The sequence below is a fragment of the Scleropages formosus genome, chromosome 8 (assembly GCF_900964775.1).
Source record: "Scleropages formosus chromosome 8, fSclFor1.1, whole genome shotgun sequence".
Lineage (NCBI taxonomy): Eukaryota > Metazoa > Chordata > Actinopteri > Osteoglossiformes > Osteoglossidae > Scleropages > Scleropages formosus.
Window position 1 is genome coordinate 32,714,761 of NC_041813.1, and position 65,860 is coordinate 32,780,620.

General features: G+C 49.9%; 8 protein-coding genes across 17 annotated transcripts in view; 6 read left to right on the top strand and 2 right to left on the bottom strand.

Moving 5' to 3' along the window:
* Positions 1–2,400: 2,400 nt before the first annotated feature.
* emc10 (ER membrane protein complex subunit 10) lies at positions 2,401–5,541 on the top strand. Of its 5 annotated transcripts, none has more exons than XM_018764486.2 (7): positions 2,401–2,544; positions 2,898–2,964; positions 3,062–3,171; positions 3,261–3,374; positions 3,473–3,657; positions 3,828–3,921; positions 5,233–5,541. In XM_018764486.2, exons 1-7 carry the CDS (start codon positions 2,446–2,448, stop codon positions 5,335–5,337), a joined length of 774 nt encoding a protein of 257 aa, XP_018620002.2. In that variant the 5' UTR covers positions 2,401–2,445; the 3' UTR covers positions 5,338–5,541. The 5 variants fall into 5 exon arrangements, with proteins under 5 accessions (XP_018620002.2, XP_029110096.1, XP_029110095.1 ...); XM_029254263.1 differs by lacking the exon at positions 5,233–5,541 and adding an exon at positions 4,193–5,226; XM_029254262.1 differs by adding an exon at positions 4,193–4,295 and having other exon boundaries at positions 2,444–2,544; positions 2,898–3,171; positions 5,233–5,282.
* Positions 5,542–9,088: 3,547 nt separating this feature from the next.
* LOC108941802 (tripartite motif-containing protein 16) lies at positions 9,089–15,158 on the top strand. Of its 3 annotated transcripts, none has more exons than XM_018764659.1 (6): positions 9,089–9,163; positions 10,836–12,748; positions 13,607–13,636; positions 13,737–13,799; positions 13,920–14,059; positions 14,144–14,769. In XM_018764659.1, the coding sequence occupies exons 2-6, from the start codon at positions 12,484–12,486 to the stop codon at positions 14,549–14,551; spliced, it is 906 nt and encodes a 301-aa protein (XP_018620175.1). In that variant the 5' UTR covers positions 9,089–9,163; positions 10,836–12,483; the 3' UTR covers positions 14,552–14,769. The 3 variants fall into 3 exon arrangements, with proteins under 3 accessions (XP_018620175.1, XP_018620176.1, XP_018620174.1); XM_018764660.1 differs by lacking the exon at positions 9,089–9,163 and having other exon boundaries at positions 9,174–12,748; positions 14,144–14,463; positions 14,699–15,158; XM_018764658.1 differs by lacking the exon at positions 9,089–9,163 and having other exon boundaries at positions 9,174–12,748.
* Positions 15,159–15,746: 588 nt separating this feature from the next.
* Positions 15,747–17,806, bottom strand: akt1s1 (AKT1 substrate 1 (proline-rich)). The gene is made up of 6 exons (XM_018764657.2): positions 17,678–17,806; positions 16,899–17,518; positions 16,523–16,763; positions 16,311–16,394; positions 16,060–16,232; positions 15,747–15,973 (listed from the first exon to the last, which is right to left on the bottom strand). The coding sequence occupies exons 2-6, from the start codon at positions 17,277–17,279 to the stop codon at positions 15,836–15,838; spliced, it is 1,017 nt and encodes a 338-aa protein (XP_018620173.1). The 5' UTR covers positions 17,280–17,518; positions 17,678–17,806; the 3' UTR covers positions 15,747–15,835.
* A 505-nt stretch (positions 17,807–18,311) lies between these two features.
* tbc1d17 (TBC1 domain family, member 17) lies at positions 18,312–23,203 on the top strand. Its single transcript, XM_018764656.1, has 17 exons — positions 18,312–18,453; positions 19,171–19,266; positions 19,353–19,430; positions 19,836–19,947; positions 20,044–20,230; positions 20,320–20,431; positions 20,564–20,734; positions 20,810–20,935; positions 21,026–21,129; positions 21,244–21,338; positions 21,442–21,558; positions 21,660–21,760; positions 21,859–21,958; positions 22,043–22,140; positions 22,220–22,336; positions 22,425–22,511; positions 22,591–23,203. The coding sequence occupies exons 1-17, from the start codon at positions 18,406–18,408 to the stop codon at positions 22,753–22,755; spliced, it is 1,914 nt and encodes a 637-aa protein (XP_018620172.1). The 5' UTR covers positions 18,312–18,405; the 3' UTR covers positions 22,756–23,203.
* Positions 23,204–36,492: 13,289 nt separating this feature from the next.
* Positions 36,493–42,692, top strand: amdhd2 (amidohydrolase domain containing 2). The gene is made up of 13 exons (XM_018764584.2): positions 36,493–36,555; positions 37,716–37,799; positions 38,191–38,277; positions 38,356–38,492; positions 38,583–38,722; positions 38,812–38,866; positions 41,318–41,530; positions 41,625–41,713; positions 41,803–41,947; positions 42,034–42,141; positions 42,245–42,313; positions 42,397–42,498; positions 42,599–42,692. The coding sequence occupies exons 3-13, from the start codon at positions 38,195–38,197 to the stop codon at positions 42,670–42,672; spliced, it is 1,215 nt and encodes a 404-aa protein (XP_018620100.1). The 5' UTR covers positions 36,493–36,555; positions 37,716–37,799; positions 38,191–38,194; the 3' UTR covers positions 42,673–42,692.
* A 1,052-nt stretch (positions 42,693–43,744) lies between these two features.
* On the top strand, positions 43,745–53,805 carry LOC108941761 (calpain-15-like). Of its 3 annotated transcripts, none has more exons than XM_018764582.2 (12): positions 43,745–43,820; positions 46,774–47,918; positions 48,048–48,256; positions 49,146–49,329; positions 49,517–49,740; positions 49,863–49,988; positions 50,073–50,225; positions 51,561–51,722; positions 51,803–52,032; positions 52,182–52,345; positions 52,430–52,608; positions 52,688–53,805. In XM_018764582.2, exons 2-12 carry the CDS (start codon positions 46,788–46,790, stop codon positions 52,863–52,865), a joined length of 2,940 nt encoding a protein of 979 aa, XP_018620098.1. In that variant the 5' UTR covers positions 43,745–43,820; positions 46,774–46,787; the 3' UTR covers positions 52,866–53,805. The 3 variants fall into 3 exon arrangements, with proteins under 3 accessions (XP_018620098.1, XP_029109797.1, XP_018620099.1); XM_029253964.1 differs by having other exon boundaries at positions 43,751–43,820; positions 46,392–47,918; XM_018764583.2 differs by lacking the exon at positions 43,745–43,820 and adding an exon at positions 45,026–46,596.
* Positions 53,806–53,900: 95 nt separating this feature from the next.
* On the bottom strand, positions 53,901–56,521 carry jmjd8 (jumonji domain containing 8). The gene is given in 9 exon segments (XM_018764587.1): positions 53,901–54,054; positions 54,138–54,272; positions 54,365–54,432; positions 54,540–54,659; positions 54,809–54,877; positions 55,378–55,474; positions 55,583–55,631; positions 55,719–55,811; positions 56,250–56,521. Coding segments are annotated over 9 exon segments (867 nt in total). The 5' UTR covers positions 56,405–56,521; the 3' UTR covers positions 53,901–53,973.
* Positions 56,522–62,669: 6,148 nt separating this feature from the next.
* The window catches only part of xpo6 (exportin 6), a 12,634-nt gene continuing 9,443 nt past the window's right edge, over positions 62,670–65,860 (top strand). For both annotated transcript variants that reach the window (XM_029254169.1, XM_029254170.1), the window contains exons 1-7: positions 62,670–63,276; positions 63,411–63,501; positions 63,631–63,743; positions 63,899–64,096; positions 64,599–64,758; positions 64,848–64,925; positions 65,035–65,560. In XM_029254169.1, coding sequence (XP_029110002.1) covers positions 63,274–63,276; positions 63,411–63,501; positions 63,631–63,743; positions 63,899–64,096; positions 64,599–64,758; positions 64,848–64,925; positions 65,035–65,560 — 1,169 coding nt within the window. In that variant the 5' untranslated portion in view covers positions 62,670–63,273. The remainder of the gene's footprint in view (positions 63,277–63,410; positions 63,502–63,630; positions 63,744–63,898; positions 64,097–64,598; positions 64,759–64,847; positions 64,926–65,034; positions 65,561–65,860) is intronic.

Sequence of the window (65,860 nt, forward strand, 5' to 3'; positions counted from 1 at the left end):
GGTGTGTGGGCTGATTACACTACCTAGAGTTTGTTGGCAGTGACTTTGAAGAAAAGTAGAAGTTTCTTTTTTCAAATATCTGGAACACCAAGGGATGGTTGCAGGGGTGGGGGGCAGCCACTGACACTTGGACCTCCAGGGGTTTTTCTTCTCCCTTCCCTTTCTATTGGAGGTTTTTACTTTTCCGTTCCTCCGTGGCCTTTTGGGTTACTTATAGCTTTAATACCTAATGCAATTATTGTAGTAATTCCGTATATCATCAACCTTTCATTTGTATTGTGTCCATGATCCTTTGTCCAGCGTTGTCCAGTGTGTCATTGTGTGAGAAGAGCGCATAAAAACCACTCCAGAGACACACCAGGGACACTCCAGAAACACACTAGAGACACACCAGGGACACACCAGAGCTCTGAAGAGCTCTGAAGGAGAGATCCTGTGGAGTGCCCCTACCATTGAGCACTGGTTGCAGGTACATGGTAGAAGTGTCCTTGTGTCCCTCTCTCAGCTGCTCATTGAAGAGTCGCACTGCAGGGCACTGTCCGTGTGCTCATGACCCCTGAACCCTGGCCCATGTGGCCCGAAGCTCTGTAGTAGAAGTGTAGTGTGTCTCTACTTTCCTCTCTTAGCCAGCTTGAGATCAAAGGAGCGGCACTAAGAAGGTTTGAGCCCTACCTATCTGACAGATCCTATCAAGTGGTCCAGTGGGACTCCGGTTCTTCTCCTCTGCCTTTCTCAACCGGTGTCCCGCAGGGCTCAGTACTGGGTCCTCTTCTCTTCTCGAGCTACACCTCCTCCCTCAGCCCGGTCATCACCTCCCATTGGTTCAAATACCACTGCTATGCTGATAATACCCAGCTCTTCCTCTCCTTTCCACCTGGAGCATCAGACATTTCCGCACGCATTGCTGCGTGCCTGTAGGACATTTCTGCATGGATGTTTGATCACCACCTCTAACTCAACCTCTCCAAAACAGAGATTCTTTACCTCCCAGCTGGCCCGTCCTCCTCTCACAATCTATCGATCAAACTGGACAACTCACTCACCTCGCCTACCTCCTCAGCCAAGAGTCTGGGAGTAACGATTGACACAAGTCTGTTTTTCTCTCAGCACATCGAACCCACAACCTGGTCCTGCAGAAACACCCTGCATTAACACCCGCAGGATCCATCCTCACCTCACAACGGACTCTGCCCAACTACTTGTCCAGGTCATGGTGACGTCCTGTTGGGATACTGCAACTCTCTCCTGTGTGGCCTTCCTGCTACTGCCATCAAACCTCTGCAGTTGATACAGAACGCTGCTGCTCCCCGAGTCGTGTTTGACTTGCTGAAGCGTTCTCATGTATCTCCTCTACTCGTTTCTCTGCACCGGCTTCCCATAGTCGCCCGGATGAAATTTAAGACCCTGGTTATGGCCTACAAAAGCATTGATAGAACTACTCCCAGTTACCTACAAGACTTGATCAACTGCTACACCCCAACCAAACCACTACGCTCTTCCACATCTGCCCGCTCGGTGGTTCTGCACACGAAAGGTAAAGCGCGGAGGTTCTTGGTTCTGGCTCCGTTGCGGTCGAACGACCTGCTCCTCTCACTTAGAACTGCTCTGTCCACATCGAAAACTCACCTCTTCCAGACTCACTCCTCCCATGATCTCTTAAGTTCATATAAGGTGTAAATGTTCATGCATCGTAACTTTAAGATCATCCGCAGGTAAACCTTCACGCAGCTACTCCTGTATATTGCATGTAAATGCTTATGCATCTCCAAAAAAAATTGCTAGGAAGGTGATCAGGAATCATGGATATTTGGATAAAGTTTTATGCAGCTACTAAGTTGTGTGATGAATATCGGTTCATATGACGGAGAGAAACAAAGTAACTGTACTTAATAACCACACGTCGGTATGCGTTTCTTTCTGCTACTGTAATGAACACATTGTATCTTCTATGGGAGGGGGCGCGGTAGCGCAGTGGGTTGGACTGGGTCCTTCTCTCTGGTGGGTCTGGGGTTCGAGTCCCGCTTGGGGTGCCTTGCGGCGGACTGGCGTCCCGTCCTGGGTGTGTCTCCTTGCGCCCTGTGTTGCCAGCTCCCCGCGACCCCCTATGGGACAAGCGGTTTAAAAATGTGTGTGTGTGTGTGTGTGTGTGTGTGTGTGTGTGTGTGTGTGTGTGTGTGTGTGTGTGTGTGTGTCTCTTCTATAGGATGTTCATCGCATCCTCCCACATTAGCGCCTCCTTCACAGACAAGGGAACACCGCTAAAGTGGGCGGATGGCGACACCTGCCGCTCACTTTCAGTGCTACTCGTCCGGCGCAAGGCACCTCGCGAACCCTTCGAAGCGATTACATCGCCCTTCTATTCGGTGCACTACGGTGAATTTGGCGCTGACGTCACCGCTCGTCTGCCCGTTTTTTCTTTTTTTCCGTTGCTTCCGGTTGTCGAAGATGGCGGTGGCTGTGTCTTCTGTGGCTGCTCTTTTTTTATTAACGGCAGCTGTTGTGATCTTAACGGCAGAGTTTGCTCATGGAAACACCCCTAAAAGGGTGAGTGTAAGGTGTACACCTGTTCACGGTCGAATGTCCGCGGTGAAATCGGTCCGTTTTAGACTACTGCAGAGTAGAGTAGTAGCATTTTTAGCCCCCTGCTGCCGCTGCCCTGCCTGCCTCAGTCAGTCAGTCAGTCAGTCAGACTGAGGGCCAAGTCGAGCGAGTCGCTCGTGGCGGTGGGTGACGTCACACTGAAACGGGGGGAGGTGACAGGATGGATGAGGGCAAGGTAAGGTTGCGAGGGGGTGACGACACAGTGAAATTGGTGTTGATCGTTGATGGGTAGGTTACTGACGCCGCTGTAATGAACCGCAAGTTGCGAGGACTGAGGTCCTCCTGTGTCTCCGCAGGCAGTCGACGGCCCCGACGCGGAGGTCACCGGGCTCTCGGTCCCCTTGGAGCACTCGTTCGAGCTGGGTGAGGACCTCTGACCGTAGCGACACACTCGTAGCTCTCCGTCTGTCTCGGTCCCTGTCCGCGATGCCCCCCCTCACGGCGCTGCCTCTTCCTCCAGACGACACGCCGCGCTTCCGCCTACGGGGCTCCGTGCAGCTGCGGGGGAGGGAGCCCGCCGCATCGCTGTGGCAGAACGCGCTGACGGAGGAGGAGCGGGCCGTGCTGAAGGTGAGAGAGGGCGTCGCGGTGAACTGCGCCCCGGGCGGGCCGGTCCCAGCCTTGACGCCCCCCTCTCCCTGTCCCCCGCTGTACATCAGGAGGTGGCTGCGGTGGACGGCCTGTACCGGGTGCGGGTGCCCCGGGTGTTTGTGCAGACGGAGAGGCCGTCGGAGCGGCAGGCGGAAGGCTACCTCACCGCGTTCGTCCGAGCGGTTCGTATGCGCGCGTCTCCCCGCTTATCGTCATGACGTGCAGCGGCACCCTTATTGGAGATGCTAATCCATATGTGTGGCGTGTGGTTCCTCCGCAGTGCTCGCTGGTGGAGTCCCACCTCAGCGATGTCATCACCCTACACACCGATGTTGCGGGCTACCTCATCGGTATCTCCATAGTGACGGTTCCGGGCACATGCCGAGGTGCTGAGGTCGAGGATGATGTGGACCTCGAGTCCTTCAACACCACACTGAGCATCATGGGACCTGTCAGCGCCCCTGCGTGAGTCTCTCCTGCAGGCCTACTCTTTGCGCCTCAAACTTGGACAAACGTACTGCTTGATTCTGGTGATGACTTGTCTGCTTCCCAGAATGCCAAGTGGCACATAGGTCAACGGAGCAACCCTAAGCCTAAGCGCTTGTCCTGTTATCTCGTGTCACCGTGCCTCGCAGGCCCGAGACCGCTCTCTTCATCGAGAGGATGGAGCAGGAAATGGAAAAGAAAGGCAAAAACCCTCAAGAGCAGAAATCATTCTTTGCAAAATATGTGAGTGTATATGTGGTGTGTCCTCCTGCTGTCTGTGACTCTGTCTCTGTGTCTGTCTGTTTCGCTTCTCTTTCTCTTTGACTGCTGTGCTGCTGCATGTAAGACTGTGTGCAGCCGTGCCGTGCCATGCTATGCCGTGCGGTGTTGAGCTCTCGTGTGTGCTGGACTTGCACGTTGCGCTGTGTTATTGATCCAGTTGCTGTGCTGTTGGACTGAGACTGTGCTGTTGAGTGACCCACATTGTGCTCTGCGGTGCTGTGCTGTGTTTCAGTGGTATTTGATTCTCGGAGGCGCGGTGTTCCTCATGGCCACGAGTTCCACACAACCCTCCCCAGGGGGCACCAGAGAACAGAGCTGATTCTCGTTTGTTCCAAGTACTGTACTGTCAGTCCCTGCGCTCATCCTCATCCTCTTCCTCACTAACTTTCACTTTGCGAGTGTCTTCACTGCATGCGTTCACTGCTCCCTCGTGTCCTGGGTCAAACCGAGGTGACGTGAGCTCTGATATTTGTGGGATTTACTGGCTTTACCGTGATCTTTGTTGTACAGCTCATCCGCTGTTCATCAGCCCTGTGGCATCAGCGTACTGTGTGGTAATGCAGCGGAAATACTGAGTCAGCATGTCATCTGGTTTGGACCCGGTGCTCAGCTTCCCCCTTGGGCTGCGAGCTCTGCTGTTTTCTGTTATGTTTTCCTTGGACGTCAAACACACGCTTATGTAATAGAGATACAGGTGTTACAACGCTGGGACTCAATTAAACTTTGAGAACAGTGTGTCCTCTCTGATGGCCCACAAAGCCGTAGCCTTGAGGCTCCAAGATGGAGATGGATGTGTGCAGCTGGGCTGAGCTACTGGTGTCCTGCTGTTAGCTCAAGGCTCTTTGAGCAGATTGACGCTGGTGAGATTCTTTCTGACGAAAGGCAAGCAGGGCTGGGCGAGGGTCGAGTTTCGGCGCTCATCTGCGAATCGGCCACCCCCCGTGATCCGCTTGATTTGGGGCAGTTGGCAGGCTCCCTAAGCCATGGCCTTGCTCCACCTTTGGCCTGCCTCTGCCTCGCCTCTCTCAATGCTTCTCTGCACCTCCTACTTGCAATGTGATCAATCCTGGCTCTCGGTGAGGATTCTGGACAAGTAACATTGGGCTTTGGAGTTGCTGAAGTCTTTGATTCACCCAGTGATTACAGAGCACTGATTCTAATCTGGATCACTGATTGGTTCATGCATTGTGGTGTGTTTCCTGTTGTCTCTGCTCTATTAATGCTTCTTTTTCCCTGTGCTGTTTTGCCTCTCCCTGTTTTTTCTGTCTGCAGTGGATGTACATTGTGCCTTTGGTCCTTTTCCTCATGATGTCAGGAGCACAAGATCAGACAGGAGGCGGGACCGCAGGTGGTGCAGCCAATGGTGGAGGACGTTGAGTGACGTGCTGCTGCGGTGCCAGCATCATCTAGTACATGTACATAATGATGTTTATAAATGCTGTGGAATTTATGAAGGAGCACACAGCCCAGAAATGCAACTGTACAAATAATCTGGAAAATACTGTTCCGTTATAAAAAAATATTGCTGTCACCTTTTTTATTTTTACAGTAGAGAGTAATTTATTAAAGTGTTGTGTGAAACGGAGTGTTGGTACCTTATTGCTGCATGTCTACAGAACGTGAGGTCCCAACGGTGGTCTTCATGTGGTGGTTTTGTGAAGGTGGTGAACTTCCTGTTGATCTCAGCTGCTTAGCTGTATAAATGCAGTGTAAGTCACCTTGGTGAAAAAGTTGTGTGAGCTGATAATACTACAAAGAGTTCTTTGGAAGTTGTTTTGGAGAAAAGAGTCTGCTAAGTAAATATGAATGGGTAAATCGGTGTATTTAGCGTAGAAGCCTGTCACTCTGGAGAAGCGTGACAGCTGCACAAATGTGAGTGGGAGAGGCTCTCCTTGTGCAGTGACTGCTGGGCGCTGAGGAGCTCAGGGCAGCCGTGCGCTGTAAAGACCTCTGGCCACTTGGGAAGGGTACGTTTGTGTGTAATAAAGCTGACAAAGGTGGTGCCAATGTATTGCATTGTCTCCTGAGAGCAGATGGAAGCAGGAGGAGATCGTTGGAAAATAGAGGCCTAGTAAATGGTGATTGCGCTTTGTTTTGCTCTGTTGTCTTGGGTCTCCCGCAGGACGTCATTGACACACTGCTTATCCTCTGAGAATCGGGTCCCTTTAACAAAATGGTCTCGGTGTCAAGCCTTGAAGTGGGCAGGGGACTCTAGAGCAGGGAGCTTAACTTTCTTTTGTGTGACTAATGTCACCTCTAGCACAAACAGCTCAAAAGGAGAAGAGAAGGTTCCTTACCGCTTCAGTTAAGTGGGATTTTTTTGATTACTTTTTATTTTGTTCTTATGGTATTGAATAACCTCCAGTATTCCACATCACAAACATAAAATAACATCCTCACATTTCATTATAACACCATCTCTTAACATAGAGATGATGGAGCTTATTATTTTCTCCATACATCTTGGATTACCAGTACAAGGAGTAATAAACATCAGAATTTAAAAGCAAATATAAATTTCCATTATGACAAAACGAACCTGGGACTTGAAAACCCTTCACCAAAAAGTGGTTTAAATACAAGGCTTAAAACACGTCTACCACACTCACAAGAAAAGTATCCAGGCACCTATGCCAGAACTGCCACATTCTGATTTAGCTCCGTCATTAAAAACCACAAACATCAAACATTCATACTAAACGCACAAAAACAAAACACCGTAAACACAATAAAATGTACAAATTAAAATAAATTATTCAAACAGTTTTTCTAAACAAAAATCTCCATCCTCCACAGCTGTCAGGTGGGACTCTTCCCCAGGCCCTGACGAAATGAACCTAGGGGGAGACCCCTCCCGAGACAAATAACTAATAAGCCCGAATGATCGGGTACCCCTATGGAGGAGGGAGCATCTTCTCCGCCCTTTTGAGGGGGCGCAGTCAAGACCAGCACCCCCAGTGTAGTACCGAAGATCAACCCAGCCTCCCTCCTGCGCCTTTTCTTTTTCCTGGTCACTCCCACAAAGTCCTGTAAAATACCCCAGTGACTAGGTGTGTCCCTCTCCTCCTTGGCCCGGGACCCCTCAGAAGTGCCCAGCGAAAAAGAAGACCATGCCACACTGGTCCCGGACAACCGCAGCGCTGCCAGACGAAGGCTGGGCTTCCACACTGTCCTGCTGTCGGCACCGCTCCTGCCCGTACCACCCCGGCATAGGTCGGCTTGTGCTGCGGGCAGCTGCGGGAGAGATGATTTTCCCCCCCGCATTGGGTACAGCGGTGGGGGCCTACGCAGTCCTTAGCCAGGTGGCCGATCTCCAAACATCACTGGCACTTCATTGTCTTGCAAGATTTCCTGGTGTGTCCCTCGCCAAGACACAGATGGCAAGAGGGAGGCTGACGAGAATAAAATAGGTAGCCTCTTGCTTTACCCAAGGTGAAATACGCAGGCAGGTGCCTATAACCGTCCATCCCTGCAGGGTGGGTACCCAGGCGAACTAAAAAGCATCTCCGTCCAATCCAGATACCCAGAAGGTCCCGGTCTTCCTCGTGTCCAGGGAAGACGTCAGCAAAATCCCCCAGGAAGGCTGCCACGACGTCTGCCGACACGAAGGGGTCGAAGACGTGGACAGTCACAACTCTTCTATCTGTCCTCCAGAGTGCCTTGATGGAGTAGGGGAGCAGCTTGGAATGCATTGCACTCACCCCACACGTCTCCAGCACCCTCCAATAACGTTCATCAGTTGCCAGTGTGACATCGAAGAAGGACAACTGCCCATTCCTTTGGATGCAGACAATGTCCTCCGCTGGAAGTCCCAGGAGTCCGAAGACGATCTCACGAATGAATGGAATGTGCTCGTGAAATCCGACGACATCGTCCCAGTTCCTCCAGCGGAAGCGGATGGTATTCTTCAATGCCTGCATCCTTCCAGCCATTGTCCTCGCCGCCAATGATGGTCTCTCGTTTTCTCCAGGGGCCGCCAACGTCTTCGAGGAAAACCCTACTCTGGACAATCTGGTGCAGAACGGCTAAAAACAAAATGTCTGTGTCACCCTACAGGGACGGCGGACAAGCCACTCGAAACCCTGCACCTTAGGCTTAGCAGGCTACCCCAAAAAAAATAGAACTCCTACAAAGGAGCAGAGCTTCGCCTCAGGAAAGCTGCGGACATGCCACACACAGTCCTGAATACGATTCCACTCTGCCCCCGCTAAAATCTCCGGAACTACACTTTGATCTTAGCCAAAAGGCCGAGAAGCGAAGTGGGATGACTGACAGTCAGTGGACAGGTTGTGCCATAAACGCCCTTCTTAGCATGATGTCGGGAGGAGCAGTTTGTGTTACTCTACCGGTCCCTCGCGGTGTGTGGTGCCCACAAATGGAGTGTGGTTCCCGCTGCCCTCAGAGCGACCGACACAAAGAATGGCCATGTGAGGCATCAGCTGGGGATTGCTGGAACAGCAAGGAGAACTGGCCTGATCCACAGCGGTGTTGGCACTCTCCAACGTCACGGCGTGTGAACCTACTTGGATTCCTGCATCGCGTCAGAGGCCTGCCATGAGACCGCGCCTGTATCTCGCTCTCTTTCCACGGAGACGACTGAATCGGGGCCCTGTGTTGGAATGGTGACAAGCTCAGGTGTTCTTCACCACAATTCTCTTTTCTGAGGGCTTGTCCAAACATGCACTCTGGATGAAGTTAGTCAAACCAGCTACTGAATGTCACCATGGCAACTGAGTTGAGCCGTTCCCACGGAGACAACAGCCAGAGACTATGTTGATGTGCAGATCAGCAGGTGTCCTTGTTTTTCTTTAAGTAGTGGTGCACTCAGTGCAAGTGGGTTACTGTTTGGGGCGTGGCCCTCGCACCCTGGTGGTCTCTTGGGCAATTTGACTCCCCCCAAGCAACCATGTCTACCTCTCCATTCTGCTACAAGAGTGGGGGTGGGGGATGGACACTTGGGTTTCACCAGTTTCAGATGACAGTCACCAGCATCCCCACTGGGTGTCTCATGCAGAGTGCGCATGTCCCCAGCCCTGTCCTCCCACTTGCCTCGTTCTCATTCACTACAACACCCCCCCACCCCACCCGCTCGTAGGGAATAAGAGTTGGCCTGGGGCGGCTGACAAGCATTCGTCCCAAAGGGAAGCAAGAGTCAGAACCTCTGCCTGTGCTGCCAGAATCATGCCTGAGTCCAAAAAGTCCGGTAAGGTCCTGCCTGAGCACCTGGCTGTTGGGTTTGGCATCTCGCTGTACATGGGCTTCTACCTCCTCTTATGTTGCTTGCGGGATTTCGGACTTTGGTTGGCCGAGGCAACATTTAGCATCTTGAAGCAGTACCTTTGTGTCACAGCAGTTCTCTTCACCTGTTTAGTGATGAAAATGTTCTTGGAGATAATCTGTATCTTAGGAATTGTTCCAACCCCAAGCCAACAACAGCAACACCAATGCTGGTTCACAGAGGAAGAGCTGGTCTCAGTACGGCTGGGGCTAGAAGATAAAGGGAAAAGGAGCATTTGGACACGTTTACTTAGGGCCACGCTGGGGTGCTTTGTGTGCGTTGAGGCGGTACAGTCCCTTGTGATGTGTCAGATCTGACCACCAGATTGGCACCTGAAACAGGATCGAGGCTCTTGAGTTCTCTGCCTTTAGCTGCTCACATTACGAGGAAGATTAATCACCTGCTCGATCGAGCCACAAGTGTAAATAGTAGCTGCAGGAATAGAAAATAGAAAACTGTTGCCAGCATGACTAGAGAATATGATTATCTAGCGCCAGTCAGCACAAAGAACACTGGAGGAAAGTGGGGAGCTTGTGTGCTTCTGTTTGGGTTCCACTCTGCCCCGTACGTGGACGGCTGGACGGTGTCTTTTAGACATCAGTATGCAGTCGCTCTGGCGGATGGACGTGATTTCGAAGGTGAAAAGCGGAGCCTGTGCAGTCAGAAGGAAGTCAATGCCAGTGAACACTGATGGGTTGGCCAGGCGGACAAACGGGCAGAAGGTCAGGGCCCAGAAGTTGTTCAGCTCTCATCGCTACGTGTTTCATGTGCAATTTACGATGTGATTAATTTGTTGTTTATTGAACTGGAGATAATGTTACTGTCACGCATGGTTCTTTACATCCACCGTGCCAACCAGCTCTGCCCTCGCCAGCCTTCTTTCCTACGTCACATCCTCCTCATCTTTCACCTCTCCGTCTCTGCAGACCTTCTCATAACCTTCTATGGTGTGTGCACTTTACTCTCTCGCTCTCCGTGATTACCTGCACCCCCTGCATCTCCTCTGAATGCCACACTGCTGTTATGTCCTGTCCTGTTAACCCACTTGCTTTTGGAAAATGGGCCCTGCTGTGAGGATCTCTCTGGCTCTTCTGGTAATGAGGTGTGAGTGAACCACTTTGCAGCAACTTAACCTCCTGGCTGCAACCCCCACCTTCTTTCCACTCTACCTTAGCGTGTTCGGGCACCGTGGAGTTGTAGATTAGCAGCCAGCTCCCCGTAACGTCACTGGCTGACGTTCATCCTGACGTCTCCAAGGAGAAGGCCAACCATCACGCTTACATAACACCGAGTATATGATTTTACTTGTATTTTACTGCTATTTTGAGAATTTGGTGTCCTGAGGCTGAAGCCGCTGCTGCACTCTTGAGAAAGGCACCCAAAGTGCTACAGCTGTATAAATGAGGGGTTCAGATGAATGACAGCTGATGAGGACACCGCACAATTGATTTGTGTTGTTGAGTGCACTTTAAGGTCCAATGGCTGCAGATCAACAGTGGGCTTGTGTGCCGTTCCTTCATGTTCCCTCTCAGCTTATTTATGGCCCTAAATCTGCCTATCTATGAGCCTCTAATCTTCTCATTAATCTCCGTTTCAGATGTGGATGTTCTCTCCCCCTTGCACAGTGGGCGGTTTTTCGTCACTTCATATCAGAGAGAAGGATGAGATTGATGCCGATCCACTTTATCCCCTCTCGCTCTACCTCCCACTGCTCTTGACATCCCAGGCGACCACACATTTGGAGCCTCCGGCCCCAGCTGTTCGAGCACTTCTAACCTGAAATGGAGCAAGACCCTTTTCACGACGGGGGTCCGTGCCCCTACAAAACTGAGTCCAACATCAACAGATTCTTTTCTGCTGTGTCAAGGGTTCACTCTCCCTGTGTGGCAGAAACACTTTGCTTTGCTGTTGCTGGGACAACTGACCTTGCGTTTTGCTTTTTCATTGCTTTTTGCCCTTTTCATTGTTCAGGTATGAGCCTCATCCACAGTACCATGGCTGTCTTTACAGTGTATGAGAAAGCTGTCATCAGGTGCGCGTTTCTCACTTCCAGGAACCTGCAGGTCTGTATTAACCGCTAGCGCTAACCCCGTCCAGACTGTTCCACGAAAATGGAAACCTTTCCAACATAAGTCAGTGACGAGCCACCCGACAAACCCTTCCTACCTTAGCCAGTGGTCTTCCCCCACCAGTCAACGTGCCAGTGTCAGTAAGTGTACAAGATACCATAGACTTGTGTCGCTGTCTCAGGTACGGAATTGACATGTAGCTCCTTTCAGGAGGAACCTCAGTGGCAGTCCAGGTTTTGCTCTTACCAGAGAGCTTTGCTGCCAGTATTGGCCAGGATCTTCTCCACAGGATTTTTTCTTCAGCTTTGGGGAATGGTCAAGCAACCATAGAGAGGGTGCTCCTTTGAAGCCCCGATGATGGATGGGTACTCACCAACTGCACCCCTGAGGGAAAATCCATCACTCTATCTGTACTCTTTTATCCACAGGTCTGTCCAAGGATTTGTTCATCTGTCCATCTGCCTTAACAGAGCTGTAGTGCTTGTTTGTCCTCCCTCGTCTCCCCTCTCTCCCTCCCTAAAAGGGAGAAATTTTGTCGAGGGATGACTGATGGAATGAGCTGTCATCACCCATTGCCACTACCTCCTGGTGTCCCTCCCTTGAGTCTAGATCAGATGACCTGCATTCCTCCCTGCCCATCTCTGCTTCATCTAACATCTAACTGCTCTTTGGAAGCATATCAGCTTAACAGGCGTGTCCTTTTTGGTCCCTCACATTACACAAGTGTTGATTGTTCACGGAGTCCTTTCACTCGACAAGACTAGCATCCACACACCTGCTTCAGCACTGTGTGCAAAATCCAAGTCAGCTTGCTTTGGAGACACTGCACTCTTTCCTTTCCACTACACCCTTCTCTCTGAGGTACTGCACACTTGCTGGCAGTGTGGTAACAGGCTCCTACTTCTCTAGTGTGAATAAGGAACAGCCCCGTGGGTGACGCATGCTTGTAGCAAGCGTGCTAGGGCACTGTTCTGTCTGCTCTGGAGGACCGTTGCGATCGACTGCGGTAATCCGCCGATGTCAACAGGGCAGAGCTGCTGTGTGTCGCAAATTGTCCCCGAGTAGAACTGAGATGATCCCGTGAGCTATCGTGTAACATACAGCCGTGCTGGACGTTGCACCAGTCAGCACAAAGAACACCGGAGAAGAGAACTGAGAGAACTTGGATGTGAACGAATGAAAATGTATTTCCCCCAAATGAGACCACGTGTGTATTTTGGCCCGTGTTGGGAATGGCTGCTGGGAAGGCGAGTCGACAGGGAGACGACACGCGTCCGCCTCCATCGATACCCTGATGACACCCGTGGCAAGCCTACGCCTCCTGGGGACTTGACACGGGGTCATCTGGCCATTTCTGTGCGTGTCCCGAGACTAGCGGGATTTCTGAACATACATCCCAATGGCCAGCACCTTCTGTTGAAATGGCTCGTCACGAAACTGGGTGATTGTATTTGAGAACATTTTTATTTAATCGCACAAAATTATCACTACTAATGCATCTACTATGGCTTCATATATAGGTTTGCCCTGCTACCCAAACATTATCCAAAGCTGGCAGAATGAGATGTAAAATGGGACAGGTGCTGCCTTTGAACCCAAAGGTCACGATCAAATCCCACCTCCAGCTGTAGAACCCCTGAACATGGTATTTGCCTTAAATTGCTGCAGTAAAATTACCCCGTTGAATAAATGGGTAAATAATTGTAGATAAATTAACACTGTAAGTCGCTTTAGCATTGGCTAAACAAATTTAAAAAAAAAATTTAAGAAGATTATTAGGATTCATATATCCTGTGTTTTATGCACCTACTCAAGTGATGAACTGCAGGGCATCAAGTGGAAAGTAAAAAACTAGATTTACTTAATCACATGCCTGCAACTATGTCTCTTTCTCGTAACGTAATGCACAAGTTTGTATTTCCGCTGAGATGGATGTCGCTTTGGATAAAAGCATCTGCTAAATGAATAAATGTAAATGTAACTACAAAATGCATTGAAGTGAACTGCTGAATGAGTGCTACCTTCAGCATGTGCTGTGACCAGTTCCAGGATCCATGATGCTACAAAAAGAGGCAGCGGTGAGCCCAGGAAAATGCTTGGTGGTATTAAGTGTGTTACATGGCCTGGTCCTTGATGGTCTGGGTGACAGATTGATGGCAGCAGTAAATTTGATAATCAGCAGGTCAGGCGTCCAGCTGGCACACGAGAGGGGCATCGACGAGGGAGGCGGGGGCGAGCAGAGGGTGACGTACACACACTCGACATACAACATGCGGTTCATTCTGTCTTCTCTTTGTAGGAAAGGCCAATGGTGGAGCCGCCGCAGCAGGTGAGTAACCAGTGCTTGGACACGGTGTTTGTTGTGCCGTGTGGACTGACAGAGAGAGGCGGTGCAACACTGTCATTCTGATGTTCCTCTCTGTCTGCAGCGAGCTACCCTACTTACGAGCCCAACGTTCCGGAGCCGCAAAGCCGAGAGGAGCTCCTAAAATGTAAGCGCGTTTCCCTAGGAGGTGTCCTGCCCCCGCAGCCTAACCTAACCCAAGCTAACCCAAACACCATGCCTTCTACACATTTGTGTGTCTCTCCCCTCCCCTCCCCTCCCCTCCCAGACTGGCTCCCGCTCTCGCTAGATGACAGGACTGCCCAGAAGCTGCTCTGGATCTCCGAGGGGACGCGCAAGGTGTCCCGTATGTCAGAGGACGTGTGCCCCTACCTGGACAGGCCCGAGCGATACGACCACTCTCCACAGGTACGCAAGTGTGCCCCCTATTGCCGAGCTTGTGTTACTGCAGGCAAAACCCATCCTCCATCCTCTACCTGTACCTCCCCCCAGGTGCTCTGCAAGGAGAACCTATGGGGCTCACGGGGCTACTGGGAGGTGGAGTACACAGGCTGGGTGGTGATCGGCATCGTGTGTGAGGGTGCTCCCCGAAGAGCTCAGGATGGGGCCTGTGGGATCGGGGAGAATGACAGGTCCTGGGGTCTGGGCTGGGCCGGATCGTGCTACCAGGCCTGGCACAACGGAGAGAACGTGGACATCGAGGCCAAGGCGTGCTCCGTGATCGGGGTCTATGCGGACCAGCCGGCGGGCATCCTCAGCTTCTACGCGGTGGAGGGCCAGGGCGACTCCAAAGCCGTCAAGCTGCTGCACAGGTACAAGACAAGCTTCAAGGAGCCTCTGCAACCAGCGTTCTGGGTAGGGAGCAAGTCCTTCTGCTGGATCCAGAGCAAAGCCGAGTGAGAGGCTCCGGCAGTGTGCAACTCGATAGTAACAGCAACACAAGAGGCATGTTAAAGGATGTAGAAAAATGGCATAAACGTGACAATGTGGAAATTGACGACAAGAAAAAATACTGTTTTAACTCCTTGCTTTGTCTTTGTGATTAAGAATGCGAGTACCAGCGACGGTCGAGCTTGAGAGTAACAGCCAACACATTACTACAGCACTGATGTGACTAAACACTCTGGCTGGAGTTTCTCATTGCTGCCTTGTTTCATTTCATACGTGCCACTGAGTGAGGATGTGGTGGTGAAATGAACACACGCAGTTATGAATAAACGTACGTATGCCGAGAGATCCCTGTTGATTCATCCTGGGCTTTTCATAGTGGTAGTGGGGAAGGCAGCAAAAGTCACTTTGTTTCTCTGTCGGTCTGTGCCTGTCAAGCATGGCCCTAAGGATGTCATGACTACCATCAACTGCCTCTGTATACAAGGGATATTTAACACCGGAAGGGGATACACACATCTGTCAGAGCACTGGTCGCTCCTCTCACACACAAATGGTAAGGTGAATCCTCCCAAAATTTTCTGCCAACATCACGATCGAGATGAATTTCCACTGACAAGGTCTCGGTGCTTTCTTGTGTGCGGTGGTGCCCTCTGCTGGGGGCTCAGGGAAACTGGGGGGGGGGGGGGGCTGTGGTTCCACTACCGTCTTTACTTGGCATTTTACTGGTGCTGAAGGTATTCAGTATATTGCTGCACTTCTCTGAACTCTGCACTCCACCGTACTGCATTATCTCTGTCACCGGACCCTTCCTAACCCTCGCGTGGTGGCGGCTGCTGCTCCTCCTGTTCCTCCTCCTCCTCCAATGGGACCCTTCTATTGCCACTGCCAGCTCGTCTGAGACGGTTCTGCACGGGTGCGTCTGAAGAACACAAGCACACACACAGCACTGCATCCTATCCTTTATTTAAAACAAACTCACCGATGCACTTAGCGCTGCAAGAGCACCAACATCTTAGTGTTGAACTTGGTGTGTGAGCGAGCGAGCGAGAGAGAGAGTAGCTTATTACTGTTGCTTCTAGTCAGGGCACGCACACAACACCCTTCGTTCACACCGGACTGTGAGCAACACAACACTGCATGTGGTCAGTTTCTTCTTTTTAAAAACCTTTAAAAGCTGGTGTGTGTGTGTGTGTGTGTGTGTGTGTGTGTGTGTGTGTGTGTGTGTGTGTGTGTGTGTGTGTGTGCGCGCGTGTGTGTGTGTGTGTGCGCGCGCCATCTCGGTGCCTCTCCAGCTCAGTGCTTGAGTGAGAAGTCTCCGGTGTTGAGGCGCGGCCGGGGCAGTCCTCCAAACATCTCAGTGCCGTCGGTGGCACCAGGTGCGAGCAGCGCCTGCATGCTGGCAGCAATGTGTTCGAGGTCAGGGCAGCCAGCCTGTGGGGGAGGTACAGGGCGGGGGAGGTGAGTGCCATGCCCCGTTGCGGGGAGATAATAAGCGGCACAGGTGCAAGGACACTCACCCGCTCGCCACTGTGGCTGTCTGCCTGCGCTCCGCGGCCGCACCGGTACCCCCACACAGGTACGGAGACGGGTAGTGAGCGGGCCAGTAACAGGGGGTGCTGGGCACGTGCCGCTGACAGTTGACCCACAGCCACGCTACGTGCTGGGGGCGGAGCCTCCTCACTCAGGGAGCCTGCAGCCAGCACACAGATGCCAGTTAAAGAGCTAGTCCCGTGGGAGAAAGGGACCAATGAGAGCCCAGCCCCCTCACCATCAGTGCTCTCCTCCTCAGCGTCCGACTCGAAGAAGGGCTCACAGTCGCGGGACAGAGAGTCTTCATCCATGGAGAACACGCCTGGTGGAGGGACATGGGGAGCACAGATTATCATACACGCACACGGCCTTTGGGCAGAGCACTCCCAGATTGCTGCATATCTACAGGTGAGGTGTAAACACAAGGTCAGATGGGAGAGGGGTGTTTACCAGCTGTTTCATTTAAATTGCCCCTCCTGCTCTCGTCATCATCATCGTCTTCATCCTCCTCTCCTCCCTCCGGCCTCTCCCTGATACTGCCCATCTCCTCCACCACGGTGCGCTCTCGCTCCCCGTTGGCATTCTGCATGCCAGCCTGGCCCACGGCACCCACCGGGTTGTAGATTGACGGGTAGCTCTGCGAGTAGAGGCGTGAGCTTGGGCTCACGGTCCCGCCGTCACCGCTGAAGCTCTGTGTGTGTGTGTGTGTGTGTGAAAGAGACAGAGAGAGAGAGAGAGAGAGAGAGCAAGAGCGATGTTGGAGTGTGTGTGACAACTGCTTTTTACAGCTCTCTGTACCGTGCGACATCCCGCAAAGCCCACTCACCCCCCGGCTTCCGGGCTCCGTTCCCAGGCCAGCCACTCTCCCTTCCCCCAGACCGAGGTGCGTGTGCCTGTGGGCGGTGAGCACAGAGGCGGTGTGCAGCACGGCGATGTCATCGATATAGCGGCGCGAGGCCTCGGCCAGGGCCCCTTGGCCCCACACGTGGTACGAGTACTCCGCGGCCCCGGGGGGCCCGCCTCCCTCCCACTTGCTGGTGGGCTCTCCTTGGGCGGCGGGGAGGCGCACCTTCTTGCTGGCCAGGAGCAGGGCCAGGTCGCAGCCCGATTTCTGCGAGTAGGCCTCGGCGGCGGCCAGCAGGCTCAGCCAGCTCTCCCGGTGGTTGTCGGGGATGTCGGGGTTGGACGGGTGGGACACGGCGGCCATCGTGGCGACCAGCGCGGCTCATCAACGACCGCAGGCCAGCGCGCGTGTGCGTGAGCCTTTGCGCGTGGATCGTCTGCCGGCGGGGTCGGTCTGCACGCCCCACTGCTCATCCAGCCAGGTCCTCGGCTCCGCTCCTGCTCGCGGGTGCGCGCTCCCGAGGCCCCCAGCAGGGCAGTCCGCAGCCCGCGAGGCCGGTGGTGACCGCTGGGGGGCGGTGCAGTGCGAGGGTCACTCGTCAGCTGCGGAATGAGGGAGAAGCCGTTAAACTCACGCGGCGGAGAGACGCAGCGCAAGAAGCCCGTCCGTTTAGCTAGCGCTCGCTCCCCTCCGTTCTGACGGGTTTTTTTTTTCCGCGCCAGAGTCAGTGCTGCGCAGGCCCGCGGCGCCGAAGCACCCACCCGAGTCAGTCGGCTCGCTGGATAGTTCTTCACCCGCGGTCCGCTCCGGTCCCGTCCAGTCCGGTCCGCTCCGCTCCTCCAGCGCTCTGCTTGCGTCTCTGCGTCTCTCCGTCTCTCCTCAGACGTCGCGACGTTGTGACGTCAATACGTTGTTTACAATTCGCTGAGACGCACGTCGCACTCGTCTCGTGGCGGCGCGGGTCGTTCACGACTAGTTTCGACGCGTGCGCGAGCGGTGATGTGCGCACTCATGAAACGTAATCGGCGTCGTATTTAATGATGGTTTATCAACTAAGGCTGTGAAAGCTCCGCCGCACTGAGCGATACTGACGATGAATCCAAGTGATTAAGAAATGTTGTTATTTTTGCATAAAATTAACAGGAACTGCCCGTGACCTGCCTCGTTCACTGAAGTTTTTCATACATTGTTTTAAAATTTCCAATAATGAGCAATTAAAGGGGTTAACTTCTCTGTATTCCAACGGGTTTCATTATTTTACGTACAGCACAAAGTCGACATATTTTTGTACGTCAATGTTCTCCGATTGCCTCACCGTTTTGGTCATGTGAGAAAAGACACGGGGCGAAGAGCAGACGCTGCTAGGGATTGGCTGAAGCGTGGTGTGACGTCACACGCAAGGCCGAAGCGGAGAGCGTCGCGTTGCGTTGTTTACGAAACTGAGCGGCGGCGGAGAAGGAGGAGGATTATTCTTCTTATTATTATTATTATGATGATGATGATGATGGAGGAGGAATCGAGTCCGGAGACCTGCAGGGTGGGTGACATTTCGCCCGCTGCTGGCCGATCGTGGCGGCCCCTAAGCTCTAGTACAGAGTTTGCGAATTCCGTTTGTTTTGGGAAGAGACTCAGTATTAGTTTCTACTAGTCGTGCTGCGTTCACACCGAGTGACAGTGGAGGGTGAGTGAGTGAGTGAGTGAGTGAGTGAGTGCGACACGGCACGGTAAAAGTAGTACTCGTGGTTGTGTAACCATTGTGACGGCTAATAATGGTCATGTGGGAAACACCTGTTGTTTGGCTTAGGTGAGTCTGTGAATGCAGGCCACTGTGTGTGTGTGTGTGTAAGAGAGAGGCCTGGTACCAGCGAGAAAACGGTGAGAGACAACAAATAACAAAGGAGGAAGTGCATGAAATGATTTTTGGGGAGACATTGATTGAAACGAGTGTAACCTTCCCTCTACTCTACTCTAATAACACTCAATTACTATAGAATAGTCAGTGACATACAGTGTATAGGATTATAGTATAGTACATGATTAGTACATATTATTAGTACCGTAAGTATATAGTACAATAATATATTATAGTAGGCCTTAAAGCTACAAAGTGAACCAACTGGCCAGAGAGCAAAGGAAAACAAGAGGCGATGTGGACAGACACACACCGTACAGGCGTGGATGGCTTGAGAAGCGTCGGTCTAGTCGCAATCCAACGGTGCGAAAATACTGAAGAAGCCCTCTGCTTGTGCTCCAGCTGGTGTTCGAGAAGGAAGGCGTGTACCTGCACACCAACGCCAAGCGCGCCAACCAGGACACAACCATCCCGGGCTTCATCCGCATCGTCGAGAGGGTGAGCGTCGGCATGGGTGGGGGCGGGGGATGTCCGGGCCGCCTTCGCCAGATGCAGCACCGTGCTTGACGAGTGCCTTCGTTTAGGGCGGGGAGCCGGCTTTGGAGTGGAGCCCCCTGGAGGAGGCCCGAGGACGTGCGCCTGCCGTGTTCTACACCAAAAAGGTAAGTGACCGTGACCACCTACACCAACCTGTGTGAGAGCTGTAGGGTCGAGCAGCAAGTAGCAGGACTAATGTGCGTGCGTGCGTGCGTAACAGCAGGTTGCGTTGTGCTTACAGCTGCCGTGTTTAGATCCAGAGGTTCCAGGTTCGAATCTCAGCTCTAACTGTAGTACCTTTGAGCAAGGTATTACCCTGAATTACTCCAGTAAAATTACCCAGCTGTACAAATGGTGAGTGAGTAGTCAGTGGATGGAGAAAAGCGTTGGGCAAATGAGTAAATGTCAAGTGTAAATGTAATGTAAATGTCAGTATAAATTTCAGTGTAAAAGTCAGTGTTTAGTTATTCCCACTGTGGTGGGGAATACTGTCATGATCCTCTGTGAGCCCCCTCTGTCCATCTTCACAGGACGGCGATGGAGGGGAAGAAGAGACCAACTTTGACCCAGGGTATGAGCCCGATTGGGCGGTGATCAGCACAGTGAAGAAAACTCGGGAGCACCCCCCGGTGCGAGAGACAGGTACTGCGCTCTGCTCCCCTGTTCCTGGCCCCCCTCGTCCCCATGTCCCCATGTCTCCATGTCCCTGTTCCCAGCAACATTCTGTGCCATGTTCAGGTCAGTGGGGGCCCTTCTCGTTGCCGCTGTCAGAGCTGCACTCTCTGCGGCGCGCGCGCTTCTCCCTGGGGAGGAACTTCCTGGTGCTCACCAGCAGGGGGGGTCACCCGCTTCCTCCACTACACTTCCACAGGGGTGGCACCATGGAGCTGCTCAGGGCTCTGCAGCGCTACATCATCCTGGCACCGTGAGTGCGCGTGTGTGTGCGCACGCATTCGTTCGTGTTTGCATGTGTTTGCACTCTCTCATAACCAGTGCCCTCCCATGCACCCCCAGCTCTCCGGTGGATGGGAGGCTCTTCTTGGCCTACCCCCACGACTCGGGTGCCCTCTCACAGTCCTTCGATGAACTGCAGCTCTTTGATGACGGCAGCTCTGACCTTGTTTCTGTGAGTCCTGCGTCTGGAACGTGTGTATGTGTGTCGCTGTTTGTTGTCTGTGTCTGCATATCTGTGTGTGTGTGTATGTGTGTCACTGATACCTCTCTGTCTCTCTCTCTCTCTCTCTCTCTCTCTGTGCAGAGGTTCATCCAGGACCCGTATGCCACCACGCTTGGTGGTTTCTCCAAAGTTACCAACTTCTTCCGAGGGGCGCTGCGCCCCCCCGAGTCTCCTCTGCGCAGCCATCCTCCCCTGGACACGCACGGCACCCCCCTGGCTGATGACGAGCCCGGTTTCGAGCTCATCACTTGCGTAAGAGCTGCGGTGCTACAGTGTGCGCTCGTGGCAAGTGTGGATAAAGTGGCAGTAACCATGTGTGTGCTGCAGGGGGCAGAACTGGGGCCAAGACCCCAGGTGAGCAGGGGCCCCCCCTTGGGTCAGTGGGAGGAGTTCCTGGACACAGATGGTCGTGTTCGAGATCCCCACAAAGTGAAGGAGATGATTTTCAGAGGGGTACGATTGTCCTTCACGTGCGTGTGCATGTGTGCGTGTGCACGTGCACGTGCGCGTGTCTGTGTGGCTCAGCAACTGTCCTCTTGACAGGGTATCAGCCCATCGCTACGCAAGGAGGTGTGGAAGTTCCTCCTGGGCTTTTATCCCTGGACCAGCACAGCCAGAGAGCGGGAGGACATCGTCAGGGTGAAGACGTGAGTCCCTCTCTGTCTTCTGTTTCCTCCATCCGAGTGTATGTGTGTGTGTGTGAGAGCAAGAGCTGCAGCGCCCCCCCCCGCTAGCCATCACCCCTCATTTCTCTCCTGAAGGGACGAGTATTTCAGGATGAAAGTGCAGTGGAAGTCAGTCAGCGAGGAGCAGGAGATGAGGAACTCCCTCCTAAGGGGATACCGGAGCCTCATTGGTCAGCACCCCTGTCCGTCAGAGCTGCTGTTGTGCCCCATTGGTGGGCGGTGCCAGGTGCGGGCGGGGCTCAGGGCTCACTGTACTTGATCTTTGTCCTCCAGAGCGTGACGTGAGCCGCACTGATAGGCACAACAAGTTCTTCTCAGGCAGCGAGAACCCCGGGCTAGCGCTGCTGCACGACGTTCTGATGACCTACTGCATGTACAACTTTGACCTGGGTATGAGCGCCGCCGCTATGCACTCATGCATGTCCCTGTCGACGAGCCGCTGCGCTTGAGCTTTCCTGTCCTCGCCTGTCTCCACCTGTCTCGTGTCCCAGGCTACGTCCAGGGAATGAGCGATCTCCTCTCGCCCATCCTCTTCGTTACGCAGAACGAGGTCGAGTCCTTCTGGTGTCTCACCGGCTTCATGGAGCTCGTGGTGAGTCCAGCCTCCTGGAGTGCCTGGCGCTGTGTGCGTTGACTGTGTGGTCGCCCCGCTCACCGTCTTTACCGTGCGTGTGTGTGTGTGTGTCTCAGCACCAGAACTTTGAGGAGTCCCAAGAGGCCATGAAGCAGCAGCTCCTGCAGCTCAGTGTCTTGCTCAAGGCCATTGACCCGGAGTTGTGCGACTACCTGGGTAACTAGCGTGCACACACTTGACACCCATCCCAAATCCCCCTCCCTTGACTACTGACTGTGTCGCTTGTGCTGCGGCCTCCAGACTCCCAGGACAGTGGCTCGCTGTGCTTCTGTTTTCGCTGGCTGCTCATCTGGTTTAAGCGGGAGTTCTCCTTCGAGGACATCCTCATGCTGTGGGAGGTAGGTAGGCATGGCCACGAGGACGGGCTCTTCTGCCGATGCTGTCGATCTTAGTCACCGAAGCGCCGCCTCCTTCCAGGTGATGTGGACTGGCCTCCCGTGCAGCAACTTTCATCTGCTCATAGCCTGCGCCATCCTTGAGTCGCAGAGGGGGGAGCTCATCGGCTCCGAGCATGACTTCAACACCATCCTGAAGGTGGGTGGCGAGGATGCTAACGGTGTTTTGGGATGAAGGCGGAGGACAGCGTTACCTTGCAAATGCCTCTCTCTCCCTCTGTCTGCAGCACATCAATGAACTGACCATGAAGTTGGACCTTCAAGCGCTGCTATGTGCCGCCGAGGGCATCTTCCTGCAGCTGGACACCTGTAAGGTGAGCAAGGGCATCGTGGGTGGTCGTCACCTCAGCATCCTGAGCCGACACGTGATCTCTGATTTTTGACCCCTTCTAGGAGCTTCCAGCAAAGGTGCGGGAAGTGCTGGGCATGTGTGAGCCGTGCGGCCCCAACGGCCAGGGGACGGGTGTGGACGCCATGGAGGAGGAGCCGCTCATCAGGCCATCCGGGAGCGATTCTGCCGCAGGCACAGCCGAAGGCCGAGCCGCTTCATACCACTGATCAAGCGGCGTCGGCGGGGGGAGCACGCCTCCTCTACACCTGGATGTTAACTGCGACTCATATGATCCGGTGCAGTGCTTTCTTTGACCTTGCGTGCAGACATGCAGACATATACACTCACAGTGTACCTTTGTTAGTTATTGTTTTATTACTCAATGTCATACATGTAACACTGACTCTTGATTAATATTATGATGGGCTGGGTTGTGCATTCACCTCTGAGCCTGGCTAAGATTCTCTTTAGCAAGCAGATGAGTGAGCAGGTAAAGTGGTGAACGAGTGGGTTAATGAGCGAGCAGGCGAATGAGTGGTGGAGCGAGGGAGCAGATGTCGTCACAGCTGCAGTACCCAGCTGCTCCTCCACGGCTCCCTCCTGTGTGCAGTGAGGTACCGCAGTGTCTCATCCCCAGATCAGTGTGACCTAATAAAACGTTCTGCCCCACGGCAATGTGTCTTCCATTTGTTGACCAGGTCAGCGTGTTGCCCCTCCTGCACGCTGGTCCACGTGTGCAGCACTTTCGCACCCTGTGCCCGCTTCCCCCCCTACACAAAGTGAGCATGTAATTGTATGATTTACGAGCTCTGCTTGTGCATGGGTAAAATCGCAGTAATGTACGGTGGAACCCTGCTCTGGGGGTATGATGCAGAAAGTACCTAAGGAGCCCCACCCTACTCTTTGGAGGGGAGAGGAACCATACAATACGCGCCTGGTGCCTGAAAAGAGGTGCCCACAGGAGGTTCCCAGGTAGTGAGCGGGAGAACGCACTGAATGGGGGGGCTTCTCTGATACTGTGATTCCGGGCGGGGGAGGACAACACATCGAAATACACAGATTGTGTGCGGTGGCCCTCTCCTGGTCTGGTGAAACATACACAAGCTCATTCAGTGTGTTGAGCAACTCTGACCCAACGCATGGAAAAGCCGGGAAAGGCCACTCTCAACATGCCTCAAACTTTGTCCGGTTCCTCCAGGAGCAGTGGGGCAGAGCTCGCTCTTTGCATCGTCCACCTGCACTTAGCACAGGACCCCAGCATACAGCGGGTGGTACGGCAGCACAACGAGTAGCGCTGCTGTCTCACAGCGCCTGGGTGGTGTGAGAGGCCATGGGTTTGATCCCCACTCAGTCTATGTGAAGTTCGTGTGCTCTCCTCATGTCTGCTCTGGTTTCCTCCCACAGTACAAAGACATGCTATTGAGGTTCCACCATAGTGTGTGAGTGACAAAGAGTGTGTGTGTGTGTGTGTGTGTGTTCCACTGCTGTATGGATGAGTGACCCATGGGAAATAGTGTATCTAGCAGTGTAAGTCACCTTGGTGAATAAGGTGTGTGGGCTGGTAACACTACATAGAGTTCACTGGAAGTCGCTTTGAAGAAAAGCATCTGCTAAATAAATGTAAATACAGAATTGTGTGGGAGTTCAGAAGTGATCGGAACATGTGGCGTGATGCAAAAGTGTGAAGCTGGAATTATTCAGCAGACTCAAGGCTTGGTTTTCAAAGTCAGTTTGAAGTGCTTTGCGAATGTTGAAAGAGAATCAGAAGATTTTTTTTCAGGTAACAACAGTAACAGTGCTGGGATTTGGACCCCACTGTTCATGACATGAGAAGCCACATAAACGTCGACCCATCATTTGACTACTGATTTCAGTGTACCATCCAGTTGATACTCCATGTTGGAAGGATCTGTTTCTCCTGGTCTCTCAGAAATAATAACAACAGTTCGGTCTTTGTTTCAGAATGAATATTCCTCCTTACCTTATGTCACTTCTTATTGGAACACCTTTGTTGATAATGTCGCATGGGAGAAAGTTTGGCTGTTGACTCACAAATACCTCTTATCTAACAAGGTTAGGGAAATCTCTTCCAAGATTATGCACAAATTCTACCTTGTCAAGCCTTTTCTTAGAAGATTCAAGGATGGGATTTGATGTAAGTTGTTCTTTTTGTAACCTGTACCCAGAAACAGTGCCTCACCGCTTTTACATTTACGTTTACATTTATTCATTTAGCAGACACTTTTGTCCAAAGCGACGTACATCTCAGCACAAGTACAATTTATGCATGTGAAAATGATTCCAAGCGACACAATACAAGAAGATCATCTACTGTTTGTCAATTAGGGCTGACAGTGACAGGATGGGAACGGAGACAACGCATGGAGAAGACAGAAAGAAACACCATATATCGCACAGCTAAGCTGTAGAAAACATCATCGTCATTGGTGCGATCTCCTTTGAGATTAATAAAGTTTACCTCTGCCTGTCTGTCAGTGAATCTCTCCCCATTGCTGGCGTCGCCGTTTAATATTTTATAATAACAGTCAACTGCCTCAAGGTGACACTCTTCCCCAAGGCAAATTGCATAAGACGTGTGATCTGGGCAGGACACTTGTCACTGAGATGATGTGATCCATGACATTCCTTGGGTCCGGAGGTCATGGTGGGGACCTCAAGGAGCCTGCAGTCTCTTCGTGCTGTCGTAGTTCATGGCCACGACCAAACGACCTGTAGCCCCCCCGGTACCCGTTGACGGATTATGAACTTCCTGACAGGTACGTGAGGCCGAGCCCCCATCTGTCCTGTCTGACGTCCATCGGCAGAGGCACTTCCATCAGGATCGTAACGCTTGCAGACGATGCAACGATACCAGGCTGGATCTCCAACAACGAGTTGACCCGCCGTCGCAGTGAGGCGGGCATCTTGCGTTGCGGTGTGCTCAACGGCGTCAAGACGATGCAGATGCTGGTCGACTCCTTTGGAAATTGATGGCCAGGCTTTATCTGTGGTCAAGTCATTATTTGTTAATATATTTTATATTAAAAATTGGGAAAAAAGTAGTGGGTAAATCAACCATTTTTTGGGGAGGTACGGTGGCACAACGAGTAGCGCTGCTGTGTGAGGACGTCGGTTTGATCCCAACTCAGTCTGTGTGGAGTTTGCATGTTCTTCCCGTGTCTGCGTGGGTTTCCTCCCACAGTCCAAAGACATGCTGTTCAGGTTCCCCCATAGTGTGTGAGTGCCACAGAGAGAGTGTGTTCTATGGATGAGTGACCCAGTGTAAGTAGTGTATCTAACAGTGTTAATAAGTGGGATGATTTCTGGGAAAGGCCCAGGTTCTTCACGCGTGATGGTGTACACCTCAGCTGGAGGGGTTCATTGGTTCTATCCCAGAACTTGGCCTGCAAGTTGCAGGACTGACTCATGGTCCATGGATCATCTCCTTTAGCAGCTTTGTGTATTGATGGGTCTGTTCCTCGTTCTGATATCTGTGGTCATTTCTCATGTGATGGGGTTTCTTGTGCCTTGTCCAATGTGGGCCTAAAAACTTTAAATGAAAGTGTTAAGTGCAGCCAAAACATTCAAACTATTATAAGGCCACGGCGTTTAACTAGACTTAGTGATAGGACTCAGCGTTTGCACCAGAAACCTAAAATACATTAATTTAAAACAAACATTCTCAACCTACCACCGAGGCCAAACTGTTATATAAAATCCTGTCGGTTAAATATTCGTTCACTAACAAGTAAAGCTGTCCTAGTAAACGACTTAATATGAAGTTACAAGTCCGATCTATTCTTTCTTAACGAAACCTGGCTAGGTGAGTCCAATACGATTCCGCTAATAGAAGCCGCTCCGGACGGATATGATTATGTAAAAGATTTAATTTTGGAGGTGGTGACACTAAGAGACTGTTCACTAGTGGTGCATATGTGTGTATGATGGGGGAGACCAAGATGGCTGCCTAAGCGGATGCTTTTTTTGAGCTCTTGCACCAAGTTTTGGAAAAGAATAATGGAAAGGCTTCCAACTTAGAGGTGGCCGTATTATTTTTAAGTAGATAAGTGCTTTTATCCTTATTCGTTTATATAGTGTGCTGTTTTTTGTTCCAACGGTTCGTAAGCGTGGACTTTCGTCTTCTTCGGCCGAGGAGCGTAAGTAAGGCGGTGAGCTCTGCACGTGCGTTAGCCTACAGGGGCCACGATTACACACGAGACATGTGTGAGGACGCGGCGGTGTGTACAGTCGAGGGGGAGGAGGAGGAGGAGGAGGAGGAGTCCCCCCCCCCCCCCCCCCGCACGCCACCCCGAGCAAGTCGCCCGCTGCCAAAAAGAAATCGCTGGAGTGTGGCGCCGCGATGCCGGCCGGTGAGGTCGCGTGTCAGTTAGCGAGCATCATCCAGCTGATAAACAGCAGGTCCGACGCAATTGAGAGGCGAATCTCCGACTTGAATGAGAAGGTGGAGGCTGCTGTTACTGACCTCAGGGCTGTCGCTGTGAGAGTTTCTGACCTCGAGCAGTGCGTTGGAAGAGAAGAGCAGCCTGTCAGGTTGGTGCAGAGGAGACTGGAGGATCTTGAAAATTATATGAGACGGCGGAATTTGAAGTTGTTGGGGGTTCCGGAACTTTCCCAAGAGAATGTTCGTCAGGAGGTGCTGAAGATTTGCCAGAATGTCCTACCCAGCGAGAAGGACAAGCTTGTTGATGCTGTTGACGCGGCATTTCGCCGAGGCAAGAGCCGGCAAATGGACGGCGGCGGAAGACCCGGGGAGATCATCCTGCAGTACACGTCACGTGCGTGCAGAGATGCCGTGTGGAGGGCTGCTAAGACTTCTTCCTACCTGAAGAGCCATGGCCTGCAGTTTAAGGAGGATTTCTCTAAGAAAGATCGGGAGAAGACGCGCCGACTTTGGCCAGAGGTTCAGAAGGCCCGGGAAGCAGGGAAGACAGCCTACTTCGTAGGAGCAAGAGCTTACATTCAAGGAGAAGGCGAGATTGTTCTCGCGGGATGACTTGTTGCACTGTTTGGATATTGTTGTTTTTCTCATGTGACTTATTTAACAGTTCTGTTAGCAGGCACAGAGTATTTGCACTCTGTTGGTAGGGGCCATGATTTTTTCTATGGACCTCTGATATTTTTTTGAAGTGCTGGATAACTTTGATTTGGAATGTGTAGTTTATATTGTGGGAGATGTCACTTAATGTAACTTAGATTATTGTTGAACTTTTCTGGAAGTTTCTTTTCATATAACTTGACATGTTCTGTGGTGCTACTTATTTTACTGACCTACTTATTTCATTTTCTAGAGTATTAGACTCGATAGAGGTTAAAAGTTCTATTTTTATTTTTTTTTTGTATTTTTATGTCTTTTTCGGTTGTGTCATTAAATGCCAGGGGGTTGAGAGATAATGTGAAGCGTAAGGCCTTGTTTTTGTTTACTAAGCACTTGAAAACTGATTTTGTTTTTTTTCAGGAGACGCACTCTATTGCTAGTGATGTTAATTTTTGGAAATCACAATGGGGTGGGGATATCTGGCTGTCCCATTGGTCGGAGCACTCTGCGGGGGTTTCTTGCCTAAAAAACAATTTTGAGGGTAAGGTCCTGCACTCTGACTGTGATCTTAATGGCCATTTCATTTGTTTGGTCATAAGGTGCTATAGCGTTACTGTGATTGTGGTTACCATTTATGGATTTAACTCTAAAGCTAGGAATGATCAACTACTTAATTCGTTGGAGAAGAGACTTGTACACGGGCTGTCCAAGTATCCGGAAGCTTATTTGTTAATAGGGGGAGATTTTAATGTTGTTTTGGATGAGGCTAAGGATAGGTGGCCTCCGGGTCTTTCTTCGTGCTTGAAATCTACTTTGAAACTTCTCATGGAAAAATTTAATGTTGTTGACATATGGAGGGAGAAGTATGTGAATGATAGGCTATACACCTGGAGCAACAGAGATGGCTCTAGACAGTCGCGTATAGACTTTTGGCTTGTTTCTGAGGTGTTAGATAAAAATAGCGTTACTGTTAATATTTTGACAACTCCATTGACTGACCACAAGGCTGTTTTCATTAGCATAATTTTTTTTGCTGGAGCATCTTGCGGAAGAGGGGCTTCTTACTGGAAGCTGAACAGCACCCTGCTTAAACATGACTCAGTGAAGGCGAAGCTGAAGAGGCTTATCACCTATTACTGGGACAAAGCCCAGAGGGATGGTATGTTTAGTTGTAACTGGGAGTTTTTAAAGTTTGAAGTTGGCAAATTTTTGAGAAAATACGGCAGCTCACTAGCCAGATCTAGGCGTTTTCTGGAGGAGGGGATTGTTTCAGAGATCGCTACCCTTTCCAGTTTACCTCCTGGGAGTATATCGAATGAGGAGAGGTTAAGGTTAGCTGAGCTACAGAGCAAATTAGATGATGTGTACAAAGCAAGAGCAGAGGGGGCTTTCGTAAGGTCTCGACAGAAGTGGCTGGAGCATGGGGAGCAAATGTCTGCATATTGTTTTAAGCTTGAGAAGTCGCGAGCTGAACTTAATTCTGTTTTTCAGCTGAACGGTGGAGGTAGTGTTACCAGTAACCCAGAGGAGATTTCCAGCTTTTGTTATAATTATTACTCCACATTGTACGAATCCAAGTTTAGTGAGGGTGACTTGGCAGCCTTTTCTAAATATCTCGGCACCCTGACTTGCCTTAGTGAAGATGAAGCATTAGTATGTGACTCTCCAATTACTGTGGGTGAAATTATGGATGCCATTATATGCCTTAAAAATAATAAGTCACCAGGCAATGATGGGATCACAGCTGAATTTTATAAGCTCTTTCCTGAGTTAATTGCTTCCTTTTTGTTTGAGGTTTATTCAGAGAGCATTGCTAGGACTGCTCTTCCCGCTAGTATGATGCAAGGCGTAATCTGTTTAATTCCTAAGCCTAAAAAAGACTTGCTCTTTCTTGACAATTGGAGACCAATTAGCTTACTTAACAATGATTATAAAATTTTTGCCACAGTATTTGCCAGAAGATTTAAGCAAGTGTTAGATTCAGTTATTGAGGAAAATCAGTTTGGGTTTATTAGTAAGAGGCATATTTTCAATAATATAAGATTGGTCCTAGACCTCATTGATTATTCTGATTTTGTTGCTGATGAGAGCTTTATATTGTTTTTGGATTTCTACAAGTCTTTTGATACTGTTGAGCACCCCTTTATTTTTTATTGCTTACGTAGTTTTGGGTTCGGTAATTACTTTTGTAGCGCGACGAAAGCCCTCTATACGAATGGTAACAGCTCTGTGAAGTTGAGTCATGGCACCTCTCAAAGGTTCGCACTTAAAAGAGGTATTAGGCAGGGGTGCCCAGTTTCTGTGTACCTCTTCCTTCTGGTCGCTCAAGTCTTTTGTCATTTTATTAGGTTAAGTAGTTTGGAGGGTATCTCTATTGCAGGGAGAAGTCTTATTATAAGTCAGTTTGCAGATGATACAGCTTTGTTCTTGAGAGATGTTTCGCAGGTGCAACCTGCTGTTGAGTCGATTGAAGTGTTTTCTAAGGTTTGGGTTTGTGCCTTAACCTTAAAAAATGTGAACTGCTTGCTTTGAAGGATTGTCCTGTAACATCAATTAGTGGCATCCCTGTTAAAGAAAAGGTGAATTATTTAGGGATTCGGATAACTAAGGATCCACTGGACAGAATTGCTTTTAACTTCTACCCCATGATTGAGAAGACAAGGACCAGATTCAATCTTTGGTTGCAGAGGGACTTGTCTTTAAAAGGGCGGGTTCTTCTGTCTAAAGCAGAAGGTATTTCTAGGCTCACTTACGTTGCCTCTTCGGTACATTTAGACAGCAAAACTGCTAAAACAATAGACCGGATGCTCTTCGATTTCTTATGGAGAAATCGTGTCCACTATATCCGGAAGTCTGTGGTTGTCAACTCATGTAAGAACGGTGGGCTTGATTTCTTGGACTTTGCAGTTTGAATAAGACTCTTAAAATTAACTGGATGAGGTAATTTCTGAGACATGATGCCTCCATCTGGAATTTCATTTCGAAGTTTGTTTTTGACCAACTCGGCAGTCTCTCCTTCCTTCTGATGTGCAATTATAACATAGAGAAGTTACTTGTTAAATTGTCAGCCTTTCGCAAACAGGCGCTGTTGGCTTGGAAACTAATTTACAAGCACAACTTTTCTCCACACCGGTACTATATTTGGAACAATGGTGAGATCCTGTATAAGGGTAGGAGTATCTTTTTAAGGAGTTGGTTTGAGAGAAATATCCTTCTAGTGGGCCAGCTGATGACCTCACGAGGAGTTCTCATGAGTTACACTGACTTTATATCATGTTTTGGATTTCATGTCACAAGGGAAGAGTTTGGCCTGGTAATGCGGGCTATTCCTAATGGTTCTGTGACTCTGCTTGGAGGTGTCTCTTACCCTGCTGTTGTTTCTGTAGTGAACCCAGTTGATACACCATGTGGAAGGATCTGTTTTTCGCAGTCTCTCAGAAATAATAACAGAGCGGTTCGGTCTTTGTTTCAGAATGAAGTTGCCACCTTACCTTATGTCACTGCTTATTGGAACTCCTTTGTTGACAAGGTCCCATGGGAGAAAGTTTGGCTGTTGACTCACAAATATTTCTTAACCAACAAGGTTAGGGAAATCTGTTTCAGGATTATACACAAATTCTATCCTGTCAAGCATTTTCTTAGAAAATTCAAGGATGGGACTGATGTAAATTGTTCTTTTTGTAGCCTTCGCCCAGAGACGGTGCCTGACCTCTTTTGGCACTGCCGTTATACCAAACAGCTATGGAGAGATGTCTCAAAATTTTTTATTGATAAACTGTGTAAGGATTTTGCTTTGTATTATGAATGTGTACTGTTTGGGTTCTTCCGTTTTGATAAGCACACAGAGAAACAGGCTTACATCATTAATTTATTAATCATTTTGGCTAAATGTCATATACACAGGTCAAAATTTGCTAATAAAAAGCCTATATTTTCTGTTTTTCTTGAAGTTAAGCAGTACATTGACACTGTCAAGGAATGTGAATAAGAAGGCTATTAAGACTGTTTCTTCTTGTGATATTTTTAAGGTCTTGATGTAATATTTGGTTATTGGAGTGTTTTATAATTTCCTTTTTTTTTCTTTTTTTTTAAAAAAAAAAAAAAAAAAATTTCCCCCTGGCTAGGTTGACTGTTCTGAATTAATGTTCTGGTATTGTGTGTGATTTTTCATAATTAAAAAAAAAAAAAAAAAAAAATGTCTGTATGATGAGTCTTTTCTCCCCTCGGGGTTTGCTATAGGCTGGACTCTGTACATGCGCACTAGAGTGCATCAGCCAGTCTACTTGTAAGTTATACACGTGACGTGCGGCATCCAATAAAGATTTTGAAGGTGTTGCTAATTTTCGAATCATAATGTCTTTATTCTATATAGAATAGTTAAAAGAAACTTAAAAAAAATGTATAATATATGAGTTATAGCTCTAAAGCAAAGATATTTACAATAAATGTCAGCATTTAAAAAACAATAAAATAACTAGAGAATCTTTCCAGGGCCAGCATGGTGTCGCAGCGGGTAGCGCTGCCTCTCCACAGTGCCTGAGCTGTTTGGCTGTATGTTCACAGCCTGTGTAGAGTTTGCATGTTCTCCCTGTGCTAAAGGCATGCGCTCCAGGTCAATGGATCACTGTATCGGTAGTGTATGTGTGAATGTGTGTGGCTATCCTTCAATGGACTGACATTCTGTCCAAGGTGTACCCCCAGCCTTGCACTTAGTGATTCTGGGATAGGTTTCAGGCCACCATGACCCTGACCAGGACAAGCGGTTAACAGAAGTGAGTGGGCAACAGAATCTGTCCATTATTAATAACTACTTATCCACTGAAGGGACACAGTGGTCCAGAGCCTAAGATGTGTGACAGGGTACAATCTGCACAGGATGACAGAGAATCGCAAGGCAATCACATACATACTTGTTCACCCCTTCTATGAGTCATTTAGAGTCCCCAGTTGAAACGCATGTCTTTTGACTGTGGGAGGAAACCAAAGCACCTGGACAAATCGTACATTAATGTGGGGAGAACATGCGAACTGAGTACATTGAGCCAGGAGTTGTGAGGCACCAGTGCTGCCCTCTGTGCCACCCAAGAACAGCAAGACGAAAAGAGAAAATGATAGTAAAATGAATGATGTGAGACAAATATATTATGTATAAGCACTTTTGAACATGTTGGTCATAAGCTTGGATGTGAAGATGTGTGGTGTGCTCATAATCCAAGCTGGTCTCTAATTAGATTTTTTTTCTGTGGTTAATGGATAAGGCAGGAATTTAGCATTTTGCATCTTTGCATTTTTTCCCATTTGAATTAATGGTCATGAGTTCATTTTATGGGGGTGCGGTGGCGCAGTGGGTTGGACCACAGTCCTGCTCTCCGGTGGGTCTGGGGTTCGAGTCCCGCTTGGGGTGCCTTGCGACGGACTGGCGTCCCGTCCTGGGTGTGTCCCCTCCCCCTCCGGCCTTACGCCCTGTGTTGCCGGGTAGGCTCCGGTTCCCCCCGTGACCCCGTATGGGACAAGCGGCTCTGAAAATGTGTGTGTGTGTGTGTGTGTGGAAACCAACCGGGGGGTGCGGTGACGCAGTGGGTTGGAGCAGGTCCTGCTTTCCAGTGGGTCCGGGGTTTGAGTCCCGCGCGGGGTGCCTTGCCATGGACTGGCGTCCCGTCCTGGGTGTGTCCCCTCCCCCTCCGGTCTTACTCCCTGCGTTGCCGGGTAGGCTCCGGTTCCTCGTGGGACAAGCGCTGCGGAAAATCATGTGTGTCTGTTACCGGTCCTACGCTTGATCTTGTCATAATCTACGCCCTAGATGTTCGTGATCATGTTGACATGATTATTCCTTGAAACGAGCCATTTTTGATCATCATTTGTTAACCTTTAATCTATCCTTGCCCGTGTCGTCGGACAATACTAGTAAGACCAAAATCGTGCGGCATATTGATGACACTACTACTGCTAAAATTATTAATCATTATTAATGATGAATTTATCATGTCGTTTTACAATAATAAATTAGTGAATATCCACAAATCCACAGTGTCCTCTACTCTAGTTCGGTTTTAGCAAACATAAGCGCTTCTGACGATGATATTAGTTGTTCGCACCATCTCAGCAGCAGCTTCGTTCGACGTAATAACTGTAGAAGAAATTACCGTGCTAATTCGTTCTATGAAAGGTACAACCTGTCCTTTAGACCCAATCAATCAATCCCACTAATCACTGAAAGCAGCAGTTTCCGTGCTTGCAGAACCTAATGCTAATATTGCTAATACGGTAATACGTCCTTACTAAATGGCTGTGTTCCAAAAGCCCTATGGCTTAGTTAAAATCGCCGTTTTAGACCCTACCACTAAAGAAATCGGATCTGGACTGTAATAATAACCCATGTAATTATTATAGACCGATCTCCAATCTACCGTTTTTATCCAAAATTCTAGAAAAAGTCGTAGCTTCCCAAATTGTAAAATATCTTAATCATCATAATATATTTGAAAAATTTCAGTCTGGTTTCCGCACTTGTCACACTCACAGCACTGAAACAGCACTCACACGTGCTGTTATGATATTCTCATTTCTTCTGATGCTGCTGGTCATGTCTCTATTCTAGTCTTATGTTACTTGGCTTGAGTGCTGCGTTTGATACTGTTGACCATAGTATCCTACTGAGTAGACTCGGAAACCTGGTTGGACTAAGAGGTACCGTTCTGAAGTGGTTTGAATCGTATTTAGCTCACGGTGCGTGAACAATTTGTATTGAAATCTGACGGCTGCCCCCCCTCCATCTCTACTACGGTTCAGTATGGTGTGCCGCAGGGCTCCGTGTTGGGTCCGTTACTTTTCTCACTTTATATGTTATCACTGGGTGATATTATTCGCAAGCACAATGTTAATTTCCATTCGTATGCAGATGACACACAGCTTTATGTATCGTTCAAGCCTGATGATCCATCACATGTGGTGTCGTTAGCTAATTGTTTTACCAGTATAAAATTATGGATGAGTAATAATTCTTTATCTTTAAATGGCAGTAAAACAGAGATACTTGTGGTGGGTGGTGATGCTAAAACTCTCAACATAATCACGCCAATCTTTACAACAAATGGTATTACCTTCAAGTGTACAGATTGTGTCAAGGATTTGGGTGTCCTGCTGGATGGAAAGCTGTCATTTGTTTCGCAAGTAAATGCTTTAACTAAGTCGTGCTTCCTTCAGTTAAGAAACATAGCTAAAATGCAGCGATTCCTTTGCAGACGGGATTCTGAGAAACTGGTTCATGCTTTTGTTTCCAGCAGGCTGGATTACTGTAATGCTTTATTGTCGGGTTGTCCGTACCAGACTGTATCCAGGCTACAGTTGGTACAAAATGCTGCTGCGAGAACTGTCACTAGAAGAAGAATGTTTGACCATATTACACCGGTACTTAAATCGTTGCATTGGCTCCTTGTCGCTTATAGAGTTTATTATAAAATCCTACTTTTTACCTATAAGGCAGTACATGGCATTGCTCCAGTTAACCTTTGTGAGATCATTGATTCTTATATCCCAGGACGAAATCTTCATTCGTTGGATGCGGGTTACCTTAAAGTACCTGTGATCAATAAGACCTCAGTAGGAGGTTGTGCCTTTAGTTATAGAGCACCTAAACTGTGGAATAGTCTACCAGTTACTGTCAGAAATGCCCCGTCTGTTTCCGTTTTCAAATCCCGACTAAAGACTTACATGTTTACTTAGGCATTCCACCTCGTAATGTAATTCGACCTGCTTTGGTTATTTATTTTATCACCTTTACAAAAATGCATTTTAAAGTTACTTAAGTAACAAATTACTAACTGTCTCCTATCTTCTCGTTGAGCAATACCTCGCTAGATAAGATCTGAGGAGGCTGGCCAGTGATGACAGACGAATCCCGTGCTGACAGAGGATGATGTCCGTCTGCCGTGACAATTGAGACGTTCCATGCCGAGCTGGGGATCCAAGATGCCATTTACCAACATTATCATTATTACTTGTTACACACAAATTGTTACTTTCTAGAATGCCCAGGAGGGGTGGGCAACCACTGGCCCGTGGACCCCCAGAGGTTTTTTTTCTCCCTCAACCTTCAGTTGGGAGTTTTTGTTCCTTTCCCCGGTGGCCAGTAGGTATACTTATAGCTCTATAATAAGTTCTTCATTAGGGTAGCCATTAGTCGACTGTCTTCTTTGTTTGTATCTGTTTTTCTTGCTTTATGCCTGTTTTAAAGCGCTGTGTCACTGCGTGAGAAGAGTGCTCTATAAAAAAAAGAATAAATAAAATAAATAGACGTACAGAGAAACACACACACACACATTTTCAGAACCGCTTGTCCCATACGGGGTCACGGGGAGCCAGAGCCTAACCCGGCAACTCGGGGCGCAAGGCCGGAGGGGGAGGGGATACACCCAGGATGGGACGCCAGTCCGCCGCAAGGCACCCCAAGCAGGACTCGAACCCCAGACCCACCAGAGAGCAGGACCATGGTCCAACCCACTGCGCCACCGCACCCTCCTAATTTATTAATCATTTTGGCTAAATATCATATACACACTTGAAAATTTGCTAATAAAAAAAAACCTATATTTTCAGTTTTTTTTTTTAAAGAAGTTAAGCAGTACATAAACACTATCGAGGAGTGTGATAATAATTAGGCCGTTAAGACTGTTTATTATTATTGTAATATTTTTAAGGTCTTGATGTCTGGTTATTGGAGTGTTTTTTTTTCCTCCTGGCTAGGTTAACTGAGTTAACGTTCTTGTTATGTATGTGATTTGTTCAATAAAAAAAAGGTTTCAGCGTAACGTGGGTCGCACAAGTGCTTCTTTCACACGGCAACCGCGACCGAACCGACGGCCTGACTGACAGTCTTGTCATGTGACTTCCTCGCGTCACATGACCTGCTCGCGTCACGTGTCCCGCTTGCGACAGGCGCGTGCGATTGTGCGGGGTTCGGCGCGACGTCGTGGTGAGTGTCGTCCTTTGGTTTACCTCAACATTTATATTTTATAAACATTTACCTCAGCATTTCAACGAACATTACATTACTGTTAATTTAACGGACGCTTTCCTCCTCCTTGGACCGGCTGGACCAAAAAAGCAACGAGCGTCGTATCCGAGAACAACATCGACAAGTAGTAAAACTGAACTTCAAGACAGACTTGCATCCAGACACGTGATTCTAGTACAGTCCCGTTTGTACTTTGTCGCGTTAGTACCAGAAACCAGTGTAAATGACCCGAGTACGGCGCTACCTAAAGCCCGTCATTTAATACTTGTTAATTAAAATGACCCATGTTTACACGTTCATTCATTCATTGTGTGTGAAAAGAGCGTGAAAAATTGTGAGTTGAGACCTTCTTCTTAAATGTAGAGCGAGATTCAACAGTTCTTACTTACTTAGTGACAAGCGAGCAACTGAGTTCCACTCCTAGTTTGGTCCATGGACCTTTGTCCATGGGGACCGATGGGACCACGAAGCAGAGAGAGGTGGAGGAGCGTAGCGCTCTGGTGAGGGTGTAGCACATGATCAGGTCTTGTAGATACCATGGAGCAGATCCGGTGATTGTTTTGTGGACCGTAACCGTAATGTTGAACTGGTAGGTACAGGAAGAGAATGGAGAGAGAGGATGGGGGGGGGGGGGCAGAGACATGATTCTAAATTGCACTCTGTGGACTCTGACTCGGAACATCACGTCATAGTAATAAACCATAAAATGGGACGAGTAGTGTTAACTGTTATGCAGTCTGGAAGCGTACCATAAACAGACTGTATTACAGATGAATCGCGCTGAAAAGCCGAGCAGAGGTCAAAGTCGCATGGTACAGGGCGGCACGGTGGCGCAGCGGGTAGCGCGGCTATCTCACGGTGCCTGGAGTCAGGTTCCAATCAGGCTTGTGTTTTCCGCAGTCGGTGACACTGATTTGTCCACCGTGTGTGTCTGTGTGCCTGCGCACCCCAGTTACCGCGGTGTCTCTAACACTTTGTCTCTTTGGAAAAAGGTGTACTAAATATTGACAGTGTAAATGTAGTTAATCAAAGTGTCTCTCTTTGGAAAGAAACATCTGCTGGAGAAATGAAAGTCAGTGAACATGTAGAACTCCAGACTGGAGGTTTTTTTCTTCCAGATTAAACCGCGTATGGGACATTGGTTCCAACATTTCGCTTCTCTTGCTGGAAGCATCGTCAGAGTGTGACCACATCTTGTACAGGTTAGTTGACTCTAACTGCGGAAGCCTACGGATTTTGATTTGTAGAACTCCAGACAGAAAAGTTTTCTTCTCATGTTTCCTCTTTGTCACATTAGTTTCCAAACTGTAATGTTTCATATTTCTCAGTATTCTCTTCTCGTCTCGCATTACTAATATTTCATACCTCAGCTTGATGCCATAGTTTGGACATTTGGTGGAAAAGACTCCAGGTCCCCAGGAACATTTTCTTTATTGTGGTTTAAACATGTTTGATACCTTGGCTTGTGTTGTGTGATGAGCGCGCACACTAATGGGCCGTCGCCCTCGTTACGCACCGTGCCTCCTGTGGTGTGTGTTTCACTCTTAACTTGTGGTGATCCCTTTTACTCATGTGGTTTGCTCTCTTCCGAAGGATCATGCCCTCGAACAAGTCTGTGTCGGATGCGCCCATCACTCAGTTCATCAACTGCAGGATCCTGAGGGACCACCGGCTGCAGAGGTGTGTGTATGAACACCCACCCCCTCCCCTCGTTCCCCCTTCCTAAGTCGCTTGCATTGCTGTGTGTGTGTGTCTCAGGGATGACCTGTGGGTTCGAGAAGGGAAGATCTTGAACCCAGAGAAGCTCTTTTTTGACGAGGAGGGCTTTGCGGACCTCCAAGTGGACTGTGGTGATGGGATTCTTGCCCCCGGCTTCATTGACGTCCAGATCAATGGTGAGTGCTAGGTGCCTCTGGGTGGGGTGGGGGGTAACCACTGTCCTCGACTGCCTCTGACAGCTCGATTGTCTCCGCTCACCTGTGCAGGAGGCTACGGGGTCGATTTCTCCCAGGCAGCTGATGACATTAGCGGGGGTATGGCTCTGGTGGCAAAAAAAATCCTGGAGCACGGGGTGACATCGTTCTGCCCTACCCTGGTGACGTCCCCGCCACACATCTACCACAAGGTCCGCGCCACGCAAACACCCTAGCTCGGAGCACTCAGCATGGGAGCCTTCTTATGGCAGCCAGTGACCGCGTGCTTGTATCGGTGCAGGTTCTTCCGCAGGTCAGCGTTGATGATGGCGGGCCGGGTGGAGCAGGGGTCCTGGGTAAGTGATGTGAAGTCGAGTGACGTAGCTACTCATTTTCCTCTTCGATGCTCAACAGAGAGAGGCGATCGACAAGTTGCAGTGATAACGAAACATGATATGCGTTTCCATTTATGACACTTTTGTATAAAGGGACCTACAGTGTTAGTCTACCTACAACTATTTACCCATTACCTGGGTAATTTTACTTGAGCAATTTAGGGCAAGTACCTTCCTCAAGGGTACTACAGCTGGAGGTGGGTTCGAACCTGCCATCTCTGGATCCAAAGGCAGGAGCTCTAATCACTGCACTAGCAGTTGGCCCTTAGGGTTAGTGAACACAGCTGGGGCGAGAGGCCTGTTTGGAACTCAATTTGTTAATAAATACAACCACCACGTCACAGTTGCATTTACATTTATTAATTTAGCAGACGCTTTTCTCCAAAATGACGTACAGCTCATAGAAAATACCATTTGTACATTACATTATGAGAAAGAGAAACATAGTTGCAGACATGTGATTTTTAAGTACAGTTTTTCTTTCCACCCATATGCACCAACATTCACACGAGTAGTTGCATAAAACCCAGAACAGACGATTCCTAATCACTTCCCTATTAATTTTTTTAATATACACAAATATTTACGTAGGTTACAGGAGTAGCTGCGTAAAGGTTTATCCGGGGATGATGGATAGAGTTTCAGCAGTTCTGAGTGAGAGGAGGTCGTTTCACCGCAACGGAGCCAGAACCGAGAACCTCCGCGCTTTACCTTTCTTGCATGGGACCACCGAGCAGGCAGATGTGGAAGAGCGTAGCGGTTTGGTTAGGGTGTAGCAGTTGATCAAGTCTTGTGGATATCAGGGAGCAGTTCTTCTGATGCATTTGTAGGCCGTAACTAGGGTCTTAAATTTAATCCGGGCGACTATGGGAAGCCGGTGCAGAGAAACGAGTAGAGGAGATACAAGGGAATGCTTTGGCAAGTCAAACGCACATCGGGCAGCAGCAGCGTTCTGTATCGGCTATAGAGATTTGATGGCGGTAGCCGGAAGGCCAGACAGGAGAGAGTTGCAGTGTTCAGATGGGATGTCACTGTGTCTTGGACAAGTAGTTAGGCAGTTAGTTGAAGTGTAGTCATAAGATGGACCTCGATTTACTCTGTTTGGTAAGATATGTTTAAAAAAAAAAAAAAAAGCTGGAATGAACTAATTTTACAGTAAGATTTTAATTTATTTATTCAATTTTTGTGTACTGCTCATCGTGTGCAAGGTCTCAGTCTTGCGGAGATTATCTGGGAAGCACAAGGTGTGAGGTAGGTAATCCCATAGGTGGGACTCCTGTCTCCTGCTGCATTATCTTCTGTTAACTTATAACAGCAATGAACTTATCTACTTAAATTTATTTAAGACAAGTGGGCAAACAGTTGACTGCATATTAAATTATTAGTCTCCATGCAGTTACTAAAGCTGTGAGTAATCCTACAGAGGAAAGAAACAAAAAACCCAAATGAAAAAGAAAAGAAAGAAAAACCTCTGGGGGTCCAAGAGCCAGTGGCTGCCCACCCCTCCTGGGTATTCTAGAATAAAAAAGACTTTTAAGTCAATTTACAACTAATAATAACATTGTAGATGTGTTAACTTGGTATCCCAGTTCACACAGGTACATCTTGTCCAACATGGCAGGTGGTCATCAGCTTTAGACAACATGGGGTGCTATCACGGCTGATCAGCCTCCTCAGATCTTATCATAGAGAAGCAGTGCTTAACAGGAAAGAAATGGTTAGTCAATGATGATTTAAAGAGATTAGACAGGTTAATACAGGTGAATAAAAGCACAGCCAACAAGAATTTCCCTTATTGATATTGCGTGTGTGAAAATGTAAGTTTTAAACCTGGATTTAAAGGATGAGACAGATGGGGCATTCCAAACAGTACCTGGTAGATTATTCCATAGTTCAGGTGCTCTATAACTAAAGGCTCGTCCTCAGCATTTTGTACCGACCGTAGCCTGGATACAGTCTGGTACGGACAACCCGGTAATAAAGCATTGCAGTAGGTCCAGCCTGCTTGAAACAAAAGCATGAACCAGTTTCTCAGCATCCTGCCTACATAAGAATCGCTTTAATTTCGCTGTTTCTCAACTGATGGAAGCACGACCTCGTCAGTGTAGTAACGTGACACACAGATGACGGGTTTCCGTCCAACAGAACACCCAAGTCTTTAACACATTCTGTGTTAAGGTTAACTGAACTGTTTATGGAAATGCAGTTGACTTTCACCTCGCAGAAAACCAGTTTTTGTCAATGGAGAAGAGATGAAAGTTCTGTTAAAAATAAGCTGAAGGACATGTGTCTCTGAAAATTTGAAACTCCGGTGTTTGTACCAGAAGGACCCAGAGCATGAAACGAATGCACAAAGGCTGCTGCGGTGGTGGTAACTGGTAAATGAATAATGATGGCAATCTTTGTGGGCAGGGGTTCACCTGGAGGGCCCCTTCATCAGCAGGGAGAAGAGGGGGGCGCATCCTGAGCGCTATCTGTGCAGCCTTGCAGGGGGTGGCCTGAAGGACCTGCTCGAGGTCTACGGCAGCCTGGACAACGTGGCCATCGTCACGCTGGCGCCAGAGATACCTGGCAGCCTGGAGGTGGTCCGGCAGCTCAAGGAGCGAGGCATCACCGTGTCCCTAGGTGGGCCGTAAGGGTGGGCACGGTGCAGAGTGGGGGAGAGGGGATGGGGTGCAAGGACTCCACCCACTGAGATGCTGTCGCTCTTGTCACGCAGGGCACTCGGTGGCTGACCTTTCCCAGGCAGAGCAAGCGGTGCAGCATGGTGCCACCTTCATCACCCACCTGTTCAATGCCATGCTGCCCGTGAGTGTCTCCTCTGGACTTGGCTGGGGGTGTCCCTTGAGTTCCTGTGGCAATGGCATCAGGCTCACGTGTGTCCTTTGTGGCTTTAGTTTCACCACCGGGATCCAGGCATCGTGGGCCTCCTGACCAGCGACCAGGTTCCTGAAAATCGTACCATCTTCTACGGGATGATAGCTGATGGCATCCACACGAACCCAGCAGCCCTGCGCATTGCACACCGCGCCCACCCTGCAGGTGAAGAGTTTGCATGCCCAGCCCGTGTTGGGGCCCTGGCGGTATGGTATGGCAGCGGCGCTTAGTGACAGCACCTCACGTTGCAGGACTGGTGCTGGTGACAGATGCCATCACAGCCATGGGACTGCCGCCTGGTCGCCACACCCTGGGTCAGCAGGACATTGAGATCGAAGGCCTCCATGCCTACGTGGCAGGTGGGTCTTCTCACGAGCCCCTTGTAGAAGTCCTGCTGCCGGGTGTTTGTGTGAAGTGGAGGTGAGTCCGCATGGTGCTGTGACCACACCTCTTTCTATTCAGGAACGAAGACGCTCAGTGGTAGCATTGCCACCATGGACATGTGTGTGAGACACTTCCAGCAGGCGTCAGGTGCGTATGCTGTGGCACTCAGTCAGACCGTTTCAGTCCCATCTGGGCCTTGTGTGCCCTGTGTGACCTTTGCCCCTGTCCAGGCTGTTCTCTGGAGGCTGCCCTGGAGGCTGCCTCACTGCACCCTGCCCAGCTGCTGGGGATTAGCCACCGCAAGGGTACTCTCAACTACGGAACGGACGCAGGTGAGTAGTCCCGGGAGGGCGTGGCAGCACTTACGGCTGCAAACGCAAGGCATGATGGGACAGAACATGTTTCCTCACTCCGATGTCTGTTCCTCTGCAGACTTTGTGCTGCTGGATGATGAGCTCAGCGTTAGAGCCACGTACATCGCTGGACACCAGGTGTGGAGGAAGTGAGAGCCGTGATGGCGGTGCGCTGAGCCGCCCGCTGGGGGTCCGCACTCTTCAGGGGGGCGTGGACCGGACAACCTCGTGGGACCGCTACGCTCTTCCGTCTTACAGGGACACTACTGAGCGCATGAGATGTCGCTGATGGCTCGAGACACCTCTGAACATGAGTTTCTCTGCTAACTGCTGAGAGGAATGTGACCACACTGTATGTTTCCATGTTTGTTTGGGTCAGGGGTTTCGCCACGATGATCACAGAGGTGATCCTGATGTACTGTTTCAGCTTATCAAATTCTAGAAATCCTTGCATCTTCCTCCGGGAGCGAGGGGAGTTTTGTAGCTTTGTTTTTTCTCTCAAAATCTAATTTCAAAATGTAGTTGCATTATAGCCTTAAGAGAAAACGGGCACCTTATTGCCCACAGTTGTTTTTTATGTGCTTGTCACATGTGAAGAGCAGCAGTTTCCTGTGTCATGTAGACAGGCTGTGCAGCTCATGGTTGAGAAGGGCAAAATGTTACTACGCTATTAATGTGTAGTGTTAGCACATGTGGAGGGTCTCTGGAGATCTGCACACAGCACTGCTGCAGCTAGATTGAGGATTGGGGTGTGTCGGGTTCCAGTTCTCACATGGCTCACAGACACGCGCGTCCCATGTTCAGTCGCCATGGTTTCCGCTGGGTGGCGCTGCAGCTTCGAACCAGTGTGTTGATGAGACAGAGAGAGAAGGGGGTATCACAGTGTCACAGGAAATGTGCAAGTTTCGCGAGCATTTGAGTTGTTTCTCCGCGGCGAAACGCTGAATGCGAAACGATTCTGGAAGCAAAAATGTGCAAGTTGGAGCCCCCCCCCCCCCCCCACAAATGCGCCAGACTGCTTTATTCTTCGCATCGTTCTGCTCAGCGCCTGTGACAGCTGTACGCGCGTTCCATTACGTTCCACATGTCACCGCCCCGGCACGTAGGGACCGTCGAGTAATTCCGAGGAATTTCAAAAATGAAAGTGTGGCCAGGTAGCCGTACCGCCCCGTTCTCGGCAGGGCGTCACAGTTGGAGTCGTTCAAAAGTCAAGAGTGGCATAAGGGGTAAAGTTACACTGTCGCGCTGTGTGGATGAGGAGGCAGAAACTGGGAGCTTGTGATTTGGGAAGCAGTAAGAAAGTAAGTTGCTGCGCTTACCTGTCATGTGCTCGGCGCTTTCATGTTCGAGAGATATTGCAAGTGTGAGCGTGTAGAACAGCTGTGCTGAGCTTTGTGGTAAAGTTTCTTTTCAAAGACATTATCATCGGGTTACTTGTGACTATGTTAATGAGGAGGAAGAAAACAGGGAGAGCGAACAGTGAGCAACTTGCCATCATTGAACTGATATTTTATTTCACTCTCTGGAGAAATGCAGTTTTCTTTTTGTGGACCTGCTCTCTGGATATCCGGGAGATACTGCTGCATGTTTTTCGTTGAGTTTACAAAATGGGAGAGAACCTTGTTCAGCTGCACTTGGGTGGAAATGAATAACATATTACTAGGAGAATAAAATAAAAATGTGTCGTCTTGGGATGATGCTCTTAAGGTTCGCTTATGTTCTCAAAGCAATCTGAGCCATGGGCATTGCTGTGTTGCTTTCCAGCCCTGTTCTTGTCTCTGGGCGTCGACGCCGATGCCGCCGCTGTCCTGTCTGACTGGTTTCACGTGAATTCTGCTTTAGAATGCAGCCCAACGATACTTCCTGATGATCCTCATGACGGCATCCAGCTCTCAGCCCGTCCTAATCCGTTTGTGTGCCACGTCCTTCATTTCCTCCACAGCCTGAGCAAGTCCCATCAGGGCAGCGAGGATGATACTTTACCGTTGGTAAAGGGTGTATGTCACATTTTTAAGAACTGCAAACCTTACATTCCTCAAGTTTGAAGGACACAGCTGTTCACCCTGTGTGTGTGTGTGTGTGTGTGTGTGTGTGTGTGTGTATTTGACTGTTGGCCTTTCTTTTCCTCTCATTGGCTGGAGTCACTCTTACTGTCTAACTTTTGTTTTTTACAATAAATGATGTAATGCATTATATGCACCATTGCAATGCTCACCTTGCGATTCTTCTCAGAACACTCAGAAGGCACATAATGCACAGACTGCCTTAGGTGACGCTGGTTTGGCACTGCGAGGTGCCCTTGTATGCCACAGGTGCTGTTCTGGACAAGGAGAGGTCAAGTTAAGCTTTCAATTTACATTTACCTTTCAGTTTGAATCAGTTTATTTTCATAGAGCATTCTTCTAATGCAGCGACACAAAGTGCTTCGACACAGGCGTAAGGCAAAGAAACAAAGAAAACAGTTGACTACAGACTGGAGTAATATATTATCTATGCATTTATTAAAGTTATAAGTATGCCTACTGGCCATGGAGGAAAGGAACAACAAAACTCCCAACTGAAAGTCGAGGGAGGATAAAATACCTCTGGGGCTCCAAGTGCCAGTGGCTGCCCACCCACCGTTCCTGGGCGTTCTAGATTAAATCAAGACTTCTAAATCAGATTACAGGTAATAATGGCATTGTTGCTGTATGGTAGCTTGCTCTCTCTGTTCACCAAGGTATGTTTCATCGATCATGGCGGTTGGTCATCATCTTCATTAGCACGTGTATTTCTCTGAAGCTACGTACAACTCGGTGTAAACGTGCATTTCACCAACCGACATAGAGATAGATGCACTTGCAGACATGTTATTTGCAGAGTCCAGTCTCTTAGTCTGATGTCACCATTTAAACTAGCATGTATTACATGGCTAGTTCTGTAAGCACCTGTTAGATTGTATAAAGGTAATGCGGTAAATAATGTAATGCAAATTTACAGAATAGACAGGCGATCCAAAGAGGAGTGGGTATGAAAGATGCATTTTGGGACCCTTCCTGAACATTGAGAGGCATTCAGCAGTTCTGGTTGATGAAAGGGCCCTGTTGCACCACATTGGAGCCAGAACTGAGAATCTTCTGACTTTTGATTTTGGATCTGTAGTGAGTGGGACCACCGAGCAGCCAGAGGTGGAAGAACATAGTAAGCTAGCAGGAGCATAGCGATGCGTACTGTTCTGCGTTGCACCCTGGTCTCCGGAGAAATGACATTTTGTTCCACTGTGCACAAGTTACAGTATATAGAGGAACGACAATAAAAACCACTTGAACTTGATCGGGTGCTGTAGCTATCGGGGTTCAGATCCATTAATGGTCTGGTGGGTCGTGACCAGTGTCTTGAAACTGATGCGGGCAGAAACAGGAAGCCAATGGAGAGGGATGAGGAGGTGAGAGACAGAGCAACGCTTTGGCAGGTCAAACGCAACTTGTACCGCGGTATTCTGCACCAGCCGGAGAGGCCTGGAGATGGCGGACACTGGAAGGCCAGACAGGAGAAAGTGGCAGTCGCACAGGCGGGATAATCGCCGCGATGTGGAACAGGAGCTGTGTAATTTGTTGTGAGAAAATGGCGGATCCTGTCAATTTTACGCAGGATGTATCTGCGGGTTCAGGCTATGGGTTAGACGTGTCGGGAGAACCAGAGACGCGAGTCGATCGTTATTCCTGGGCTCTCGGTCAACAAAGCAGGCGAAATGAGCAAGGGTTCCGCTTTGATTGAGAGTTCAGAATGCGGACGAACCAGTTGGGTTGGAGAGGTTCGCTCGTAGATGATCATCAGTCGTCCGAGCCGAGATGTCACAGAGACACAGGTGACGCGTGAGGAAATGTCTGTAGCTGCAGGAGGAAAGAGGAAGAGCTGGGTATCGTCAGCACAGCAGCGATAGGAGAATCGGTAGGAGGCGAAGACAGAGCTGAAGGAAGAGGTGTAGAGGGAGAAGAGTAAGGGTCCCGGCACTGAGCCCTGAGGAACACCGGCTGAGAGACGCTCAGGAGAAGACAGGGAGTCACGTCAGACCACGTGATACGATCTACCTGATAGGTAGGACTCAAACCGGTTCAGTGCCGCTCCTTTGAGGGCAAGCTGTCCATACCCCCTTGACCCCTCAACCTGCTGCTCGTTATTTCCTCTGTGGCAGTTAGGGTTCAATTGCTCTGGTGGATAATGCAGGTCATGCCTCTCCCAGTCCCATCTGGTGTTTCTCCCTACTTCCTGCAGGTACCCTGAGCTCCATGGCAACTGCAGGTCAGATCAGCGAATGGTCATGTGATCGCTGTACGTTCCTGAATACTGGCAGCACCTCCTGCTGCAGGATTTGTGAGGCACCCTGCCAAAACCCCAAACTTCGGCACGCGCACTGGCTCAGCAGTGTGGAGACACCCCACTGGCCATGCCCCCGGTGCACATTTGCCAACCCCTCTGACTTGGCAGTGTGCTTTGCCTGCGACTCTGCTCCCGCCCCCAGTGCCCCCCCAGCTGAGCCCAAGGAGGCTTGCATACAGGATGCAAATGGAACAGGTGACTCTGCGGTGCCTCAGCCAGGTTGGACCTGCTCTCGCTGCACCCTTTGCAACACGCCTTCGGCTCAGTCGTGCTCTGCTTGCGGGGGTCCGCGCCTGCTCCTGCTGCCCACAGTACCCCCGGAGCCTCTGCAGGAGGTCCATGTACCAGCAGTGGAGACGTCATCCCGGCGAACTGTGCCTCCTGCAAAGGCCACTGCCTGGGCAAATGACTCTCCAGCGCTGCACTTGGAGCCAGAGGTTCCAAAACCAGTGCCACGCCCCCGGAGAAAGGTTCAGCAGTCAGGGAAGCCTCCTGGCCCAGAGTTGAGCCTCCCTATGCTCGACACCCTCAGCGAAGGACCCCTGCGGCCCCCCTTGCCTCCGCAGCACAAGTCCCGACCTGCAGAGTCTGTCCTGCCCAATCAGCTGGAAACACTGGAGGAGCAGGAGCCCCAGGACTCAACATCCTCACAGCTTGGGCCACAGAGCTTCTCCAGCAATGATACGCAGGGGCAGCCATCCGTGGACTCAAGCACGTGGGTGTGTTCCAGATGTACGCTGCAGAACCCTGGCAGCACCTCCCTCTGCAGCGTCTGTGACAGTGCATCGCAGCACGGCCACCGGGACTCCAGCCCCGGCTCTACTGCTGCCCAGAGAACGTGGTCCTGCCCGGCATGCACGCTGTTCAATAGCGTGCAGAACAAGCACTGCTCGGCGTGCCACACGGCACAGCAGTACCTGACACTGCGCAAGACAAAACCGCTGCGTCGCAGGAAGAGCGTGCACATTGAGGCACGCCGCCGCAATGATGAGGGCGAGGCCAGGGAGCTGTGGGAGAACATTGTCACGTTCTGCCGAGAGGTAGGCTTCTTAACTGTGCAGCTGGAGCGTGTGTGTGTGCGCATGCGTGTGCGCCCAGAAGGCTGTCGAGTGGACTCTTTGCATCCTTTTCTCACTAAGCCATGCGTACGATACACTTCCCTTACCCAGAATGCCCTGCACTTTGTGGACGATAGCTTCCCACCTGGACCTGGGTCCGTTGGCTTCCCCAATGGAGACAAGGTGCAGCAGCGCGTCAACAAGTGGCGGCGTCCTCACGAAATCAACTGCAGCAATTTCAAAGAGCGAGGCATCAAGTGGAGTGTGTTCCGCACTCCGCTACCATCTGACATCCAACAGGGGCTGCTGGGCAACTGCTGGTGAGGCTCGTTCATTTTGTTCATAACACAATTGGTAAAGCATTAGTAATACAGACATCCCTCTACGTATTTCCAGGGTTGGTTCAGTGAAAATGTGCAGTGTCACTGTAATAAGTAGCAAATAATTTGTACGATTTGAGCTCCATTAAATATAACACTAAGTTAAAATGACAGAAAATGAGACTGCTTTCCCCCAAAAAACTGCTATTCAGTACTGAATGTTGATTGATTTGTCATAATCCTGTAATGTCTTTATTTTGTTATTGTTCAACTGACTCTCTGGGGCACCAGATACGACCTGTAAACACTGTAGGAGTGAGGTAAAGTAAGGTGGTCCCTTGATCCTGTAGCGTTCGGTCCTGCTGGTGCTCTTAACTTCCATTTATTGGCTGAGAGAGTAAACACAAACACAGGTTGGGTTCGCTCTGCTACAGACAAAACTTTTTATAAAAAATTTTTATGAAAAAGGGATGAAGTAAATGCATTTAAAACTGGAAAATGTTATAAAACTCTATGAAAATCTCCACTGCTTCTGACATTTAGCGTGTTTTGTGAATGGTTTTCAAGATGCCGAAAAAAAAAAATTAAGTAGTTAACGAATGGTTCGTGTCTGCTACGTTCATTTGTTTTTTCATTAGAAACCGAAAAACAAAACGCGAATTACGGCACCTTCATTTGTTTTTTAAACAAATTGCTCTCTGGCAGGTTTGGGGTTCGAATCTGGCTTGGGGTGCAATGTGACGGACTGGTGTACTGTCCTGGGTGTGTTTCCCACCCCCTCCAGCCTTGTGCCTTGTGTTGCTGGGTTGGGTTCCAGCTCGCCGTGACCCTGCTTAGGACAAACGGTTTCAGACAGTGTGCGCACGCTTCACTCTGCTGCCCCCTGCAGGTTCCTCAGTGCCCTAGCAGTTTTGGCTGAGCGCCCTGACCTTGTGCAGCGTGTCATGATCACGCGGGAGATCTGCCCCGAGGGGGCATACCAGGTACGCCTGTGCAAGGATGGCACGTGGACCACGGTGCTGGTGGATGACATGCTGCCGTGCGACGAGAGTGGCTTCCTGCTCTTCTCGCAGGTGAGTCACGGGTGTGAGAGTCTGGCAGGGGACTGGCTAATGTGGTTTGTCTCCAGGTAGCGCTCTGTCCCGACTTTGTCCCGGTGTGTTTCTCCGTGTTACTGAGGGAAGCGTGTACTGTTGTTTTCATGTCGCTTGCTGGACGCATGGCTGATACGCCCCCCCGACACGCCCCATTTCCTCGCAGGCTCAGCGCCGCCAGCTCTGGGTTGCCCTCATTGAGAAAGCGTTGGCCAAGCTGCACGGCTCCTATTTCGCCCTCCAGGCGGGCCGAGCCATCGAAGGCCTCGCTACCCTCACTGGCGCCCCGTGCGAGTCTGTCACGCTGCAAGGGAGTTTGAGCAAGATGCGCGAAGAGCCCATCGATCACGACCTAATCTGGGCCAAGATGCTGAGCTCCAAAGAGGCCGGGTGAGTACTCTGGCCCAGATCATGTGGCCCAAGCGCTCGCTTTTGGAAAATCCGTCAGCCTCAGACAGTGTGACCACACCTACCCCCCACCCCAGGTTCAGTGCCCCTTTCCTACTTGACAGGTTCTTAATTGGTGCCTCCTGTGGGGGGGGCAACATGAAGGCGGACGACAGCGTGTTTGAATTTGTGGGTCTGCAGGCGCGGCACGCTTACTCCATCCTGGACGTGCAGGATGTGGAGGGACACAGGTAGGTCACATAGCAGCTGTGAGCTTTGGTACCCTACAGCCATGGCCCCGTGATTCCTAGTTTATGATGTCTTGCCCCCCGCAGGCTGCTGCGCCTGCGGAACCCCTGGGGTCGGTTCTCCTGGAAGGGCAGCTGGTCGGACGAGTGGCCGGAGTGGCCACAACATCTGCGCCACAAGCTCATGGCCCATGGCAACAGAGAAGGTGTCTTCTGGATGGAATACAGAGACTTCCTCAAGTGAGAGGGCACTGCTCCACCCTTTCTTTTCACTACCATGTATGATATACATTCATAAAAACTAAATACACACAATTTGTGAGTAATGTCTTGGAAAAAAATAACACGTTTGTAAATATATAACCACTTAAAATTCCATTCATCAACCCCAGCGTAAAACATCATAATTGAAATGGTCAAATAAAGCAAAATGTACAAAATGAGTCACAGTAATAATAATAATTAATTTATTCGTTAATAAAATACATATGAAAAGCAGAGTATAAAACAGACTGACCCATTTCAGTCACTCCACTACATTACTTAATGGCAGCTTGGGGAGCAGCCTTGCCGGAGATGCGATATTTGCAGTATTCTTTCGAGAGTAACTCTGAGCGTCAGTGGGATCCCGTTTCCACACGCAGCTCCAAGTAACAGTGCCTATGGTGGCTGCACATGGCGAGTGAGCAGCAAAACACACCTCCTTCTCTCACTGGAAAGAATTCTGCGGAGGCTTTGGACCCAAACCACTGCTTACGGGTGGTCCTCGACTTATGGCGTGCGTGACTTATGACGGTCATCCCATCGACTACATCGTATTGTCGCGGCGTTCTGACAACGAGCGCTCCATCTGCTGTACTGTCTCGTCGGCACCCTATTTTTTATTGAGTCGGTCAGTGTGCCTGTGAGCCACTGCATTTTGTTTCCAGAAACGTTGCTTTTTTTCCCCCACAATATTTTGCTTCTGACTCCCAAGTTATATTTTTTTTTACAATAACAAACAAAGCTAAAATGTGCCTGATTTAGTGGTGCAGAAAAAAGTGAAAAACTGCTTTAGAAATGAAAGTGAATATTGCAGCATCATGAAAATTTTATCGTTCTGTATAAGCATTATTTTTAATGTGAATAATGTGTGATTTTAGTAAAAAAAAGTCACAGAGCCCTATTATACAACGTAGCATTCGTGATTGCTAACTGTTCGTATATCCCTATGGTCTATATAACCCTTTGCAACTAATGACACAGCAGACTTATGACAAGGTTGTCGGAACGGAACCCCACCATAAGCCGGAGGACTGTATTATGTGTGTCATCACACGGAAAAGGGCAGTTTTCTTCTCCTGGTCATAAGCTGCCTAGCGGTCGACATCCTCCCTTTCGCCAAGGTGCTTTGCTCTACAATTGCAGCACCTCAGTCCTCCACCTGGCGCCTCTGCCCTCTTGTGCACGCGTGCCAGAGCGAGATGTGTCTAAAAGCATCCGAGAGCCGCTGGCCAGCCTGGCACAGGATGCAGGCAAACCCTGGAGTTTGTCATTGCGTGTGAGTGTGTCATGTTCTTTCTTCTCCTTGTGCAGGTACTTTGATTCGGTGGACATCTGTAAGGTGCACTCGGACTGGTACGAGGTACGCGTGCAGGGCTGCTTCCCGAACCAGGCGAGCGGTCCCCACACAGTGACGGCACTGACCGTGCTCGAGAGAACTGCACTAGAGTTTGCGCTTTATCAGGAGAGTCATCGGTGAGCAGCCTGCGTGTGTGTGCGCGTGTGTGCGATTGCGCTTGTTTCCAGCGTGCTTCCTGCATGACCCTACCGTGCAGCTGTGCAGATGCTGCAGACGGCCACCTGCTGGACCTGTGCATCCTTGTGTTCCGAGCATCCTTCGATGACGGCGGGAAGCCCACGTTGGTACGGCTGCTGGCCCACAGCAAACGTGGCGTCAAGAATTTTGTTAGCTGCGATGTCATGCTGGAGCCTGGGGAGTACGCCGTGCTGTGCTGCGCCTTCAACCACTGGCGGTCAGATGGCACGATGAAGAGCAAGCCAGCTGGTGAGATCCCCCCCCAACTCAGCCCCACCTGCACCCTGTCTACAGTGCATACGCTCCGCTCATATCCCGCCGCTCCCTACTCATGCTCCAGTCAGCTCAAACGTCCTTGTTTAAACTTGTCTGCCAGTCCATGTTCCCTGTCCTCACAGTATTGACACCAGCCAGCAAGGGGAGATCTAGGCGAGAATGTCCAGGTTACGTCCTGGCAATCTACAGCTCTCGGCAAGTAATGGTAGAGCAGGTGCAGAGCAAGACGACCACCTTAGCAGACGCCATCATCCTGCTGATGGAGAACGAGGGCGAAAGGCACGAGGTGAGGTACCAGGTGTTGCGGAGCTACTGCTACAAGCAGTTCCGGGCCAGAAGGGCAGCTAAGCAGGCCCTCCTCCTCCTGCAGGGCCGTGATGGGGTGACATGTTACTACCTGACATACGGCTGGGCAGGCCTGCTAGTGGTCGCGGAGAACCGTCATCCGAAACATTACCTGCACGTGTCCTGTGACTGCACGGATAGCTCCAATGTGGTGTCTACCCGTGGAAGCCTGAAGACCATTGACAGCATCCCGCCGCTACACAGGTAGGTCTGTGGACAGGTACGCAGCGGTACACGTGTGGGCTTTGCCTACCGGCCTTGAGTGACCTGTCCTCCTGTTCAGGCAGGTGCTGGTGGTCCTGTCTCAGCTTGAGGGCACCGCTGGTTTCTCCATCACGCACAGACTGACTCACCGCAAGGCTGTTCACGCCTCCCTGGGCGACTGGGCACCATCTAAAGCCACCCACAGCCCTCCGATCACCCCGAGCATCGATGGGCTGCATCGGCTTCGCCCCCTCTGAGCACAGCCACACCCCCTGCGGGTCTGCCATGAGGACCTCTCTGAGGACCTCTGTCTTCACCTGGTCGTGTTCAGCCAAAAGCGTGCTGCGGTACACACTGGGCTTCTGCAAGGCTCACGGTGTAGCTCACTGGGGACAGGAGCGGGGCCTCCTTCCACACGGCCTCATTTCTCCTCCACAGAATAAGACCCTGTGTTCCATGTGGGGCTGCTCGCAGGGCTGCGCTGGCCCGGCTCAAAGTGGATCGGCACGCACGCTTGTGCCACGCTGAGAATCTTAGGATTTCCACAGGCCATCTGTACAAAAGGTAGCACAAATGGCTGGGGGATGATGCGCTGTGGTCCAGCTGTGTCTCACATGGTGTCCCAACCCACAGAGTGATGGAAGAGCCCATGATGGACTCAGCGATGGTCAAAAATTAGCTGCACAAGTTTTGAATCGGTTTTAACCTGATGAATTCAGAAACCCTTATGTCACCGTGTTCGAAATTGACTTAATGGTTGTTTTGCTTACATTTTTACACAAATGTGTAATCTCTTGCAGTACATGACATTTGGTGTGCTTTTTTTAGTGTCAGGAACAGTGGCTACCAGATTGGTGAAGGGCTGTAAAGAAATGAAAATTTTCAATTCATTATCAAGTATGAAAAAAAAAAAAATTGCAAGGATTTAGTTTTTTATATTAGCAATGTATTGTTTTTGTTATACCCCGTAATCACTCTTCCTGTCAATACCCAAGAGTTCAACTGACACTGTCTGTTACGCTGGAGTTTTGACATTTTTTCCTTGTATGCACGATGAATATTATTTAATCATGAACACTAACTACTCCACAGCTGTCTTGGGCCGCTCTGCTGTACAGGTGAGAGGTGTGTTTGGTGTGTTCTGCGTTGCCTTGTTCATCGCTCTGTTTTAAAATGAAGGTCTGTGTAGATTAAATATCTGCTAGTGAAACATGCTAGTGTTTTCCTGTGCACACGTCTCTTCAGTTCATAAGTTGTCCTTTTTCTGATAATTTTCTAAGATGACACAAAGCAGGCCTTTTTGCCACATGAAATGTTAGTCCACTTAAAGCTTTATTTGCGGTCACGTTAAATCTTTAGCTGCCCTCAGCCCAGGAAGGTCGAGATGAACACGCTGGTGTCGAGATTCAGAGTGGCGTGCCACCAGCGATCAGGGAAGTACAGCACCTGCGCACAAAGGGTCTGCTATCAGGAGAGACGTGACCAAGGCCGCAGACCCTGCCCTGAGGCCCCGCCCACCACCAGCTCACCTCCCCAGGCCTGATGGTGCACTCAATTGGCTTGTCTTCAGCAGGCAGCGTGGGGTACGCGTCTGTGACCCAGGACAGCGTGGTGCGGTTGGGGTGGAAGTGTGGTTTTTTATCGGGTGGGTACAGGAACCATCGCTGCAAGGAAGATGAGAGGCCGAAGCCCGTAGCTGGAGGAGCTCAACAGTCACTGGGGCCTGGGGCACACATGTCCTTGCTGGATTACCTACCTTCCTGCCGTAGATGACTTCAGAGTAGCCAGGCCCGTGCCAGTGGAAAGGGACTCCGGTTCCAGGTCCTGATGAACAGGCATTTATGACGCTCAGTGCTGTACCTTCCAACCTCACAGGTGTAGTGTCTTGCCCCCATTTATCTTGAGTGACATTAATAACACGGACCACCGACCTGCGATGCCGAAGCTGTATGCCCCGGTGGTGCGTGGCAGGATGTAGCATGGAGCACTGTATTTCTTGAACAGTGAGTGCCACTCCGTGAAGTTGTTGTCGCCAAAGAAGTACAGGGTGTCTGGAGGACAAAAAGAAGTGAACAATTCCTTGTTAACCTCCTCTGATGGCGTTTTCAAGTAAAGGTCTTCCTCAGGTTCTTCTGCCCGACAAGCCAGAAAGGATCTGCGAGCGGGGCTCATTGGCTCGGTTAAGAGCACAGAAACTGACCACTTCCCAGAGCGCTGGCAGCTTGGGGCTTCAGAAGGTGTTCCACTTATTCCTGGAAGGGAATGTCCACTGTGGAGAGAGGACAGTGTGGTGAGGCTAATCCCAGCACATAGTGGCCAGTAGCTGAAGAGTTTTCGGAGCTGGAAGTGGAGCATGGTGGTACAGATATTATTTGCTGGGGCTTCTCTGCCTCGGTCTTTAGTTTAAGTCTGGGTTAAATACATTTACTGTTTGCGTGGGGAGAGCGGGGACGCGTTTACTGCAGACTTGTGCGGTCCTCCTCGTTTATGTATGTATGTGGAAAGGGCTTAATTCCAGATGAACCACATGAAGATGACTTGTCAATTTTTTTTCTAGTGGGGAAAATTTAACATTTGATTTGCATGACAATTATAATGAATTCCGGAGTCCTTCCGTAAGGGACGTAATGTAACCTTTTGACCCTGAGTCCTTGCTCTACATACATGGACATACTCGCATGTAGACGGCATATCGTTTATGTCTGCATACCGCTGTGTCCCTGTGCTGTAATAAAACCACTTAAAAGAGGAGTCCTGCTGCATTCTCACCTTTGCGGTAAGAATAGGTGTTGGCCGTGCTCAGCCTCACCAGCCGCTCGCCGTACTCCTGCAGCAAGCGCTGTTTGGAGCACAGGTGTCGGAACTCCTGGCGACATGCGGGGCTGCGTATCAGATCACGAGCTCCGAAGACGGCGATGCGCATCCAAGTGCTCTCGCTCAAAATTTGGTGTCTGAAAAGCAAGCGCGGCCTCACCTTGTTGTCGGAGCAGCCCCTGAGGATGACCGGCTTGCTGTAGGCGTACCTGTGTGCGACAGACACGCTGGAGCACAGGGATGCGGCCAAAAGCAGCTGTGCAGCGCCGCCAGCGGCGAACGAAGCGCGAACCTACTCTCGGAGGAACTGCGCGTAAGTCAGGGACGTGTCCCAGATGTCCACAGTGCAGGGCCCCTCATCGCTGCTCCTGAAACCAGAGCCTGAGGACCTGTTCATCAGGTATGATTGAACCATGAAGCGCACAAACAGGGAACTGCGTTAATATTGCAGGAATCATGACAGTCATGTGTACTACCGGCATATTTGGCTAGTAGTAGGATGATCCAAGACCCCGATGATCCAAGAACAACCAACCACCCCCGCCGTCATCCTCAGCCTGCTGCTGCAGCCTGCCTGGTACTATGTACGTTACTATGTATGATGTAACTAGTAGTATATCAATCATCATTATCATGATGATCTATTATATATATATTATACTATCTAGACTATAAATTATAATCGCGTCTCTGTGTGTTCAAACTGAACCTGCCGCCAGGCTTAACTTAACTTGTCTTAAGGACTCGAGTCGAGTCGAGTCGAGTCCAGTGAGTCCGCGTCCAAAGGGACTTTACCCTGGACTAGAGCAGGACTCGGCAGGACTCACCAGCCCCCGTCCGCCGTGTCCCGCTGCTCCTCCACCGTCACCGGCGGCGTGTCCAGAGCCGCGCGACACTGCTGCAGATCATGCAGCAGCGCGCCGCTCGGCTGCGACAAAACAAGCGAAACAAAAAGCGGAAGGATGCGAACAAAGCGTTCCATGTGTTGGACCGTGACGCGATCCGCAATCTGCGTCCCTTACTTTACGAAATTATTATATGCAGTAAGTTAATGGCATTAATGTAAAAAGTAAAAAAAAAAAATCGCCGTCTGCCTTTCCATGAATGCAAAATTTCTCTTGCAATCGCACATTCTATTCCGGTTTCCGGCACCATTCACACGTTGCCGCTCCCAATTGGGTGGGATTTTCCGAGAATTAGCCAATCACAATTGACACGACGGCCACTCATGCGGCCGCAGGGGTTGACGGGATCCGAAGTCCAGACCTAATACTACAGATGCGGACTGGACTCGACACTCCGTAATAAAGAGAGAAAGTGGATAACGGTGGGCGTGCGGCTCCGAGCTGGTAGTGCTGGTAGTGCTGGTAGTGCGTGGTGTTTCGCTTCGCTGAAATGGTTTCGTCGGCCAGGTTCTGTTCATTGTCTGTAATGAAACCAGGCTCTCTTAGACTAGGCGGCTGCTCGTGAGAAACGGACTGAATCAAACACACACACAGTAAATGTACGTGTGAGCGTTTATAAATCTTAGAGTAGCTATTTCTCAGCACGACGCGGCGCTATTTCTGCAGGTTTAAATTGCACGGCCATCTCATCTGATCATGATCATGTTCACGTTTATGCTGAAATATAGAAATATAATATTCTTCCACCACTGGCTGTCATTGACATACTTTAACTAAAATAACATAATAAAATTAACTAACTGCCGTTTTCCAGACTGAAGCCAAATAAGTAGGCACCTAAACGCACATAATAATTGTAATAATCCTTGACAGTTTCACCAGGAAGGTCACGGTGTTTCTGTGAGAGTCCGGCAATTTAAGTAGAACACAGGACCAGGTTCCTATAGCAAGCAAAGATTTAGCCTTTAAATTTAACATAAATGTTTGCATGTAGGGGGTGCCGTGGTGCAGTGGGTTGGACCGGGTCCTGCTCTCCAGTGGGTCTGGGGTTCGAGTCCCGCTTGGGGTGCCTTGCGACGGACTGGCGTCCCGTTCCGGGTGTGTCCCCTCCCCCTCCGGCCCTATGCCCTGAGCTGCCGGGTAGGCTCCGGTTCCCCGTGACCCTCTATGGGACAAGCAGTTTAGAAAGCGTGTGTGTGTGTTTGCGTTTGCATGTATTCAAGGAAAGCGAAATGTGTTGTCCTCTTTTAAAGTGAGAATTGTGCAGACTAAAAGGATTAACAATTTTTCTGAAGGTGGACACTGAATTATAAAACTGCAGAAACAGGTGATCTTTGTCGGAGAAACGTTTTACTGTGAATCACAAAATCACTGCAAACTACGGTCATTACATGAACATCTAAGTTACTGAGAAAATTAAAGGAAAATTAATCTGATGGCATCATCAGGACATTCCTGTGTGTTTACTAAGACAATCAATGGCACACACACAACATGCAACTTTCAGTAACAGGAAGTACAAACATATTTCAGTTAGTGCAATTACAGTCTATTAGATATGTTATCATGCATTTCAACAACAGGGTTACATGAAATAAGTCTCAATAATATTACTCAGATGCAGGCGTGCATTGCTTTGATGTATACTGTATACATGTATTTAAGATGAGCTTTAAATGCTTTTACAATATAGAGCTTTATTTTTTTGTATTCCTAGTAACTTTGTAGTGTAGTTTTCAACTCTTCTGCACTGTAGAAGTAGACAATCTTCCCACCAGCATTCATTCATTCATTTGTTCATTTGTTGGTTCGCTCATACAGGCTTCTTCTCTGAGTTAGGACACTTCTTTCTTTTTCGTCTGGAGAAAACAAACAGAAATGTCAGCTCACAAAAATGACCTTCCTGTGCTGAGATCAACGGTAAATTATATATTAATTTATTCATTTGACAGAAGATTTTGTGTTAAACTCAGAAATGTTACGTAGGTGCATTACAGTGAAATCTCAACTAAAGAACACAACTGGGAACAAAAGTCTGTAACTCCATTTGTTCATAAATGCAACCACTATCATCAATTAAATCTTTATATATGGGAGTTTTATTTTGTGTTCATCAACCACACTGTATGAGAAGAGCACTCTGTAAAAATAGAATTAAATCATCTTGAAACAGTATGTAATGTTCATCAGGTTCCTGATGAGTTGCTTGATATATGTGTAGGCCAGGTACATTTTGTAAACGTCTTGTAAGTTGCTATAAGAAAGAATATATAATAAGATTTTTTTTAAGTTGGAGCTGCGTTACAATTGAAACGAGTTTAAAGTGACGGAATAGTTTGAAACACTGCTCCTTGCTGCTCCTGTGTGAGCGACCGAAATGTCAAGGGTCGTCTGTCTGCTTTCAGAAAGTATCAGTCACTCACCCCTCGCGTGCCAATGGTGCGGTGGCCCCCGGGATGCCTGTTTACTAGGCTTCTTCTACTACTTGTTCTGCATAAGAGAGATAGCATGGGTTACAGCGTGGAGCTCCACCATCTCTGGCCTGTTGATGTCCATGTGAGACGCATCTCCTCGTTTCACACCTTCACTGTATCAGTGCAAATGGGATGAGTGCGTGTGTGCGTGCGTGCGTCTGTGCGTCTGTCCTCAGGGAGGTGAGCACATACCAGTCTCTGAGAGGATCTGCTCACCTTCTCTCTTGGGGACCTGCTGTGACATGTAAAGACAGGAAGAGTTAAGATGAGGGAGTGAATGTTCATATCACGTTCTGCTCACTTTGTCACGTTTCCCACAGATTTCTCTCTTTCAGTTAATGTTCAGTCACACCAAGTGTGGAAATAACCCCGACTTGGAAGCCGCGGCCAAGCAGGTTCAGTGCTGGCAGGATCTGAAGAGCTTGTGTGGGATTCGATACGCAAGCATACTCTTCCATGTTAGGCTCACGAGGGAAACCCAACACTGGCTTCCTGCAGGGAGCATAGCGTCACCTGGGCTTCAGCAGGTATCCTGGGCAGAGAGATGCCCCACTGCTGTATGTGTGGCTCAGTGGCTAGTGGGATCCCTACCCCTCTATACACAGTCAGTACAGTGGGACTGCTTATGGGCTGCATGCATTCATACCAGGCCCGAGTGTTTGTTGGGTTGGGGTGATACACAGAAATAAACTGAGGTAAACTGAGAAGGAAGTAGAATGAGGTATTTCAGCACAGCTCCAAAAAGCATCTGCAAGTGTTTCCTTTGGCGTTTGGCTCGACTCGGAAGCTGCCAGATGGTCTTGATCGGTGTGTTTGACGCAAAACAACTCGGCTTTGGCACACGGCGATGGCTGATGAGCCAGAAAATGCAGAAAAGAACAAATGGTCACACGCAAAGGTAAAAAGTTGAAGCTCTGCTTGCAAGTTGAATGGAAGGTGTACCTTCTGTCAAAGGTTAACTCCACAAACCAGGTGGTGCAGTAACACAACAGATAGTGCCAGTGCCTCACGGTGCCTGAACTGTGGGTTGGAAGTATGGAGTTTCTGTTCTTGTGTGGGTTTCTATTCAAAGATGTGTTAATGGTGGGCTTCGTATTGCCCATTGTGTGTGTGTGTGTGTGTGCGTAAAAGAGAGTTCCCTGACATGGTATATAGAAGGAGGTGCAGGGAAGTGTCTCCAGCGCTGATAGTCACCTTGGACAAAGATATTACCTAAATACTAAATACTCTCAGTTTTAAGTACTCTGGCTGTCTATTGTTATTTATTCTTACTGTTGTTTATTGTTATTGTTTCATTTTTGTGCGGTATTATCTATTGTTTTTTTTTGTTCATAGTCTGTGAAGAAACAAACAAGAATTTCATGGTGCTTGTACTTATGACAATAAACCTTGAACTTGAACAGCAGCAACTGGGTACCATTGCGTATGGTTTTGGAGGAACGCTTCCGATGATTTAATAAATATAAATGATTTAATATTCAAGTTTAAGTTATGTAAATGGTTCAGCATTTTGCTGTAACGCATACGAATACCAAACCTCTGGATCAACGCTTGGCACCGGTTTCCGGGCTGCAGGACGTGGACCGGTAGGACGCTTTGGCACCTCAGCGGGAGGCTTCTGTGGTCCCGCGGCGGTCTTCTGGGTCGGTACAATTCCGTGGCCGAAGAGCTCGTACAGCCTCTCCGAGTTCTTCTTCATCTCCTCAGGAGAGAGGTGCAGTGCCTTGCCTGTACTCCCTCCTCCCATGAGAGTCGCGCGGGCTGCATCGCGCTTCTTCTGCTGCTCTTTCTCCTCATCTTCCAAAGCCTCTCGGGTCATTCTCTTTAAATGCATGTTGACAATGACTATGAGCACCAGGGTGAGTGACAGACCGAACAGGAACAACACATCTGCCATGCTATAGGAATGTTGGTGTTCCTAGAACACTGAAATTGAAACACTCAATGTGAAACTTAAGCAGCTTTCAGGTGAGGGTTTGAAAGGCACCAAGACTGCAGTTTAAACTCTGGCGATCTGGAATGTCCCCTTAAAGTCCCTTTTCTTCAGTATCTGTGCTGGAGAGGAACACAAAAAGCACTGCCTTCAGAACAAAGCTGAATTTCATCCGGGAAGTTCATTCCGAGATCAACACGAGATGCTCTGCTAATCTCTTGTTCTTTTTCTTCCACAGTTCTGACCAGCTGCCCCAAGAAGCTTCCTTTATTTGAGGAAAACTAGCTGAGGGTTAGTGGCCTCTGGACACCCCAGGCAGACTGCTGCCCACAGGGTTGAGTTACTGTGAAAGTGACACCATCCCCATGAAGTAGTGCTATTTCCGTCGTGCTCTTTGGAAAGAAGGACCTCCTCCCACAGGGAACATGCGAGTGGTCCGGTCGGGCTCTTTCTCAGGCGCTCACCGTTGGTGTCATGCCAAAGTTCTGGAGTTCTTGGAGGAGCCACTCCAAAGAAAAGTGTCAGCTATGTAATATATGTAAAAAAATGTAAATAAACAAAGTCTTTGGGTAGTAGCATCAGCACTGACTGTCCCCCAAGGCAAGAGCTGCATTATTTATTTACTTAGCAGACACTTTTCTACAAAGCAGTAGTGTTATCAGCCCACACACCTTATTCACCATGGTGACTTACACTGCTAGATACACTACTTACACTGGGTCACTCATCCATAGAACACACTCTCTCTGTGGCACTCACACACTATGGGGGAACCTGAACAGCATGTCTTTGGACTGTGGGAGGAAACCCACGCAGACACGGGAAGAACATGCAAACTCCACACAGACTGAGTTGGGATCAAACCGACGTCCTCACACAGCAGCGCTACTCGTTGTGCCACCGTACCTCCCCAAAAAATGGTTGATTTACCCACTACTTTTTTCCCAATTTTTAATATAAAATATATTAACAAATAATGACTTGACCACAGATAAAGCCTGGCCATCAATTTCCAAAGGAGTCGACCAGCATCTGCATCGTCTTGACGCCGTTGAGCACACCGCAACGCAAGATGCCCGCCTCACTGCGACGGCGGGTCAACTCGTTGTTGGAGATCCAGCCTGGTATCGTTGCATCGTCTGCAAGCGTTACGATCCTGATGGAAGTGCCTCTGCCGATGGACGTCAGACAGGACAGATGGGGGCTCGGCCTCACGTACCTGTCAGGAAGTTCATAATCCGTCAACGGGTACCGGGGGGGCTACAGGTCGTTTGGTCGTGGCCATGAACTACGACAGCACGAAGAGACTGCAGGCTCCTTGAGGTCCCCACCATGACCTCCGGACCCAAGGAATGTCATGGATCACATCATCTCAGTGACAAGTGTCCTGCCCAGATCACACGTCTTATGCAATTTGCCTTGGGGAAGAGTGTCACCTTGAGGCAGTTGACTGTTATTATAAAATATTAAACGGCGACGCCAGCAATGGGGAGAGATTCACTGACAGACAGGCAGAGGTAAACTTTATTAATCTCAAAGGAGATCGCACCAATGACGATGATGTTTTCTACAGCTTAGCTGTGCGATATATGGTGTTTCTTTCTGTCTTCTCCATGCGTTGTCTCCGTTCCCATCCTGTCACTGTCAGCCCTAATTGACAAACAGTAGATGATCTTCTTGTATTGTGTCGCTTGGAATCATTTTCACATGCATAAATTGTACTTGTGCATTTGTTTCGTGCATTTTTGAATTACCACAGGTACCGTTTCCCAAAACCACAGCCAACTGATGGTACTCAAGGAACTGTGTCATATAAAAGACAAGAAAGGGAAAGTGTCGTAAAGGCGCTCATCCAACCGGAAGTACCGTGCGCCACCGTCTCTGGTCGTAGCCGGTTCCACCCGGTTCGAGATTAAGATTTTACTTCCGGTGGGAGGGGAGGGGCGTCGCGGCCGGGCGGAAGTGGCTCCGAAGGCCCGTCGGAGCGCCGTGCGTAGTGAAGCGACAGAAAGAGGAAGGAGGTGGACCGCTAAAAGCGAGAATATAACGGAGTTAAAGAAAAGAAAAGAGAGTGAAATAACGGGGCGGGGGCAGAGTAAAACGGATTGAACCCGAGGGGGAAAGCGCGGCTCGAGCGCCTCCGTTCCGTACGGGAACGCGCGCCCTGCCAGTGAGTTCTGTCCGCTGTCGTTTCGTTTGTTTTAAATTCAGCTGGTTTACTCACCACCATCGTTCCGTTCGTTTCTCGTCGTGCCCGGCGGCAGCGGAGCGGCCACATAATTTATCGGCGGGAATATTAGGAACGGGCAGCGTCGTCTTCGCGAACAGCGATCCGTACGTTTCCGCGCGCTCTCTGTGCTGCAGGTCGCGCGCCTGCACGCGCCCCACTTTTATCATGGCTCGAAGTGCGCGCTCGTGCTTCTGCTGAACTGAAGAGGCGATTATGAGCATCGGACGGAGAAGCGAGAAGAAGGAGTGGATAAAACGAAGAAATAATTATATCTGCGACCATATTATTTAGTCACGAGCTATTAGTATTATGGTGAGTACTACGGCCAGCTCAGGTAGGAACGCTTTACCCGGGCCGCGGTTGTTGGTGTGCCGGTGTGGGGTCGCCCCGCCCCGCTCCGCTCCGCTCGTACCCTGCTGGTCTCAGTTGCTCCTCCTGGTCCACAGGCATCTGAGGAGGCTTCTCTGCGTGCTCTGGAGACCCTCATGACCGAGTTCTTTCACTGCTGCACAACCAATGAGCGCAAGAGGGAGATTGGTGAGCGAGGCCCTGCCCCCACGTGCTGTCACTCAAACGCCGCCGCATCCCGTTTTGTTGCAGCCGACCTTGTTTGTGATCATGTGCGCGATGCGTGCGGTACGTGTGTGTTCTTCCGTCTCTTTGCAGAGGAGCTGCTCAATAACTTTGCCCAGCAGATCGGAGCCTGGCGCTACTGTCTCTACTTCCTGTCCAACACGCGCAACGAGTACGTCATGATGTACAGCCTGACCGTGTTCGAGGTGAGCGTGTGCGCGTGTCCCTCCGTGCTTCCCTCCCTGTGCTCCGTAACTGGCGTTCTCCCGATGTCATCGCTGCGCGTTTCCAGATTTTTCTGCAGCACCGACTGGTGTGTGTTTGTGTCCTGCGCTTACCCACATCCGTTTCCCCCCGCCAGAACCTGGTGAACAAGATGTGGCTCGGCGTGCCGTCCCAAGACAAGATGGACATGCGCTCCTGCCTGCCCAAGCTGCTGCTGGCCCAGCATAAGGCGCTGCCCTTCTTCATCCGCAACAAGCTCTGCAAGGTGATCGTGGACATAGGGCGCCAGGACTGGCCCATGTTTTACCACGACTTCTTCAGCAACACGCTGCAGGTTTGGCTCGGGGGGGCGGGCTGGGGATGCTCTCGTCCCCTGTGCGGTGGGGCAACCAATGCTGGGCTGACGGGGGCACTATGAAACACACAGTTTCATGACCTCCTTCACTTTTCACTCTCTTTTCTCAAACCCTGAGCGTTGCCTTCACGTCCATGTGCCTGTGCGGGGGGGCGTTTCCAGCCATACTCCAGAAACACATGTTGAACTTTCTGTTGAGCTGGCTTTGCTAAATTGCCCTCTTGCGTGTGTGCTTCACGATATGTAACACTGTAGGTCATCACAGGTACACCCTGTAATAATCTCTTAAAAATTATGCACCGTGTGCTTACGGACAGAATTGTGACTTGGTCCGGGTTTGCCAAAGCCGCAGGGCGTACTTCAGGAACTTCTTCAGTAAACACGTCATGAGCCTGTGTTCCTCAGTGGTGGGTGGCAATGCGTGCTGCAGCAGTGTCTTTTGTGTTGTTGTGTGTAGTCATATGTCATACTGCCCCACCAGCTGATCCAGACCCCCGCCATGGCCCCTCTGGGTCTTGTCCTTCTCAAGACCACATCTGAAGAGCTGGCATGTCCACGCGAGGACCTCAGTGTGGCGCGCAAGGACGAGCTGCGCAAACTGCTACTGGAGCAGGTTCCCACAGTGTTGAGCCTGCTTACAGGTGACCTTGTGACGACTCTCGCTGCGTGCACGGAAGCCCGACTCTTGACACCGATTGCTTGAGCACTGCTTTTCTTTCTGTTCCTGCAGACATCCTGGAGTCCATCTGGGACAAACACAGTGTTGGCGGAGCCACGCCCCCTCCTTCTCCGACACACGGGGACTGCGGTAAGCGGAGTGTTTTTCTTTGTTCTTGAGAAACGTAAGCGTAGCAGCAGTGATCGTCACTGTTGTCGCCTTATGCGTTAAGTGCCTGTTGTCTTCTGTGCTGTGGCAGGGGAGCTCCTGGGCAGTCTCCTTGGAGGACCGCCGTCGTCCAAAGTTCTGTCGCAGCCCGTGCCGCAGCTTGACTCCGAGAGCCTGCAGCTCTGCTCGCTGGTGCTAGAGTGCCTGGCTCACCTATTCAGCTGGATCCCACTGTCGACAAGCATCACGCCCTCACTGCTCGCCACGGTCTTCCACTTTGCCCGCTTCGGATGTGACTTGCGCCCCTCCACTGTCGCTGGCGCCCACCCTAAGAGCAAAGGGTCCTTGACATACTCGGCATCGAATGGAGACGGCGCTCACCCGGCAGCACAGCTGAATGGTGGCTCGGCGCCGAACACTGACTCGGCGGACTGCGCACGGCTCGGCGTGTTGGCCATGACGTGCGTCAATGAGCTCATGTCCAAGAACTGCGTGCCGCTGGACTTTGAGGAGTACCTCCTGCGCATGTTCCAGCAGACCTTCTTTCTGCTGCAGAGGCTCACGCGGGACAACAATGCGCATACGGTGCGGAGCCGCCTAGAAGAGCTCGATGAGAGGTGGGTCGCCGTTCCGGGTCCCGACATGCCCCGTCCTGTGGGCTCCTCCCTCTGCCCTGTGCCTGCTAAGCTAAGTTCCTGCCTCCTCTTGCCTGCTTTCCTGGCTCTTACCCATAATCCCCTGGGAACACAGCCCAGAGTCTCCAGGAGGTATGTGTGGAGAAACAGTGGCAAATGAGGTGTTGCCCAAGAAAGGCACTTCCTAAATCCAGGCACCGGAGGAGGCCTCCAAGGTGAGGGGGTTAATGCAGTTTCCTCCAGTGAGTGCTGAAGTTCGAGTGCAGGGGTATGGAGGTGCGA

What these genes read in the sequence shown, in the direction of transcription:
- LOC108941802 (XM_018764659.1), top strand. Translation starts at nt 12,484, where the DNA reads ATGAAAATGTATTTCCCCCAAATGAGACCACGTGTGTATTTTGGCCCG. An exon ending in CCGAGAGGAGCTCCTAAAAT is followed by an intron (nt 13,800 to 13,919) that starts GTAAGCGCGTTT and finishes CTCCCCTCCCAG; the next exon opens with ACTGGCTCCCGCTCTCGCTA. An exon ending in GATACGACCACTCTCCACAG is followed by an intron (nt 14,060 to 14,143) that starts GTACGCAAGTGT and finishes ACCTCCCCCCAG; the next exon opens with GTGCTCTGCAAGGAGAACCT.
- tbc1d17 (XM_018764656.1), top strand. Translation starts at nt 18,406, where the DNA reads ATGATGATGATGATGATGGAGGAGGAATCGAGTCCGGAGACCTGCAGG. An exon ending in CATGTACAACTTTGACCTGG is followed by an intron (nt 21,559 to 21,659) that starts GTATGAGCGCCG and finishes CTCGTGTCCCAG; the next exon opens with GCTACGTCCAGGGAATGAGC. An exon ending in ACTTCAACACCATCCTGAAG is followed by an intron (nt 22,337 to 22,424) that starts GTGGGTGGCGAG and finishes CTCTGTCTGCAG; the next exon opens with CACATCAATGAACTGACCAT.
- akt1s1 (XM_018764657.2), bottom strand. Translation starts at nt 17,279, where the DNA reads ATGGCCGCCGTGTCCCACCCGTCCAACCCCGACATCCCCGACAACCAC. An exon ending in CAATTTAAATGAAACAGCTG is followed by an intron (nt 16,395 to 16,522) that starts GTAAACACCCCT and finishes TCCCTCCACCAG; the next exon opens with GCGTGTTCTCCATGGATGAA. An exon ending in TGAGGAGGAGAGCACTGATG is followed by an intron (nt 16,233 to 16,310) that starts GTGAGGGGGCTG and finishes TGCTGGCTGCAG; the next exon opens with GCTCCCTGAGTGAGGAGGCT.
- amdhd2 (XM_018764584.2), top strand. Translation starts at nt 38,195, where the DNA reads ATGCCCTCGAACAAGTCTGTGTCGGATGCGCCCATCACTCAGTTCATC. An exon ending in ACACCGCGCCCACCCTGCAG is followed by an intron (nt 41,948 to 42,033) that starts GTGAAGAGTTTG and finishes CTCACGTTGCAG; the next exon opens with GACTGGTGCTGGTGACAGAT. An exon ending in CCTCCATGCCTACGTGGCAG is followed by an intron (nt 42,142 to 42,244) that starts GTGGGTCTTCTC and finishes CTTTCTATTCAG; the next exon opens with GAACGAAGACGCTCAGTGGT.
- LOC108941761 (XM_018764582.2), top strand. Translation starts at nt 46,788, where the DNA reads ATGGCAACTGCAGGTCAGATCAGCGAATGGTCATGTGATCGCTGTACG. An exon ending in GATGAAGAGCAAGCCAGCTG is followed by an intron (nt 52,033 to 52,181) that starts GTGAGATCCCCC and finishes CTGTCCTCACAG; the next exon opens with TATTGACACCAGCCAGCAAG. An exon ending in ACGAGGGCGAAAGGCACGAG is followed by an intron (nt 52,346 to 52,429) that starts GTGAGGTACCAG and finishes CTCCTCCTGCAG; the next exon opens with GGCCGTGATGGGGTGACATG.
- emc10 (XM_029254260.1), top strand. Translation starts at nt 2,525, where the DNA reads ATGGAAACACCCCTAAAAGG. An exon ending in TCACCGCGTTCGTCCGAGCG is followed by an intron (nt 3,375 to 3,472) that starts GTTCGTATGCGC and finishes GTTCCTCCGCAG; the next exon opens with TGCTCGCTGGTGGAGTCCCA. An exon ending in GGACCTGTCAGCGCCCCTGC is followed by an intron (nt 3,658 to 3,827) that starts GTGAGTCTCTCC and finishes CGTGCCTCGCAG; the next exon opens with GCCCGAGACCGCTCTCTTCA.